We start from the raw sequence: 72089 nt of genomic DNA on the forward strand, positions 1-72089 counted from the left end.
TTCAACTCAAAAGGATGTATAACCGTTTCTAATTTTAGACTAACTTGTGCGGAAGTGCAACAATGTTTGGTTGATGGGAAAAAAAGAGGGATGGGCATAATAGTGATGATGAAACCATAGTAGCTTGGCAACAAAGTCATGGAAAACTGCTTTATCATTTTGAAAATTGTTTCATTCCAATACCAGAAATCACTTTCAGTCGGTAAAAGTTTGTTTTCATACTACCGTGGCTTGAATTTTTTGAAAACGGTCTTATATTTCAAGAGTATTTAAGACCTGCTTTTAGAAAATCGAACCAGACTACACTCTAAAACAGTAAAAAGTAAAAATTAGGAAGGAGTTGGTATCATTGAATTTGAAAAAGCAGAGGAAGTTAGAGCAATAAATTAAGGTCATGTTGCATCTATATGACCGAACAAACATTGAAATAGGAAAATCCTATTTTTGATTATGGAAAGGTTTCCGTAATTCTTGGTTAGGTCTTTCCTATTTTTCCGGATTTTAGGAGTATTAGTTAAGTATATTCTACATCAAAGACCCTACCCAACGCAAATAGTCATGAAATATCATATCGGAATGATTTTTAATATTTTTTAAAATTATACGCTGTTATTGGTTTGGATCGGATTAGAGTCATCTTGAATTTAAAAATATTATAATTTAAAAATTTTCTTTCATTTTATAAAAAGCAGTACTAATACTTACACTGAATTTTCTTTCAATTTATAAAAAGCAGTAGTAATACTTACACCGAACACTTTTACTGAATTGTCTAATCGAATAGTTTTTTATTAGTTATTTACTCTAAATAGAAATAGGTAGAGGGTCCAACTTTCTTTATTATTGAATAAATGACTAATTAAAAATAGTAGATCTAACAATTTACTGCAAGTATTCGGTGTAAGAATTATTTTCCATTTATAAAATTTTTCTTGTGTCATTAGATCAAATGAATTCATAATAAATTTAAGGAGAATAGTAATTTTTAAGGAGATATGTGCGTTTGAAAAATTATTAGTTTGTCCTTTTAAATTTTGAATATTTAAGTTTGAAATTTTAACATCAAAGGACAGGACATATATAGAAAGATATAAAAAGAATTATTTTGGAACAGGCAAAAAAAATAAATCACGATATTTATTTTAACATGAAGGGAGTAATAAATAAGAAAAGTACAATGAGTGTTTTGAGGTAAAAAGTAAAGTAAACATACTAAAATGTAAGGTATTAAAACTCTCCCATTATTACGGTACCTTATTTTGGTAAACACATCCTCTATGGTTGATTCTTTTTCTCCACATGGGTAATTTCACTTTTATAAGAAATTTTGTTCTCGCCAAACAAACAATCTTAGAATAATGATCCAATTATTCAGTTCATAGAGTTGAAGTATAAAGTTGGAGTGTGAGTGAGAGTAAATTTGAGAATAAGAACGATAGCACAAAGGCGACAAAATTAAATTACAAATAATGAGAATGAGAATGAGAATGCATGCAGAGTATCACTGGTTGAGAAGAATTATGTGACTTAAAAAACACATCTAATTCGATTAATAATTATTAAAAATAAGTAAAACTTGTGTATGTATGAGAAGTGACCAAATGGCAGCGAATTTGCGTACACTACTTGTGTGGTAATTCTTTTACAAATTGAAATGGAAAAAATTAGCCGATTAAATAGGATGAAGGAAAAGAAAATGATATTATATGGTGAAATGCAAGAAAATATGATTTAAGTTGATTATTAGAGTCTCTTTGGCATTGGTGTTAGAATAAAAAAAAGTGCTTTTGTGAATAGAATTGCTAAAACTTTGTAGTCGGTTAAATGTTTAGTGACACATTAAGTACTTTTTATAATTAAATTGTGAATTATTTTATAATAAAACACTTTTTATGGCTAATTTTACAATAATACAATTTCCCATATTAATGGTTCATCTTTAGTATTAGAATTTTTGAAACGGGGCAAACAATTAATAAATTGTTCCCTTTTAAAATTACCTTCTTGTCCTTTTAAGTTTAAATATGTAAATTATTAAATTGAAAGATTTCGGAAACTTAAAAGGCGATGATGGAAATATAGCATTAATTTTCTTTGACTAATTTGCAACATATTAAAAAAGAAAAATGGACTAAGACATACGTAGTATCATTTAATAGAATGTTATTATATTTAAGAATAATAATTTTATAAAAGAAGTGAAATTATCTTTATAAAAACAAAAAGTCAAAATTATCTAGAAAAAACAGTTATCCAAAATACAAAACCTACCTTCAAAGATTGTAAAGACAATTTTTAAATAAAATTATTTTTAAACCACTATAATTGATTTCATCTAATATGATCACAATGACACGTCTACCAAAAATCTCAAGGAAGAAGTAGGACCCACCATCAAAAAAATGGTGAAATCACCGTCCATTTCATTTGGAGGAAAGATGGAGTCAAAAGCAAAAGATATATGTGGCTGTAGTATATAATAACTTCCCCAGTCAGTTTCTAGTTTCTTGTTTTTCATTGACCTCTTTTACATGAAACCTTAAAAAGAGGTTTTAAGCCATGTTAGTTAACAATCTTTCTATATATATATATAATCACCCCCAAGATTTCACGGAGCATTTCTTGTAGAACATCTTTATATACTCTCTCTCTCTCTCTCTCTCTCTCTATATATATATATAAAACTACACAAATCACACAAAGCATTTCATTTCAGACAATGGCGTTTTTTCAACCATCAAGAAAATCCCATGTAATTCTTCTATCAATTTTTGTCTCTTCATCTTAAACATGTTTCTTTGTGGTTCAATTTTCTATAAAAACTCTTTTATATAGTTTTATAATTTTGAGTTTGTTTTAGAAAACCGAACCAAACATACCCTGTTTTTGATGCTTTCGATTGGTTTTATGTTTAATATAATTAAACATGGTTTTTTTATGTGATTTTGTATAGGGTGTTGAGATAGTTTTGGCGTTGTTTATATTGGAATTAGTAAGTTTGAGTGTAGTGGAATGCGGAGGACCAAAAGGTCCAGAATTGATCTACTCTGCAATAAGTTGTCGGAAACACAGCGCGTCTTTGACGGAATTTGGAGGGATCGGAGATGGGAAAACGTCGAACACGAAGGCGTTTCGATCTGCAATCACTCATCTCAGCCAGTTTGCATCGGACGGTGGAGCGGAGCTCATCGTGCCGCCGGGGAAATGGCTGACGGGGAGTTTCAATCTCACCAGCCGATTCACTTTGTATATCCACAAGGATGCAGTTCTTCTTGCTTCTCAGGTATGTATGGCCTTTCATTTCCCTGGAAAAAAAGGGGTATATGAAAAGTTGTGGTTGTTACAAATTATAAAGACATTGAAAGGGAAATTGATCCAATATAGACATGGTCAAATATGATCCAACATCACATATAAGTTGGACCAGTAGTGTAGAATGGCTTTTCCAAATTAGTTGGTTGATATGTATTGTCCTAATTTAAAATTATCATGTGATTTTAAGTTTTTATATATATATATATATATTATTATTATTATTAACAGAAAATTCTACAATTTCTCATTCTACCTCTATAATTGTCGGGTTCTACCAGGCACACTATATTATTGTATACCATAACATATATTTATAATATAATATACATACATATAAGTCTATGTTTATGGTTTATGAGTACCATAACATATATTTACAATATAATATACATACATATAAGTCTATGTTTATGGTTTATGAGTATATAGAAAGAGATAGTGATATTTTTGGGATGAAATTAATTTACAAATATAGAATATAAGGATTAAGTAATATACATACATATAAGTCAATGTTTATATATATATATATATAGAAAGAGATAGTGATATTTTTGGGATTAAATTAATTTACAAATATAGAATATAAGGATTAAGGAAACAATTTAGGAGAAAAAAATAGGAAACATATGTAGAATTTTATGAAGAATCAGAAAATTAGTGGGGGGCACTTTCCATATTTTCATAAAAAAAAACATATATATTAGAGTGTAATAATATTTAGCATGAGTTATGCTGACTCATTACAAAACATTGAACTTCTAATTTTATTTCTCGTTCCCTAATAGTTCGTCTTCTATTAAAAATTTAATTCATTCTTTAATTATCTCCATTTTTTTTTCCCAATAAATATCTCTGCACTAATAGTTAGTCTTCTATTAGGAATTTAGTTCATTCTTTAATTATCTCTAATTTTTTCTCCTTAAATATATCGGATCTATTTTTTCTGTGTAGACTTAAGAAAGGTAAAAAAAAGGGTTTAATTAATTGTAAAATAAGAGACAATATCCTTCCCAAAGATAAAGGTAATACAAATATATGGAGATGATCTTATTAACATTTAGGATTCCATTAACCTCCATTCTCTATGATACAATTTATTTTATTAAGATGATTTTATCATAAAAAATTATACAAAGAGTCAAAAAAAAAAAAAAAAAGGATAGTTAAAAAGAGAGAGAGAGAAACTTAATAGTTATCCCTTCAAATATTATTACATGGTATATTCACGTAAACAGTCATATAGATAAGGTCAGAGAAGTAGATTTATCTATTCGGTGTAAGTATTATTATTTTTATATATTATTATAAAATATATAAAAAATATAAGAGGGGAAAAAAATTCAAAGCAGGTGCCTCGGTCCTTTAACTCCTTCCGTAGTATGGTACCTTCCGATGGGATATGGTTGATTTTCTCAAATTAACATCCCAAAAAGGAAATAGGGAAGGATAGGGGAGTATTATTTTACTCCAAGTCATGTAGATGTGATGGTAGGGTCCTCCCGATTGAAAGGTTTGGGTATGTACCTCATGATATTGTTGACTTTCTCACTACTAATTTTTCAAAAAGGAAATAGGGACCGAGGATGGGGGAGTATTATTTTGCCATTTTGCTCACGTTTTAAATGGGACAAATAATTTATGGCCTTCTAAAAAAGAAAAAATGCACTATTAATATGAGGTTGAGGGAGTATATGTTTCAACTTTATTCTCGAAAAGTTTGTTTATACCATTTTTTAATGGTTTTGTGTTATAATTATAATGGAATAAATTAGGATTATAAGTAGGCCATCTCCTTTGCTTTTTCTTTCTAATGCTTAATTTTATGGTTCAGAATGTGTGTCATATCTTGTAATTAACTTCTTAGGAAATAAAAAAATCATGTCCCCTTAATATCATCACCTAATGATAGTTTAATTTTACACTATTGTTGTGATATCATTGTCACCATAACCTAGGAAAGCTTGTGGTCTTTCACTTTGTCTGATGCCTGAATACAAAGAAAAAAAATGTTGTCTGATGTGGTCTGGCAAGTTACTGTCAAACCCAAATTAAATTAATAATAATTATTTTTTGTTGAAATTCAAACAATTATATTAAAGGTAAATTAATATTGGGGCTGACTTTAGCTCTCTATTTTACTTAATTGTTACAATGTTAGCTCGTATCTTGAACTTGTGCTCATATTATGTGTTTACACTGACAGGATGAGTCTGAATGGCCTGTTGTTGAGGTATTGCCTTCTTACGGGAGAGGAAGAGATGCCCCGGGAGGAAGGTATAGCAGTCTCATTTTCGGAACAAACCTCACTGATGTGGTGATTACAGGTACTTATTAACGTGTCAGTTTGATAATTCAATTCAGTACTTAACGAATTCCAATCCCTTTTACAACTTGTTTGTGTATGTGTTTGTAACGTTTGCCATTTCGAATTGAACCCTAGGTGGTAATGGCACACTTGATGGCCAGGGTGCATCTTGGTGGAAAAAGTTCAAGGCAAATGAGCTGAATCTCACTAGGCCTTACCTAATCGAAATCATGTACTCGAACCATGTCCAGATATCGAACCTTACTTTGATCAACTCTCCATCATGGAATGTCCATCCAATTTACAGCAGGTTAGGCCATTCCTCTATCTGCAACTTAGACTATATATGATCTATGCACATTGTGACTCCCTCATTTTCTCTTACTCACCGTGGTCTAATTTGATCGAACCTGAAATTGCAGGAACGTAATCATCCAAGGGCTGACAATCCTTGCACCAACCGACTCTCCTAATACAGATGGAATAAACCCAGGTGTGTATGCCTTCTGAAGAAAAAAACAGATCAAACACACACAAGAACACACAGATGTAGCGTGGTTCACCTAACTAGGGCTATGTCCGTGGGTTGCAGGGATTTCACTATGTCTAGAACAAAGAAACTTTCATATATCATAACAAAGAAATAGACTTGTTTTGTCTAAACTATGTTGAATTTGGAGCATTTCTTCAATGAATTATGGGTAGATCATTACACTAAGTTCTATTTTTCTCTCTCTTGTTGTTCAGATTCTTGCCATTATACGCGCATTGAAGACTGTTACATAGTCTCAGGGGACGACTGCATTGCAGTGAAGAGTGGTTGGGACCAATATGGTATCAAATTCGGAATGCCAACAGTGCATCTAAGCATCCGTAGGGTCACCTGCATTTCCCCCGACAGTGCTGTCATCGCTCTTGGCAGTGAAATGTCGGGTGGAATACAAGATGTGAGAGCAGAGGACATCACTGCCATCAATTCTGAATCCGGTGTGAGGATCAAAACTGCTCCGGGAAGGGGTGGCTACGTGAAGGACATCTACGCGAGAAGATTCAATATGCACACAATGAGGAGGCATGTATTTTGGATGACAGGTGACTATGGGTCACACCCTGATAACAATTCGGACCCCAATGCACTTCCTGTCATCAAGAACATAAATTTTAGAGACATGGTCGCGGAGAATGTCACCATGGCTGCAAAACTCGCGGGAATTGATGGGCATCCTTTTACCGGGATATGCATCTCTAATGTCTCGATTAATTTGTCTCCGGACTCCAAGAAATTGCAGTGGAATTGTTCTGACATTCAGGGAGTTGCGAGCAATGTGAGTCCGAAGCCATGTGAGCTGTTGGCTGATGCAGGAGGCAAGGACTGCCCTTTCCCGGATGATAAGCTGCCCATTGATGATGTTAAGTTGAAGATTTGTTCTAGCAATAGCAGCGACAAGTAAGAAAACTGCAAATTGTATAAATCTCCTTAGAATGGTTTATATGATAGGTAATATAATAGCACCTACAAGTAGGAGAGTGCAAGATATATTAATCCTCCCAATATAGAAAGGAGTAGTGAATAAAATGAAATTTTATGTTAGGTTCCATTTTGTTTCGAGAAAATGCAGAGCAATAGAGAACAATTTTGGATCATTGTGATTAACGTCGAGTGATTTTTTTACTGCTAATCAATTGATTTCAATGTAGAAAAATCGAGACAATTCATTTAAGCTGCAGATTGTGCAGGCACAAAAGAAGTTGAGAAAAGAACAAGAAAATATAACCTTAACTGTTGCAGATTTTGCAGGCTCGAAAGTATCATATGAGTCACTTCTTGATGTCAATGTATGATTTAATTTCTTGATGTCAATGTATGATTTAATTTATTATGAACAAAATAAGATTCATTTTATTCTGTATAGAAAAATATATGAAATAATTTGGGACTGAAATGTATCCAGTTATGAAATGTGAGGAAAAAACCATATGAATCATAATAAAAATGACACAGGACAAACAATTTGACTAAATAAACAGATTTTTGTATCTAAAAGTGATCTCGAATTCTCTAGTCTTCATGATCCATGGTGGCATATAACGGCATATAACGACTTCATCCTCAGGTTGTAATATGTTTGCCCTTTTATTTGTTCCTTATGCGACAGCCTGATAATCCTCTTCTTCTGAGGAATTCCGGGGAGAAGTCTCCGGCCTAATACATTTTTCCTGCATCTTGAAAACAAATAGTTATGAATGAGATAGAAGTTAAGAAGAACTACCCTGCTATATGAAGAAACAGTAGTTCTTACACAACTGAAAGTAACGATTGTTTAATTTTTTTGACAGCTCTACGGACAAAAGCGCTTCCAGCAACGCCAAATGGGGCCTAAGTGGGATAAAAATGATTGTATGGTACATTTTCATTGGGTGGACATACCAATGACGTGGTATGCTTGGCACATCCAATATCCTTTCTCGAGTCCTCATTTCAGAGGTTTCCAGGTTATGTTCAATATTTATAGAGCAGATTCAGAAAGCTGAAAGTTTGTCCTGAAAGTACTTTCAGAAAATGCTTCTACAACAACTGCCATATGTATGTATATGCACCAGAAAGATTATGAACAAAAGGTGACTCATATTATGATGTATATTTCAGTTAAGCTACATTGTGTACAACTATAATTTTAGAAGTTAATAAACTTAAAACATGATATTTAAGCTATTTGAAGAAAAAATTGTTCTTACTGTGAGCAGCAAGTCACGTGGCTCGAGCATGTGGATCACATCTCCCATTCGAGGCCTGTTCTCTACGTCCGGATCAACACATCGAAGAGCAATCAGAATAATCCTTTTGAGATCGATCAAGGAAGGCATCTCGGGCAATTTAGGATCTGGTGTAAAATGAATTTGCTGGTTTGCAACCATGGTCTTAAACCAGTCAACCAAGTATACCTGCAAAAGAAAATTAATTCATTTCAAACGCGTTTTTTTTTTTTTTTTTAGGAGGAGAAAATTATGAGAAGGGTCGAAAGCTTTAGCATCCAAATGTTTCGGACTAGTGACCTCTAGTTCAGTTCCACTGTATTCTATTGCAGTCTTCCCGGATACAATCTCCATGATAAGTACCCCGAAGCTATAAACGTCACTCTTTTCGTTCAAAACACTAGTAGCAGCATATTCTGGTGCTATGTAACTAGAAAATGCAGAGAAATCTAGTTACTAAAGTAGTCAAAAATAAATAAATAAAAAAAAAAAATTACTGATTGATCATCACATTATATATATTGTACTAGTGAGAAATGATTCAAAAATGTTTTGTTCTCATGAACCAAACTGACGTACCCTGACATTCCCATCAAAGGAGACGTGGCACGACCTAATAGTCTAGCAATCCCAAAATCTGAAATCTTGGGATTCCACAATTGATCAAGCAGTATGTTTCTTGATTTTATGCGTCCGTGGACAACCTTTGGTTCGATGTCCTCGTGAAGGTAGGCCAAGCTGCAGGAACAAAGTATCCTCAAGTTAAGAAAACATAATCATCTATGGAAATAAGAAGAATAGCATTAATCTGGTTTTCGGATCAAACAACACACCCTTTTGCAATTCCTAGGATAATGTCCATCCGAGTAGTCCACGATATAGAATTAGCTTGTCGGCCTACCCATCCATGAAGCCACCGGTGCAGATTACTATTGTCCAAGTACTCGTACACAAGCATGCTAATCATCCAAATGGGAAAAAGAAATGAAAAATTGGGATTGCAGCTTCAAATTCTTACTGTTGATATATATATATCATGTAAATGTCTATATATGTATGCATAGTTGCATACCTGTAATTTCCTTCGTCGCAGTATCCAAGCAACTTGACCAGATTCTTGTGTCTAATAGACTTAATCGCATCCACTTCGACAACAAAGTCCTCAGCTTTAACACTGATAAGTTCATCAGTTTCATTAACAAATTTGAGAGACATACTCTTGAGAGAAAAATTCATAGCTAAAGTTTTAAAAGAGAGTTTTTGTACACTTAAAAAACAAGAATATGTAAATATATTGAATGAAATAATAATCCATTTCTAGCGCCAATGGAATGTAAACTTATAATCCTGAACCTACTTTTCCATCATAACAACAACCATGATCATTTTAATTTCGTATAAATTAACTTAGCAGTTAGCATTTATATTCCAAAATAGAGAATGTTAGAACTATATATATAAACATATATGCACAAACACAAATATACCTGTGACTGAATTGACCAGCAGATGTTAGATATTTCAATTAGATGTGCCTTTTCTGCATGTATTGAAATATAATTTTGCTCCAAATCTAACACCAATTATTATTTTTATTTTATTTTATTTTTGCAATAATATATCTAAGACCAATTGCTTGTGCCATACCGGTAGTATCACCAATCATCATATGGACTTGTCTAACACCAATTACACACACTTACACACACATATGTAAATATATAATGTACCTGTTACAAACCAACTGCTTCACAGCAACCCTAGTGGCATCCAACAAGACACCCCTATAAACCACCCCATAATCTCCACTCCCAATCACATGACTATCATCAAACTCATTCGTTGCCATTTCAATTTCTCTAAGCATATACCGGCATTTCCCAATCGATCCTAAATCCCCAACAGGGTCACTCTTTCTTTTGTCACACCACTGATTTGACACCAAAACCAGCTTCTCAGCCATGCCATTGCCATTGCCATTGCCATTGCCATTGCCATTGCCATTGCCATTGCCACGGCCCATCTCGACCTCCGAACCATTCCGCGACAGCAGCCTCCTATCTAGGGAAGATGTACTACTACAACCATGAAAGTTCTTGGGAACAAGACATGACTTCTTTGATGCAGCAAAGGGAGGCTTGTTTCGTCTGTGGCGACACGAGAAGATGAAGTAGAGAGACAACAAGAGAAGGGTTAGAACAATGAATAGGGAAACGCAAATGGTGATCACCACCCATAGTTTGAGACTGAAGAATGGGGTGGGTTTCGAGAGACTCGCATTGAGAGTTGAGATTGATGGCATGCTTAAAGCGTGATTTGATTCTGATGAAAGGCTAAAATGGTGAGTGTTCTGGTTTTCAGATGTGGAAAAGCAGAACAAGTTTTGATTCTATCGGAACTCTTCTTTGTTTTCGAGTTTATTAGTTGATCTCAACAACTGAATATCGAGAATAGCGGGAACGGTTGAGATATGGTGTGGTGGGTACCACTTTATCGTAAATGAAGCACCAATATATTTTTGCCATTTTAGAAAATATAGTGCTATTTGTCGAACTCAGCTGACTTTTTATTTTTTTTGCTCAACACTGAAATGTAACACAAACAAATTTTCATAACCTCAAATTACGTTGGGTTTCTCTCTTCAAGATTTATTCTTATTCAAATCATTTATTTATAGGTTGCCTACTCCAATAATAATAATAATAATAATAATAAGGGTAATTTGCAATGACACATCAAGTTTGTCTTTTAGTAGATTAAATTTAGGTCACTTTTGGATAATAACACCCTCAAAGTTTACAAACTTGAACAATAACACCCCATTTTAAAAAAATGGAGCCAAACACAGCTTTTAGTGACATAAAATGTCTAATATGCCTAAGATATATTTTAATCCCCACCTAAAATGACCAAACTACCCTTTCATCTCATCTCGTCTCTCCCTTTCATTCCGCGTACACAACTTTACTCTCTCATCTCTCTCTTTCAACAACTCTCAATCTCATCTCATATCTCTATAATGGTCGATTGGAAGACCAATCACGCGCTTTTCTCTCTCTCACACACAAACTACTCTATCTCCCTCCTCTTCTTCCACACCCAAACCCCCAATCCGTAAATCAAACCCATGTCAATTCTCTCTATCTCATACACACAGTATCTCTCAAACCCCCAATCGCATACACTTAAGAAGATGATGCCTAGATCCCAAACCCGACCTGTCAATCCTCACCAAACTCGATGACCAGTGGCGCAAAGGCCGAGCTCTGCGCCGTGCCGCCGTTGTCGAAGAAAAGAAGTCGTTGGCCTTGATAAGTCTTGGAGGTTATTTCAACTATTATGGACAGACGAGGATGCCATCGAGCCGTTGCTGGAATCACGAATCGTGAACCAGAAAATCGTCGCCACGACTGATTCCTTATTGCTGGCTCGAATTCTGATTTGCCCGGCAACAGCCTCTGGCCAACAAATACTCCGGTATACTCTCCGGCAACGGCCTTTGCCCAAAATCGCACCGTTCTCTAAAACCCACCGCTGCCGCTTCCGTCAGCGGTGTCGCGGTCAGACAATCTGTGTAACACAATCACCGGATTGAAAGGAGATCGATCTCCAGCGTTCTTCCACTTCATCATGTTTGTTGGGTTTTGTATGGCTTTGTAGTGGTGGGTGGAGAGAGAGAAAGAAGGGGAAAGCAGTATTGGTGGCAGCGGTGGTGGTGGCGGTCACACAGCCGGGTTCAATGGCTGACTCGTCTGAGTTAGACTCGGTGGTGGCAGAGGTCTGAGTTGAACTCGGTTGGGTTCAATGGCTGCCTTTGCTTTTGTATGTATGTATATATGTATATATAGTTAGATATATGGGGTAATTTTCACAGACCTCCCCTATGGTTTGCCATCATTACAGGCGGCACCCTTCTTATTCCTGAAACTACGCGGACCTTTTTTACTTTTTAAAATATCCTACACGGACCTCCCTTATCTGTAACTGAACGTCAAATGCACTAACGGACACGTCAAATTTACTGAAATGCCCTCAATTTTCTATGATCAATGACTAAAATACCTATATAAATAATATATATTATATATATATATATATATATATATATATATATATATATATATATATAATAGTGTAAATAAAAATGAGATGAATTTACTTATGTACCTTAACCATTGTTTCCAATGGAATATAACCCCAACTCCGGTGAGCTTTTGATCTAGTTCGAGTATTATAGGTGGCTAAAAATAGTTACAAAGACCTTGATTTGGCACCAAATTCTCATCCATGGCAACTATTATGATTTATGTATAAAAGTGAGGTGGAGAAAGACCGGAGTGGATTTTTTTGCTCTAACTGGCTGTGAGCATGGGAATTGCGTTTCCAAGCAGAGGGCAGAGAGGAATGAAAATCTATCATGCCTATTTGGTGAAGTTTTTGCTCTAATTGCTAAATTTTGGTCCGATATCTCCCAAGTCGTTCTCAATCTCATTATATTCAGATCCAAGAGAAGTTTTCGCTCTTCGTGATCGGATATGGCACTGATTTCACCGAAATTGAATTTGCGAAGGTCTTACCAGATCAGGCCAGTTTTGCAGTAGAACGAGGCTGACTTAAACACCGGCAAGGGGATTCTTGTCAAGCCGCCGGTGAGGAAGAGCAAATTGGCAACTCTGACTGGTGTCATGGCTTGTGGCCCCTCGCTTTCTCTCTATACCTTTGTTTTTTCTCTCTCTGTAATCTTCTTCCGTTACTTTTCCCTCTCGCTAAGCTGTCATCACAAATAACAACAACCCAAATATAACAAACTCGCATACGGTGCCTTCCTTTATACCTCAAGCTTCACTCAACTTTCGACCAAATTGTGTTTCTTCTTTCAGGTTTGTTTCTGCACAAAGATCTTGTTGCTAGCTGATATATATATATATATCAATTGGTAGGGACAAGGGTATTTTCGGCATTTCATGAAAAATAGTAGCTGATGTCATCATTTTCCTTCGTTGACTGGCGTGGACCGTAACGGAAAGGAGGTCTGTGTAGGATATTTTAAAAAGTAAGGGAGGTCCGCATAATTTTCGGAACAGGAAGGGTGCCGCTTGTAATTATGGCAAACCGTAGGGGAGGTCTGTGTAAATTACCCTAGATATATGTGTGTAATTTTGAGGTGTTGGGTTTGTGTGACTTTGTGTGATGGTGGTGGAACGAGGAAGAAAATGGTGGTTGTGGAGGTTACGGTGGTGGTGAGTGGTGGTTATTGAGGTTGCGGTGGTGGTGACGGGTGAGTAGTGGTTGTGTGTATTGGCTGAGGCTGCGTTGGTCATTTTATGTGGTCAAAGGGTTATCAAAAGGTTAGCACGTACTTTCATCATGTTTGGGTGTCATTGTTTAAATTTGCAAATTTGGGGGGTGTCATTGTCCAAAAATGACCTAAATTGTATCTATTTGTCTTTTAAGTAAATCGGGCCGGGGGGTGTTTCATTATAAATTACCCTAATAGTAATAATAAAAATAAAGGAAAGCAAAAAAAACCAACAATCCACCGTATCTTTTAGGTGAAGGTATTAATTAATATAGAAGGACGTGAGCTTTAAAAATTTATATTTATACCTAATACATAAACTTGTTTTCTTTAAAAAGAGGGTAATTTACACAAACCTCCCCTATGATTTACCCTATGATTTACCCTAATTACAAGGACCTCTCCTCCTATTTGGCAAATTACTCGGACCTTCCCTAATTTTAAAAATATCCTACATGGACCTCCCTTTTGTGTGACGGACCGTCAAATATACTAACGGATTTGACTAATTTACTGAAAAGCCCTTAAATTTCTATGGTAAATGACTGAAATACCCTATATATATATATATATAAAAAGAGAGAGAGAGAGAGAGAGAGAGACGATCTGAGAGTTGGTGATGCCGAGAAAATGTTGGCAGAGAAGCCGAAGCAACAGAAACAGAGTTGCAAGTGTGATGGCGGATCGAGATCCCAACCGAAGAAGAAAGGTGGATCGGAGAAGTTAGCAGCGCATGGTGTCCATGGTTTTATGGCGGAATGAGGTGCCGGAAAACGTCGTCCACAACTGTGAGTGCTCACCGTCGGCGTGAGTTTTTTTCTGATTAGATAAATATTCAACAATTTCTTTTGAGAGTGAGTACTGGAATGATACCTACTACTGGCATAGATAGATTGATTAGGTACAACCATAAGCATGGATGTGTCATAAAAATAGGTCAGCAACTGCATGAATTCATCAGACAAACAACATAACTTGACAGCCTCAATTCATTCTCACATGAAAAACCTCATACTTCATTACTTTTTAACCTACATATATATATTTATATATATATATCAAAAATTATAAATCAGTAACACAAATGTAGATCCAATCACATTAAGCAATACAATCATCAAATGTGAAAGAAAATTATTGTTAGTCATTTCAATCAATCACCAACTTTTAAATCCAAAATTATAAATCAACAACACAAATTTATAACCAACTTCTGACTTGCTATTCATCTCTTTTTGCAATTCTCAATACTGAAGCTTTTCATCAACATCTATCTTCTCAATCCTCATTCGTTCTCAATTATACAAAAAAATCACAATCAATAACCAAAAAAAAAAAAAAAAAAAAAAATCAAAACTTGAAATCTGGGTATCCAAAAAAAGCATTGCCAAGACATGCCCATTTAAGATCATAACACTTTGTAGTACAAAAACTAAAAAAAAAAAAAAAATACAACTTGGGTAATTCAAGAAATGCAAAATTACAATCTGGGCATCAAACAAAATAATTACTCAGCAAGAGATAATCAAAACACTTCCAAATTTCAGAAATTGAAGAAACTATGATGTGGGTAATTGAAGAAATGCAAAATTATGATTTGGGTATCGAAAATGAGGTTGAAAGAGCTGAGAAATTAGTAAGTACCAAGTGAAGATCGGAGGACACAAAACCCAAAACATGGAAGCCGACGTCAGTAATTTACAAAAGTCAATGGCCGAATATATATATATATATATATATTGTTATGGAAATATAAATTTATGAACTAAAATATTATAAACGAATCACACTAAAATATTATATAAATACAATTGACAATTAAAGTAAGTTTTACAAAAATTAAATCAATGAGAATATGGTAGTTTTGTATGATATTACTTGCATACAAATATATATATATATATATAGACACACAATTTAAATATATTCGTTACATGTAAAAGAAATAAATTAAATATAAAAATAAAGTTAAAGAAAGGCTGGCCTGATATAGAGACATAAATTAACAGCTAACTCTTTATTTGCTGTAATAAAAACCTAATAAATTATATACGTTTTAGTGTAAGATTCATGTAAATTAATTCCGTAAGTTACAATATAAAATTCAAATAATGAAATTAAATAATAAAGGAATATTGAAATATTTTACACGAGTTTTAAAATCTTTTAAAAATCTCAACAAATCCCCGACAAGATTTTAAAACTTTTAAAATCATAAATGTATATATAATATATAAAAATAATATAGGCAACATGATACTATGCAATGAGTGTAGGTGCTTTATGAGCTTGAACCTTCACTTAGTGTAATTGTTTCCATTTGAAGAACCAGAATGAACTATGTCTTGAATTCAGCCATTTGAACCAAATTTCAACACATTACACACATAATATCGACGAGAGACTTTGGTCAATCGGGGTAGCGCTATTAATGGCCATGCGCTGATATCTTGATTCTCATAAGAGTTACTAGAGAACAGCCCAATTCTCATAGTCACGGCCTTACGATGGCTCTCACTTAGGTGAATCCTCCAAGGGTATATGTAACATTTACCCTGCAAGAGTATGCTTGCCTTGGAATCATTCAGGGAAGAGCCCTTCCTTAACATCACATCACAACACTGATGCCATAAGGATGAACATGAAAGAATCTCCTCGAGAAACCTCCTAATAAAATAGTGTTGTCAATAAGTCACACAGTACAGATTGTTTATACCCATTGAACCTTTCATCATGTGATTAAATCGCCAATCAGAAGGTTGGGTTACCTCCGTAGGTGACTCCCTTGGGGCTTAAGCCCATCCCCCTCGACATATTTAGGACAACCTTCCTAGAAAGACCTTTGGTCAGCTGATCAGTTATATTTTTCTCAAATCTTACAAAGTCTAATGAGATCACATGCTTACTTAATAGGCTTTTCACGGATTTATATCTCATTTGTATATGTCTATTTGCCTTCTTGTTTGTATGGGATTGATTCACCAAATCAATAGCCGCCTTACAATCACAATGTATCGATATCGCAGGCATAGGCTTATTTACTAAAGGTAGATATAGTAATAGGCCTTTGATCCACTCAGCCTCACTACAAGTAGTATCTAAGGCTATGAGTTCAGATTCCATAGTACTCCTCGAGATAATAGTTTATTTCTTAGAACTCCAAGATATAGCGGCTCCTCCAAGAAGAAATAAATAACCACTAGTTGATTTTACTTCTAAATTATCCGTTATCTAATTTGCATCACTGTATCCTTCCACCACATTTGGAATACCTTTATAGTACAAGGAATAATCTATTGTAGTCTTGAGAAATTTAAATACTCTATCTATCACCATCTAATGATCCTTACTTGGATTATGCGTATATCTACTAAGTCTACCAACAACATAGGCAATATCAGGCCTAGTTTTATTTGCCAAGTATAAAAGAGAGCCTATAGCTTGAGAATATTTTAATTGAGATATAGGTTCGCCTTCATTCTTCTTCAAGGGTACTTTTGGATCTTATGGTGTCAAGACTTTATAACACTTGGTGTAATTAAATCTCTTTAACATATTCTCAATGGTACTAGATTGATTAAGGGTGATACCTCGAGAAGTTCTTTCCAATTTCATGCCTAAGATCACTGATGCCTCTCCTAAATCCTTCATTTCAAAATTCATTGAGAGGTAGGACTTTATATCACATACAATTTCTAAGTTTGTCCCGAAAATTAATATGTCATCCACATATAAACATAATATAACATTTTCTTCATTATTCTCCTTGTAATATACACATTTATCATTATCATTAATCTTAAATCCATAATCTAAGATTACTTTGTCAAACTTCTCTTGCCATTGTTTAGGAGCTTACTTAAGACCATATAAGGACTTAACTAATTTACACACCTTATTCTCTTGTCCTTTTACTATAAATCCCTCAGGTTGCTCCATATATATTTCTTCATCTAAGTCACCATTTAAAAATGCGGTTTTAAAATCCATTTGATGCACAACTAAGTTATGGATAGAGGCTAAAGCTATTAGTATTCTAATGGTTGTGATATTAGTCAAAGGGGAATATGTGTCAAAATAATCCATTCCTTTCTTTTAGGTGAAACCTTTAGCTACTAGTTGAGCCTTATACTTATCTATACTTCCATCGGGCTTTAACTTCCTTTTGAAAATCCACTTACAACCTATAGCCTTATTACCAGGAGGTAACACGATTAAGACCCAAGTGTTATTCTGTAATATATATTGAAACTCGTCATTTATAGCTTCCTTCCAAAAAGGAGTATCTAAAGATGACATTGCTTCTTTATATGTAGTTGGATCACCCTCGACTAGGTATGTGAAAAAGTCATCTCCAAAAATCTTTTCTACTCTATATCTCTTACTTCTCCTAAGTTCTTGTGGTTGAGAATCTTCCACTAATGGTGTACTAGTAGAAGATGCTAAATGACTATAATAGGTTGAAGATCTATCAACTATCTGACTTGGTATTCTAAACTTATAAGGAAATATATCTTCAAAGTAGGTAGCATCTCTAGATTCTATTATTGAATTTTTTGCTACATCACTAACTTCAGAGTTAAATACTAAGAATCTATTGGCACTACTACATTGAGCATATCCTATAAAGATGGCATCTATGGTTTTAGGTCCTATTTTTTTTCTTTTTGGCTTGGGCAGGTGTACTTTAGCTAGACACCCCCATACTTTTAGGATTTGAAGATTAGGTACTCTACCTTTCCATAACTCATATGGAGTTCTATCATTAAGTTGGACAGTTACTCGATTGAGTATGAAACATGCGGCGAGCATAGCTTCCCCCCACAAATTCTCGGGTACACCACTATTTAATAACATTGAGTTAACCATGTCCATGAGAGTTCTATTTTTTCTTTCGATTATTCCATTTGATTGAGGTAAATATAGAGGAGTTACTTCATGTATAATTCCACGTTCCTCACAAAAGTCTCCAAGTTTGTTCCAAGAATATTCTCCTCCTTTGTCAGACCTCAATCTTTTAATATTTTTCTCCAATTGATTTTCTACTTTACTCTTGTAACCTCTAAATTTATCAAAAACCTCATCCCTAGTCTTTATCAAATATATATAACAATACTTAGAAAAATCATCAATAAAAGTCACAAAGTATTTATTGCCACCCTTAGTTGGCGATCTATTGGAATCACACACATCACTATGTATAAGTTCTAGAATTTTTGTATTCCTCATAACTACTTTGTGAGGTTTCCTAGGTTGTTTGGCTTGTACACATATCTCACACTTATGTTTAAAGTCTACCTTAGGCTTTGGGAGTAAATTAAGATCCATCAATTTTTTAATTTTCTTCAAACTAACGTGTCCAAGTCTTCCATGCTAAACATCACAAAATTCAACGCTATAAACTTGTGGAGAGATTCCATTCACATCAAAAATAACATTCAACTTAAATAATCCCTCACTAATATAACATTTACCCACAAAAACATTGTTCTTTGTGATTACAACTCTATTTGACCCCATTACAATTTTAAACCCTTGTTGAACTAAAGAAGGTCCACTAACTAAATTTTTCCTCACTTCAGGTACATGTCGCACATCCTTTAAAGTTACAATCTTCCCAAAGGTCATCTTTAATTCCACGTCTCCAATTCCATAAATTTGTGCGATAGAATTATTTCCTAAGGTTACACTTTCACCATTAAATTTTTTATAAGTCTTAAAACAGTTACTACTAAAACATACATGTACATTAGCCCCCGAGTCTAACCACCAATCAATGTTATCATAGGTAAGATTAATCGAAAGATTAAATCCTAAGGCGATCTTGCTAGAGTTTCCCATCTCTATCATCATTATTATATTATAGACCTCAAATTGAATTGGATATCAAGTCTACTTACGTGAAAGATGTAGGGTCAATTTCCTATTGAGATTAAAGTCACTATGAAAATTTTCAACAAAATATAAATCAGATGCAAATCGTCTAATTAAAGCAAATGGATGCACAATATAAAATACACAACTTAAAATAAGAATAATAACTTTTCACGCTTAAAATAGTTTCAATACAACAATTTAAATGTCCAAAAAAAAAAAAATTGATTTCAATAAATTGACTTCTTGGGCAAATGATAGTAACTGTTTTCTAATAATAACTTGATCTGATTTTTAAAATTAAACTGCCTTATATATATATATATATATGATCATGTTTTTTAAAAATAAATTGCCTTATATATATTTTTATATATATAACTCAATACTAAAACAGTTCAAAAAAAAAAAAAAAAAAACACCAATTTAAATTCAAAAGTGCTGGAAAACTATTTTCCCAATAAATTGTTTCCTTATGAAAATAGAACCCTTTAAAAAAAAAAAATTGACTTTCTTATAAAACAAATTATAAATTAAAAAAATGTTGAAACTGTTATTTCAATAAATTAAACTTGCCAAAAAATAATCAACACAACTCTTTACAATACCTCTTATTATTATTATTTTTATTTTTAATATTATGAAACGTATTGTAATTTGAATTTCCAAAACAAAACACGTTCCGTTCACAATTAAAAAAAATATTTAGGTCTTTTACAGAATGGGCAATAAGCCAAGAAGCTATTTAGAAGGGCTATCAACTTTAGACTGTTATGGAAATATAAATTTATGAACTAAAATATTATAAACGAATCACACTAAAATATTATATAAATATAATTGACAATTAAAGTGAGTTTTACCGAAATTAAATCAATGAGAATATGGTAGTTTTGTATGATATTACTTGCATACAAATATATATATATATATATATATATATATATATATATATAGACACATATACATATAGACACACAATTTAAATATATTCGTTACATGTAAAAGAAATAAAACAAATAAAATATAGAAGTAAAGTTAAAGAAAGGCTGGCCTGATATAGAGAGGCAGGCGATAAACACATTGACCTAAAGTTGATAGCCCTCCCCTACGTGCAGGTGCGGACGGTGCTAGTCAACTCCAAGATACAACCCGATCAGTTCTCAGCAGCGCCTCCTCTATGTGCACGACCACATGAAGGAAAAAGACCTAGTCTCCAGTGTCGAGTTACCCAAAATAGTGAAATATATGTGAAATATGTGAAAGATATTAACAAGATAATCTCTGAAAAAGTAATACGCAAATGTAAGTGTAACGTTAATTCAAATAATCAAATTAAATAATAGGGTAATGTGCAAAAAACCCCCCTAAACTTTACTCTTTCTTCCAAAAAACCCCCCTGAACTATTTTTTTAACAGAAAATCCCCTAAACTATCACACTTTTTGCAAAAAAAGCCAGGTGACACTGTTCCAGTAAATTTTGGCCGTAAAATAGTCACGTGCATATGCTGTAAATTGAAAATGCCAATCCTACCCTCTTTCTCTCTCTATGTCTAAATTCTTTCCCAAATTACAGACATTGGACCCTGCAATTTAATGTTCTGCAATGAGACATTCACCAATTTGGGAAGAGAACTCAGCGTCGGAGGCACGACACTGGTGAACTGAATGTCCCAGAGCTGCAAAACGAAGAGATTCTGAGACAGGTCCGGGATAGGACCCGTGAACCATCGTCGAGCTCTCCATCTCTAAGCTCACCGCGCCTACCAAAAGCTCATCACACAGCCGCCGGACTAGAGCTCAACACACAGCCGCCGGATTTGTTCTCACAGCCGTCTTCTTGTCTCCCCCAGATCCGTTTCGAGCTCGATCCACCACCGCCGAATCTGTTTTCATCAACCTCGCAATCGCAGCCTCCTCCTCTCCGATCGACCACTACCTCGTCGACTGTGGCTCAACTGAATCCATCACCGTCAACGTTGACAACCGCCGTTTCGTCGGCGACTCTCCATAGCTCGAACGATCTCACACAGGGATTCGAACCCACTTCCGAATTTTGTCCCGGTTCATTGTATGCCAGTTCCGGCCCAAGTTCTTGGCTGTAATAAAACAAGAGAATTGACATAGAGAGAGACGATCTAAGCATTAACGGTGCAATCGCAGCGGCCAAAGTGAAGTCTCCGGCCAAAAAATTGGTGCAATAACAGCGGCCAAACCACTAAAATCTCCTGCAAAAGAGGAGCGGTGCTACACCGAAGTTGTTGATGCAGAGGTCTCGGTAGGAGGAAAATTCTCCACGTTGATGGCGGTGGTGAGCTGGCTGCCGGGCGATTCCGGTGACTTGGAGACCTGTACCACGGCGACACAAGGTCGCCAAGTAGTAGATTTGGACATGCGTCGCCATGAAGTCGACCTTTCCAAGCTGTGATGCACTTACGTAGCCGCAACCTTGCGGTCGCTTTTTCGCGACACCGATGACCACTGCCGGAGCAGTGCCTCCATCATCGGCCATGAAAAGGAAAGAGAGGGGAAGAGAAGGTTAGACAGAAGAGAGAGATAGAGAGGGAGGAGGGGGGAGGTTCGTACAGTAGCTATGTTGGTGTTGCAATAGATGAGTTAGGGTTTCAAAGCTTAGCTTTCACTGGTTGGTTCAGCGCTGACTCTGTTTGGCGTTGAAGTTTTGGTAAAGTGATAATGAGTTGTCCAAATATTATTGGCTGTTCACAATTTGTCTGACACATCGGCAGTAGAAGCCCATCAAACACTAAAACGACGTCCTTTTATAAAAGGGTAATTTTGTAATCAAACATCTCCGGTGACCTTTTATGCCGGAGATAATTCATTTTGTCCTTAAATTGTACATTTTTAATAGATCAGGGGGTATTTTTTAGTTTAGGGGAGTTTTGTTTTTTTTGCTGAAAGTTTAGGGGGGTTAAATGCACTTTACCCTAAATAATAAAAGAATATTGAAATATTTTAAACGAGTTTTAAAATCTTTTAAAAATCCCAACATATATATATATATATTTTTTATAATATGTAATTATATAGACAAAGGTATTTTAGAGATTTTAGTAAAATTAGTAGTTGACTTCATCTATTTCCGTCGTTGACTGCCATTGACTCTAACAGAAAGGAGGTCCGTGTAAGATATTTTCAAAATTAGGGGAAGTTCGACTAATTTTTCAAACACAAAAGGAGATCTATGTAATTATAACAAATCATAAGAAAGATTTGTATAAATTACCCTTAAAAAAAAAAAGTGCTTAAACATTTTTAAAACAACCTAACAACTTCCCATAAAATTTTGAGTGAACGCTTATGAATATATAATAATATTATATTTTATTTCCCAAAAAAGTCGTGGTTCCCATGTGTCATATTGGGACTTGAAATTCATGCTGACGAGAAGGCACGTATTTTAATTATTTTGATTTCCTTCGATATCCCAAATATATAATTTAAAAGTCCATTCTAACAAATTCTATATCTCCGAACCAATTCTTAATATGTGACCAAGATAAAAAAACAATTCTTAATATAATTATTGAAGATATCGATCTTGCTCCATCTCGAGTCTAAAGATTAGGGTTTTTTAATATAAAAAATGTATTTCAAAATTTCCTACGCTAACATTCTTTCTTTCTCCCCCTAATTTTTCCAATTTCTTCCCAGGAAATTAGAGAGAGCGTAGAGCGAGAGGAGAGGAAATACTTATAATTAAAAAAAAAAAAACAACGAGAGGAAAGAATGATGATAACCTTACAGAAGAAAGAAATAAAAAACATCAATCTTCAAGAGGAATTTTAAAGTGAATGGGATTGACATATATGGTCAGTGGTATATGCCTGTGATATATATATATATATATTATCAAATCTATATTTCTTCTTATAGTTCCTTATGCAGACTTCAGCTTCCTTGCTATCACACGAGCTTAAAAATATCAAAATAAGGAGGATAGAACGATCTCAAAACAAGTCATCCAACTTAACCCGGAGGACGGCAGCCACGTGGATAATGGGGGTCAACAGAAATTTGCGAACATAAAAATAAAGCAATCACACGATAAACTTTAAATTTCGAATCTGGAGTTTTGACATTTTTTCTTCCTTTATCTTTATCTTCGGGTGAGAAATAAAGCACCCTACAATAATTTTAAAATTTTTGAGACACTATTTCAACAAGTTTATTTCAATTCACATACATATACTCCATTTGATGAGATGAGATTTAAAAATCCCCTAGGAAATTTTATATTGTAATATACACAAATCATGAAAAAATTTCACAAAGAGGTTCATTTTCCTTATGCAAAGAAAAAACGAACAGTCAAAGAAAGTGATAAGTGTCTTTCCATTCTTTAAGCTTCTAAATTTCAATCTTTCAAACAAGATGAATAACTGTATCACTTGAGAGGACCAAATAACAAACATCACTTGTACGCTATGATTTTACTCACCATACGCATTTTGTAATGAGTTGTGATTATGCACAGTTGAAAGAGTAAAATTTGTAACGAGTTTTGCTCATGCACAGTTGAGCAGTAAAATTTGTAACGAGTTTTGCTCATGCACAGTTGAGCAGTACTCTTTGTAGACAAATTTTTTTTTTTTTTTTTTTTAATTGGGTAAGGAAACTATTTATAATGAGTTGTCCTGACGTATAGTTCAATTCAGTATCCTTGTGCTAACATCTTGGGTAAATGAAGCCGTTGTCTTAGTTTAGACATGAACAAACTCTAACAAGAATTTATGCATAATCATTTTCCCTAACTGCCCCTAACTAGAGTCACGCAGGAGGCAGGACTCAACGCTGTTTAGGTTAGGAGAATGGCATTTTTGTTGTTTTTTTTTTCCTTCATGGAGGGTGTTTTAAATGACAACATAACAGTGACTACAAAAAGAACCCCTACATGGTGGATGAAGACTCCAGACTGCTCATATAAATAGACCATCCATTCATGAATCAATTCGTACTAAAAACAAAAAGAGGAACTCATCACTGGCCGGAAAAATGACAATGACAACATTTGAAGCTGTTTTGGTGACCATTCTTCTCACCATCACCATGTTGGGTTTTAAATAAATAATTCAGGTAGAAATCAAATATACTGTAATTAATTAAAGTGTAATTTAGATTTGTACCTGATTGATGATCAACGCACATATACCTTTTGAATATCTATGTAATCCTTTGAGAATTCCTGCAAAACATTAGAGCGCTTTACCCCCTTCTAAGAATTGTCGATTAATGGTTAGAATTAATCACACCAAATAAGTTGGAAAATCACAATCCAACAGTATAAAAGCCATACTCCTAATTAGACCACCAAATTGAAAAGTACAACCCAGTCCATCAAGTATTAATAATCACATTACAATCCTACTTTAGAAAACGTAGTATATAGGACCATAAAATAATTTTTATTATTTAAATATATATATATATAAATTCCAACAATCTCCCACTTGGTCCATGCATTCTAAGTTTATAAAATGACACTATGGATTGCAACACACTTTAGAAAAGACGAGTGACCACTCAATTTGTTTTTATAAAAAATACAATTATCGAAACAGATGGATTGATACTTTAGAACACTCTCATCCATAGATTTTCTCAATAGTGGATCATAAATGCGTAGACAAGTAATATATTAGTCTAAACAGTTCCATGATCTCAAAACCGATTCTATATAGGATTCAAGCAAATATAGTGGTTTTACTGTATTTCATGAGATGTGCAAACTGCATGTGATCTAAACACACATCTTACTATCCGTCCTGCTTCATACTATCGCGGTATGTCACCTGAACATATTATAGCAAACCGCCAACCTTCTGTTCAGTGTGAGAGTTTACCAATATGGAGCCAATCCCATATCTAGCCCAAGCTATCCTCATGGAGTGTGAAATACTCCCACAGGCAAACTTTAATATTTATATTTGGATTTACCAATGTGGTGTCAATCTCACATCTAGTCCAAACAACCTCATGAGTAAAATACCACTCTCAGACAAATCTTATATTTGGATTTACTGATATGGCGTCAATCTCATATCTAACCCAAACAACCGTATGAGTGAAATATCACTCTCAGATAATCTTTAATAATTATTTTGGATTTACCGATGTTGTGCCAATCTCACATCTAATCCAAACAATCTCATCAGTGAAATACCACTCCCAGGCAAACATAATAACACGTGCATAAACCATATATATCAAGATAATAATAATTATGCATCAAAAATTTATTTTTGATGCAAATAACTGTAACCATAAGGTGTGAACTGGAGGAAAAATAAAACTGTCACCACATGGCATAAAGAAACTAACTGCAATGTAGCATATACAAAAGAAATACCAGATATCATACCATAACGACTCTCGAACACCTATCCGAATCACGCGTTCTTTAAATACTTTATTATCTTCGGCTGAAGACTTTAGTAAGAGGATTTGCAACAATCTTTCTGTAATCATATAGGGAAATCTTAATGACACTTAAACCTTAACATTCTCATGCTTGAAAATGTACTTTATGTCAATGGGCTTATTATGCTTGGTCACCCTTAAGTTGTTTCTATATACTTAATTAATATAAGCCTTTAGAGAAAGTCCAAGTATTCCTGTAGCGTGATCTCTATGGATCCTAATGCCAATGACATACTTTGTATACTCATGTCCTTCATGTCAAAACTTTACATAAAATTCTTAATATCATGTATCACATGAAGGTCATTGCTACCTTGCAAAATATCATCAACATATAGAAGAAAGAAAACAAAAATGACTCCCACTGAACTTGAGGTATATACATTTATCCATAACATTCTCTTTGAACTTACAATTAATAACTATTGTATCAAAATTTTGGATACTACTACTGTAAAACTTATTTAAGCCATAAATGAGTGATAATGAAAGAATGACTTTTAAAGAGTCCTTTAATGAAGCTGGAGAAAATCTCAAAGAAATTAACACTTAACCTTTGCTTAAGCACTTGGCCATCAATTTTTATCTTATATCCATCAGACACCTCAAAATCACCAACTACAACATACTTCCAAGCTCTAGAAGATCTCCTAAGCTAAACTGACTTAGGAACTAGATTGGAAATTGAAAGAAAGGTCTGTAAAGGAGAAATAACTGAAAGAGTGGGAATATGAGCTTTAACTGAAACCACTAAAGAAAGTGGAATGAAGCCTGAAATAAATAGAATAAATGCTAAAATGTTTTTCTTGCAAAAGAAACTATAATATATTAAACTCCCACTGGATTCACCACTCTCATTAAATATGCATGATATATTCCAATAATCTCCATCGGTCTACATGACAGTATAATCTCGAATCCTTTAATCTTTCAAAATGCCCAACAAAATAATTATTGATAGTGTGAGTATCAAGCTCCTTGATATTTGCATTATATAACTCTATCTCTATAAGACATTTCCACACTTTCTCTTTTCTGTAACTTTATTTTGCGCAGGAGAACTAGGAATGGTGTACTGTGGCACAATGCCCTACTTTTTAAGTATGTACTGAAAATACTACGATTTACACCCTCATTACCATTCTCCCAATAAAACTCACTACCTTAGTCCGATCTTAAAACCATAATCTTTATACCAACTACTTTCAACTTTAGTCTAGTAGATTTTACACACATTAAGTGCTTCGGACTTCTGGTGGATTAAGTACACAATCATACCTTGAGAACTCATTAATGAAATACCTTTGCCGCAAACGAGCTATAATAAGAAATGGAGCACAAATGTCGGTATAAATATAGTCCAAAAGACCAAATGATTAACTAGCCTCAAAATTGCGTTTCTCTGCATTTATCCTTTGATACAACCAACGCATAAAATTTGTGGCCCAATAATCTCATCCTTGACCAAGCGTTCAAGTCTCTTTCGAGAGACATTCCCCAATATCTATGCATAGTATAGATGAATCCGCTTTAAGCAAAGCACAATTTTATTCGGAAGGTATTGAGTCTATAGAAAAACAAGAAACAAGTAGGATCACACCCGAATCCATCCACTATGTCTATACCTATACTTTTACCAAGTTAGGCTCAACTATTAACATGGCAATTTTCATTCCTGCTTTGGTTTTCTTTTCCACCACTATAACCTTTTCTTTTGATGTCCTGTTATTTCTATAGGATCAACATTTATCATTCCATGATCAATGTCTTTTCATGTATTGTTCTGCCTTTCTTTATTCTGTTTAGCCTTATTCACTTTTTCGCCACCTAGTTTCTTCTTGAAACTATTCTTACTGTCACGACAAGATGAGCTCACTCAGTTTTAACACCCTTGAGTCGCTCCCCTTCAATCACATAAAGTGCTAACAGCTGGTTAATGCAACATTTAACTTTTTGTGAATTATAATTCACCTTGAAAAAGCTGAAACAATCTATGTAGAGAATAGATCACCATGTGGACTAATAACTTATCATCAAATATGATTCCCTACTATCTCAGATCATTAACCAGCTTGCACATCATATAGATGTACTCCCTCACTGAACCATTGCCATCATATCTGACTAACATAAATCATGTCAGATAATAACATTGTCGTTGCTTCTTAATGTCCATTAACTCTTTCTTGATAAAATCAAGAAGTCCATTGGCAGTATCAAAAACTAGAATACCACCCTAAATAGTATCACCAATAGAAGCATAAATTAACCTAATGGCATGGTAGTTCCTTTAGTCCACCTAAAAATGCAACAATTTGTCTACCTAAGAAGACTCCGCACTGGACATATGGGTTTCTTCCTCAAAAAACATAGACTCATGGTCTAATAAATCCAATATAATATTAAAACCTGTCTTCTAGGAAATAAAATTTTAACCATTCAATGGTTCAATCCCTATGAGCTATCTTTAAAATTGCGGAAGCGTCTGTAACCTGAATAAATGTTATATTGAATAACATCGCATAAGCAACATATAAAATAATATGTCATAACTTTAGGGATTATTACTTTAATTCGTGCTTAGGGTTTTAAGCCGAATTTCTCAGGGTGTTTTACTATGTGCAAAACCATCCACCCTGCGGGAACAGATAAAATGCCATCTAAAATCACCTTTTGGCAGAATTTTAGATTTTACTTTACCTCCCAAACCTGCAATAAAATCTCACATAGACCTATTTGATTATACTTGAATTATTGCTAAACACTTCCACTACCTTTTGGCAAGAAGGTTATTTAGTTATAATCCAAACACTCTCAAATATTCTACTCACTTATCCCAAACTAAGACATTGATCACCTTTTGGCAGAACAAACGCCCTTATGTAAGTAAGTGCATTGTAAGACCTCAATAAGACCAATGCCCTAAAAATTTAATAAAATAATAACCTCCATGAGCGTGTTACCTTTTGGCAGGTAGCGCCCACTTTAGCTATTACTTTTTAAACGGTCACTTTACCAGTCTTCCTAAACCCCAAGGAAAAACCTAAACTAAAGTTCTATTTATTTAAGTTAAACAATTTCTTTATAATGCACATAAACTAAACCTAAATATTATGGAACACTTAATTTCACCGTAATATAAATGACTTTAATACAAATAAAATAAAGCCCCTTCATACATCTTAAGAAATTACAGTGAACAATATAATAATAGCATGCACTTCAATTGAGATTTAAAAAATCTCATTTTTTTTATATATTTTAATTAAAAGAAATCTTAAAACATGATGCATGCATATTATATTTTGGATATATAATTTAAAGTACTTTGAATCTTTAAATCAATTAGGTTAATACTGCTTGCTTATGACACGTAAGTCCTATAGGTTTTCAACCTAAAATTAAACAAGTATCATTAATTACTCAATGTGACTAAATAGTTACACAACCTCATGTCCCACTCAAAGGTCATTGATTACATGTAATATAACATGAATTAAAATTCTAAACCTGACATCAACTAGGCAAAACAAATCACACTTTAATACCTCACTGACCATTTATGCATTTGATGCGTGTATGCATAAACACATTCAAATAAACAAGTCCACTTTAAATTCATGAAAGTAAAATTTTATATATATATTTTTCTTTACTGTTAATCGCACTATTGTACATGCAATCTTGCATATATATATATATACATATATATCAAAACATATATATTCACCATACAAAGGCTTGCTCACAAAACCAATCAGTCAAGTACGTGGACAAGAAAATATTTACATCACTTATAAGTGTACATCTCTAACTCATGAATATATACATACATGAATTAATTATGTGTGTATAACAATATCTGTATCATAATATTATAATATTTAAATAAATGATTTGCGTATTAAAACTAATGCATTTGTTTTATATATAATTATAAATGAATCAGCTTTTTATGTATATAAAGCACCAGTATAATTGATTGACCTAATCAATAAGATAGTGACAAACCTTCAAATTTTCACTGTAGCTTTATTACATTATGAACTGTAGCTTTTTTTTTTTTTTTTCGTTCAGCGTGCATACATTATGAAGAAAACGATTGACGAAATTGAGCCTTTAAATCCACTGATCCACGTTTTGTTTAAGCTATCAGTTGTTTAAGTACACAATTTCTATTACAATTAGATAGCAAACTGAAACTTTCTTGTCTATTGTTTTTTTTTCTATTCTCGTTCGGCGTGTGCAACATTATGATAGCAGTTGAAGACAAAACCTTATATATTTGTATATAAATTAATTACATACCCATATAAGTATCAGTACAAATACACACACAATTTTTAACTTTATGTTTGATTCATCACACATGAAAATTGAGAATTTAGGCAATTAGTTTGATTTCAAATACACTATAAATCAATCTTTACTATTTTTGATTTCTATAAACCCTAACTTTGCTCTGATACCAATTGTTGGGTTTTAAATAAATAATTCATGTAGAAATCAAATATATTGTAATTAATTAAAGTGTAATTTAGACTCGTACCTGATTGATGATCAACACATATATACCTTTTGAATATCTATGTAATTCTCTGTGAGTTTCTGCAAAACATTAGAGCGTTTTACCCCCTTCTAAGAATTATCGATACGATAGGTTTGAATAAGGGTTTTCAAAACCCTTATATATAACAACAATAGAGGGGGACGGATTCTCTACAAACAAGCATACCTAAATCTCCCTTCCTATCATGGAAACTTAGATATTAATGGTTAGAATTAAATCACACCAAATAAGTTGGAAAACCACAATCTAACGGTATAAAAACCATACTTCCAATTAGACCACCAAATTGGAAAGTACAACCCAATCCATCAAGTATCAATAATCACATTACAATCCTACTTTCGAAAACGTAGTGTATAGGACCATAAAATAATTTTTATTATTTAAATATATATATAAAAATTCCAACACACCATTGCCATCTCCGATGACACCGTACCTATCCCGGTAGGTAAGTCTTAAGTGAAGAGTTGGTACCAAAATAGTGTCGAGCCCTACACGGCCTGAAAACACACTCTGGACCTTGCCTTTGTGACCGCAGAGTCCGGCGGTAAAGTGATCAAGGGTAGGAAAGATGGAAAGAGTGACTTTAAGACGGTGACTGATACTGGTAAAAGTATTTCGGACAAGAATACTAGTCGTGTCATCGTGTGGATTGGAGGTGGAAACTATATTGAGGAAATTAGGATCAATCGAAGCAAGCCTCTTGTCACATTTTATGGGGCACCAAATGATATGCCAATGTTGGTTTATGATGATATTGCAAAGGAGTGTGGAACTGTTGATAGCGCCACCTTGATTGTAGAATCCGTCTACTTCACCGCAGTTAATCTTGTAATTGTGGTGAGTTACTTATAAATCACTATCTATACTTAAGAAAATTTATATGTTCGCCTATGTTATACTTCTTCCCCACTCTCCCTCCTCTTTTGGGTAGTTTCCTGAATTCAGAATTAGATCTTTTATTTTTTTTTTAAATGAGGAAAGTGGTTACTATAAGGTACTAGATTGACCATACACTTTGGAAATTAAAGCTGCTAAATAGCACAACAATAGCTAATGGTCTACAAGTTTACAAAAGTGACTCTTCTGAACCCTTTTGAGATTAGGTGAGAGTGAAATTTGAACTTAAGACCTAGCATACCATCTTGATCCCTAGTTTCTCTAAAATCTTAAGTTTTTTTTTTTGAAAGATAAAATAAGATTTTATATATAAAAAGCTAGGCAGACAAAGGCTAGCCCAATGCTAACCAATGCGGCCCAAATACAACATAACTTTCAAACATTACAGGTCAAATTTGATAGAAACCTAAGTCCCAATCATAGAAGCCCAACCAAGAAACAAGAAGACCGTTGGAGGCAAACTCTATTGCAAGGAACATGGAGAAGAACTCCTCAAGCTCCTACATTTATGTCTGGTGGTTTCGCCAGTGGTCTTGTGGTACAGTAAGTATGAAAGATGGAAGCTCCCATTCTTCTGCGGCTCCGTTAGGGTTCGAAGATTCAATTGTATGCATGGTGTTTAAATTCCATCTAATTGGTTCCAGCGCTTGATGGAGAATTGAGTTTGCATGAAGATACTTTTTTTTGGAAAATCCTTCTATTTTGCACGGTCCAAATGCTATAAACAAGTGATGCCAGACCCAATTTTGAGGCTGTGACACTGTAGAAACCCGAGCTTCTTCTCCAATGGTGTGAAGCCCAATTAATCAGGTTAGACCATGAGGAGAGCTGAATGTGAAACCCACATCTTATTTGCAAAAATGTCCACAGAGGTTTGACGAAGTCGCACTTGAAAAATAAGTGGTCATGGGTTTCCAATTCTTTGTTGCAGAAGGCACATAGAGTGGTATTGATGTGGGAGGTGCATATTTTGTTCAAGGTTGGGAGGCGGTTTTGGACGGCCACCCACAATGTGAAAGAGTGTTTTTGGAATTGATGGCTTGGTCCAGACAAGGTAAGTCAGTGGTAAGGAAGGTAAGTGTTGGTTTAGGTGTTTCAAGGTTTGGGAAATTGAGAATTTGCCTGGATGGGCACCATATAACCTTGTCTTGGTTGTGTGGGTTTGGATTTGGGAGGTTAGCTATTGGAAGCAGTTGAGGTATTAGTGTGGTAATGGTGATTGGAAATTGCCACTGTGAATTGACAATGAAGGTAGAAAACATGGTTTTACTGTCATGGTTTGAGTTAGTGATCTGTTGGGGAGACACAAGTTGATATAAAGGACCAAGGCTGCTCCAATTGTCAAACCAGAAATTGGATTTATTTCCATTTCCAATTTTAACTTTGATAAGAGGTTGGATAGTGGTTCTAAGGTTTAGAAGCTTTCTCAAAGTCCAAGAATGCTGCCCAGGGATTTTTACATCCCAAATGCTTCTGCCTTTCAAGAGGTAGGTGTTGATCCATTTACCCACAACATTTCTTTGGAGCTAATGATATGCCAAAAGTGTTTCATGATGGCCACCTCATTCCAAGATAGAAGGTTAGGAAGTCCCAAGCCTCCAGCTCTTTTGGGAAGGCTTGAGAATCTAGTGATGGCTAGACATGGTTTTTATTAAATGGGTTTGTCAATTAATTTGATGGACTATACTTCTACTTGATGGATTGTTCTACAATTTAATTCATGTTTGTAGGTAAGTAGACAATCTTTACTTAATTTGATATTCCATGACTTATTATTATAAATTCCATGATTCTCTAGATTGATCTGTGCTACAATTGTGACTAGTTTTATAGGTCATGCTTAGAATTGATGGGTTGTGCTACACTTAGTTTATTTGTCGATTAAGTAGACGATTCATTATTGAATTTGATGGTCCATACTTAATATTGCAATTGGTAGTCGTATTTTGTTCACAAAAAGGTTTTCCCCAAATTAGTTGAAAGTGTGTTGTTTGGTTAACAAGCTTGGTGGCAATTCCAATACACCCCAAGACCTCACTTCTCATCTCTTAAATCTCTATCTCAACTTAGTTTATTTTAATTGCATTTTAATTAATTGCTTTCTATAGTAATCAACCAATCTTTCTTTGCAATCACTTGATACATTAGAGTCAAAATTAAATTCCTACTCGCTATACTTCATTAGTTGTAGTAGTGGTTTTATAAATATAAATTTAACTTTTAAAGGCTTCCTAAACCACAATCATGTTTTGACCGTACGAGCGACCTTTCACATTAAAAAGTCCGTTTTCTTAATTACTTAGAGGAAAAGGCGAGGCTCGTCATAATGTTTTCTTCTTTAAGAAAGCCTGGCCAATCATTGGCGATGATGTTACAGTTGCAATCAAGGACTTCTTCACTTCAGGGAAATTGCTTAAAGAGGTCAATTCCATTTATATATCCTTAGTTCCCAAAGTCAAGAAACCCACATCAGTCACAGACTTCAGGCCCATTTCATATGTTTCCACCATCTACAAGTGCATATCCAAGCTAATTGCCAACAAACTTAAGCCTACCCTACCACACATCATTGACCATACACAGTCTGCATTCATTCAGGGTAGACAAATAGATGATAGCATCCTATTAGCACAAGAGCTCCTTAATGGTTACCACAGCAAAAAAAATTAACCCCTAGATGTGCCTTAAAAATTGATTTAAGGAAAGCTTTTAATTGTATATCATGGGACCTCTTCTTTGACACCTTCAAACTCTTAGGTTACCCCCAACCTTTCATTGCTTGGATCAATACCTGTGTCATATTTCCATCATTCACATTATCCATCAATGGTGAATTTAGTGGATATTTCAGAAGCATCAAGGGTTTGAGATAAGGGGACAGGACCCCTCTCTCCCTTTCTGTTTGTTATTATCGTGTAGGTTTTCTCCTCAATCATCAACAAACTAACCTTGGAAAGTCCATTTAAGCACCACTGGAGGTGCAAGAAACTGAAGTTGACACACTTAATCTTTGCTGATAATCTTATGATATTCTCATATGTAAGTCTTCCATCATCGACGATTCTCAAGGAAGCCATTGACACATTTTCCTCACTCTCTGGACTCCAAATCAACTACAGCAAGAGCCAGGTATTCACCTCTGGCATGAATTTACAGATGGAAGCTAACATTCTTTCTTTGCTTGGCTTTGAAAAAGGTTTTCTACCAATGAGATACCTAGGAGTGCCATAAGTTACATCCATGATAAGAGTAGTTGATTGCAAATACCTCATTGATAAGATCACTTCAAGAATTACACACTGGACTAGTAGAAACCTGTCTTTTGCAAGTAGACTTCAGTTAATCAGAGCTGTACTTTTCTCCACACAAACCTATTGGAGCTCCAAATTTATTCTACCAGCGAGCATTGTCAATGATATGGACAGCATCTTCAAGGCCTTTCTTTGGTCTGGTCCATCACTAAATAGGTCAGGTGCTAAGGTTAATTACCACACATAGACATGGAATTAATATAGAAAAACTAGTGTAGAGATTAATTCTCAAATAATCACACATAAGACAACATGTAATCATATAGAGAATCAATAGAAAAATTAATCCATAGAAATCAAAGGAGAACCCAAGATTCATTAAATTCATAAGGCTAAAACATCAATCACAAGATATTATTCCCCAAAAAGTATGAAAAAGATAGAGGTTTAGATTACAAACTTGGGGCTCATCCAAGCCCCAAGGAGAAGTCTAGCCAATTATGGAGGAGGTGGATGCGATCTTGGAACCCTCAAGGGCAATCCTCAAACATGGCTTCATCTTCTTCCCCTTTTTCTTTGTTGAATTCTAGAGAGAGAGTGTGTAGATCTTGAGATGTGTTCTTGGTGCCTCCACTCTTCTCTTTTCTTTTAACTATAATTTCTAACTTTTCTAGAGAGAGAAAATAAATATTTTAATGAAATAAAATTGAAGACAAAAGATAAAGATTGATTACAAAATGGTTCAATTCCCCCTTTATAAAAGGTCCTTAGAGTAGTAAACAAGTCAGAAAATAAGCCCTCAAAATATCTAATCCCGCAACTATGTGGTAGGTAGAGCTCGAGCGCGCGGGAATAAAACGGCTCGCTACCAGCACATTTTCGATCGATCGAATAAATCTTCGATCGATAGAAACTTCGATTGATAAAAAAAATCAGCATTTTTGACACTTTTTCGGATTTTTTTGAAATTTTCCCGAAACTTTTGTTTGACTCCAAAAAGGCTGTAATAGACCATTTTTAGCTCATTTGAACCTTATTGACCTGAAATAGACAAAAACACAAATAAGTACTAAAACGAGAAAATAAAGGTAGATAAATGGACTAAAATACCCTCACTTAGGCGCTAAAATGTGTTACATTTGAGCACTCATCACATTATAACCATCAGGTCCAGGGGCTTGTCATTATTTAGTGACATCATGTAATGGTAGATTTCTTCATTTGATGGAATACAACAAAGGGAGTGGTAGAATGATGGTGGAAGTGTTTGGCTAATGAATGGTGAGAGTGAGTCAATACCTGGATATGGGTAAGGATTCATACCAAGCAAGGAATGAAAATGAGTGATAAATTCCTTCTTGATTGTAGGTTCTGTGTCCAACGGTACTTCATTGGATGCTGTGATGGAAGATATTTTGTTCCTATTGAACCTTGAAGCTATGGATTTGTAGAAAAAAGAGGTGTTTGAATCACCATCTTTTAACCAATGAATCGTAGACTTTTGTCTACAGGTTTATTCCTTTGTGGCTGTAAGGCTTATATAGGCTGAGAGAAGCTCATTTTCCTTTTTTCTGAGCAAGGGATCATCAGGGGTGCCATCAAGATCAAGTTGGCAATTAGACAAGGCTGTTTTTGCAGAAACAACATCATGTTGTAGTGAAGTGAAAATTCTTGAGAATTTCATCCTGAGTGGCTGTTTGAGCTTTTTTAGTTTGGATACAACTTGGAACATGGTGAAGCCTTCAAATTACAGGCTCCGAATGGATTGGACAGTTGGTAGGAATTCATCTGAGTTACTCTTGCAGTTGAAAAATCTGAATGGAACCTTTCTTTGTGGTTGTGGATTTCCAAGGCTTATGAACATGGAACTGTGGTCTGAGATTCCTGGTGGTAAAAAATTGCAGTGTGAAAGATGGACGCTAGGATTGATTCCAACTGTCATTTATCAGCACTCTATCTAATTTCTTGGATATGTTTGCCACCCCAGGGCTCTTGTTTGTTTATAAGTGAAGGATTCCTGAGAAATTCAAATCCTTAAGGTTTGAATTGTGAAGGCATCTTCTAAAATTAAGCATTGTAATAGTAGTTTTCCCTAAGCTCAGCCCCCATGATTCTCAGATACAGACCTAATGACGTTAAAATCACTTCCAAGGATCCAAGGATAAGATGAAAATGTTTTGGAGTGCTGTATTAATCTTCCCAAAGGCTCAATCTCTCTGAGATTTCATTTGTAGTATAAATGAAAGAGATGTAGAAGCTTGTTCTGCAACTTAGGATGGTTACATAGCAGTGGATTGCTTGTCTTGAACATTGAAACACTTGTAGGTTAACTGAGTTGGGATTCCAGAGGACCCAAATTTGTCCCAATGGTGAGTGGCTGTAATTGTGAGCTAGATTCCAGTGTCTTGTAATGAAATTGTGGATTTTAGAAATATTCTGTGACTGTATTTTTGTCTCAATGATAGATGTAATATCTATCTTGTTATCCTTAAGAAGATGCTTTACTTCTTTCTGTTTCAAGGGGACATTCAAGCCCCTTATAATCCAAATGGTTATTGATACCATTTTATAGAATTGAAGAAGTTGCCAGTTAGGAAGAGATTCCCTTTCTTGTGGAATGCTTGCTTCCTAGCTTGTTTTTTCATTGTAATCCTTACTTTATTTGGTTTATGTTTGCTCAAGTCTGCAGGGAGACTGGTGATGGACTCAGTTTCTGAGATACTTGTGCATTCATGATCAGGAGTTGGCAGTTGATGAGTTGCGAATGTACACTGGAGGTTGCCTCGGGGGGGGGGGGGGGGGGGGGGAGGGGGGTTTGTGAGTCATTAGGGATTAGGTTTCCTTGTAAATGGGTAGGAAGGTAAAAACTTAGGTCAATGAGCATTTTCTCATCTGGCTTGAAGTAATGTGTGATGACATTTTGTCCAGAGTGAATTGGGAAATTGGATTCTGGTGTAGAGATGTAGTTTATGGTGTGGTCAGTTTTTGAGTGAGTTGATTTGCTAGTGAAATTTTCCGATGCTGCTTGTGGTTTTGCATGTTTTTGTTCGGGGGATTTCCTTGATGGAACAATGTGCCTGGGATGAAGGTTGTGGTATTGCAATGGTACGTAGTGGGTGATGAGAGGTATGTTTTGTTGGTGTGTCCAAAACACTTGCATGTATGGCAGATAGCAGGGCAATTTTGGTATTCGACATGCACTGTTGCAGTTTTTCTTGAGCTTTAATGAATCTTGAGTTATTGTGAGAGGTCTGAGTCAGCTTTAACTTCAATGCAGACCTTTGTAAACCTAGTTTTGATTTTGCTTTCTGTGATAGGGTCATCAAAAAGGGGTGTTCCAATGTTACTCAAGATATAGCTCAGTCCAGGTCCTGTCCAGAAATGTTGTGTCAATTCATCAAGCTTAATCCACAGAGGGATGGTTGGATGATTTTTTTCTCTTGAAGCTTGGTTCCCAGTGGCTAAGGATAAGTGGTTTGTTTGCAAGAAACCATGGGCCTTCATTGAAAATTTGGTTGCATTGATCAACTGAGGTAATTTGGAATTCAAAGATTCCTTTCTCTGAGTTGCAGACCCTCAAAAGACCTCTATCTGACCACAAAGAGGTTGCTAGGTCTTTGACCATGCCAAAAGGAAGGCATTTGTTAACAAAGTAGCTTAAGAGGCTAGTTCTCATGGAGCTTAATCCTATTTGTTTAATCTCTGGAGGTGCTGTTATGTTGCTTGGACTATTAGAGTGTTGGACAAAGTCAAGAGGTATCCTAGGCTTTGCCCTTTTAATAATGGTAGCCCATGATGGTGACTGATTAGGTTGGCTAGGGTGGCTCACAGCTTTAGTTGTGTTAGGGGTTTGTGTAATCGCATGTGAGGGAGCTGTCAATGGTAAAGGTGTCTGATGCGACCCGGAGCGTGTGCACAAAATAATGCACAACACATTGGTTTTGGAAATGGTATCAAGCGGGCATCAAAGTTTACATTTATAAACCGCTAGACACTTATACTATGTAGTATGAAGTGAGAAGGGATCGAACCCAAGAGACCTTTGGCTTGGATTCAAATAAGACAGTTGGTTTCAACAAGTGATTACCATAAGAGAGATAAAGAGAGAATAAAATAGATGGTTGGTTGATTAAGCTAGTGAACAATTAAATTAAAATGCAATGAAAATAAACTAAGTTAGAGTTAGGGGTTTAAGAGATAAAAGAAAATTCTTAGGGTTTATTGGAAGCACCACTAAGCTCATGCAATTAACCACTTATTTTCCATTAATGGGGAGAACATTGTTGTAATTAAAATGTAGCTACAATCAATGGCACAATTTGCATATGTAAGCATGATCATCTAATTCATTTGTAATGCATTGCCTACCTAACCAACAAGTAAACTACGTGTAGGACAACACACCAATCTTGAGGCTTAACATATCTCACCAATCTACAAATGCATCCAATGAGAGCACACATTAATGTGATAACACAAATTTCAATCATGATGATGGATTGATTAATCAAGTGTAGATTGTCTACCTAATGACAAGTAAACTAGGGTGTAGTACAACCTATCAAGACAAAACCATAACCAAACAAATCCATTGACCATTTACATATAATCCACAATCAAGAAGATGATACAAATTGCATATAATAAGTGTGGAATATCAATTTCAAGTATGAATTGTCTAATCATAACACAACCCATCAAGAATAAAGTATAAACCATCAAACTAGTTAACAATTGCATCTATTAAATACCATGTCATGGTCTTCAAGTATAATTCTCAATTAATAACACATAGACATGAAATTAACATAGAGAATTAATGAAAGAATTAATCTTTAACATCTAATCATGAGTATAAACCCTAGATTGATCACACATAAACATGCAACCAAAGATAGAGAAATAATGGAAGGATTAATTAACATAAATCTTGGAACATCCAAGTATGAAATCACAAGACCACAACATCAACTACAACAATATATTAATCTCCCTAGAAATAGAAATTGCAAAGGTTTAGATTACAAGAGACTTAGGGCTTAACCAAGCCCTAAGTGGAGAGCTAGCCCATCATGGTTGTGGTAGTTAAGGTGTCAACAAGATCCACTTCCATCCTTTGCTCCTTCTTCTTCTTCTTTGATGCTCAAGAGAGATGAGTGTGTAGATATTCTTCCAAACTTGTGCCTCCACTCTTCCCTCTCTTCTCACCCTAGCCTGTTCTCTCGAAAGAACATGATATTTCCGTACAGAAAAAAAAAATAAAAACTTAATAATCCTAATAATATCCACCTAAATAAAATAAATACTAACCCTAATCTAATGGCTCACTGGGCCTTAAGTAACAACTCTATTAAAGCCCAATAGTTCACAAAATAAGCCCAAACAATAAAAAAAAAATCTGTAATGTTGCCAAGTCCTGGGGGATCCATCCCCCACCCTGGGGGATCGATCCCCCCAGAATTGGAAATTTCCTTTAATCCCTATTTAGCTCCATTTTGGCCCCGAGCTCATTAATTTGCTTCTTCATCTTTGGGAACATCATCAAAGGCCTGAGATTGACCACTTTTGAAGAATAAACACACTATACGAGCAATGGGCCGCGACCTCCTTTTTGCCATTTTCTGAACTTTTTCTGAATATCTTTGCTTGACTCCAAAAAGGCTTTAATGGACCGCTCTTAGCTCATTTTAACTTTATTGCCCTGAAATACACATAAACATAAATTAGGACTAAAACATGAAATTAAGATAGATGCAGAGACTGAAATACCCTAACTTAGGTGCTGAAATGTGCAACATTTAAGCACTTATCATGCCCCCAAACTTAAATATTGCTAGTCCCTAACAACTATGAACTAATAAAACAAACATATATACAACTATGAACTAATAAAACAAATAAAGATAACACCACTTTCGTATGGATCACGGTTGCATTTAGCATCTGTAACAAGCCTTTTAAACCCCTAGGTTACCCCTAGTGGATGAGTGAAGTCTCGTGAGAGTTTCCAGAAATGGTACCCACAAACATCAAAAACTCTTTCTTAGTTGAGAAGCAACGACACATATTAAACAAGTGTTGAAAGTAGACTACCTCAAGTATGCAAATTTCTGCCATTTCTAAGCTATTATCAACATTTCAACATCATGTAAGCAAAAATGGTCCTCCACACATCAATCAATTAATCATGCAAATTGAATCAATTCTATTATCCTTTTTGAGTGAACCGGCATCAAAATGTGTTGCTATCCTAGCAAATCAAAGTATTGGCATAGCCTTACCCTCAAACTAGCGTACAGATATAGTACCAGATATCAAGACATTGAATGAACCTTGTTATTCAATCAAACATTCTTTCATTTATTTATTTATTGATTTCATTTTTTTTATTTATTATTATTATTATTTTTTATGTATGACCATGTACAATGTCCAAGCTCCTTAAGCTCTCTAATCACCCCATGTAACAAGCGTTAAGCCAACGACTCCCAAACCAGATGGTCTTAGGGCGTTAAGTGTAAAGACACTCCTAAGGGCGTAATGACTCAGAATGGCTAGGCTACGAACTCAAACTAATCATACATCTTACATTATTTCCTTATCTTCCTTTTTAATCAGTTGACATGTTGAAAGAACACAGTTTTTTTATTTTATTTTATTTTATTTTTTATTTTTATTTTTTTATTCCTCACCTTTGGTGAGTGCTTTTATTTCTTTTCTTTACAAGGTCATTTTATCAAGAATGAAAGTTTTCAAAGCATACTAGCTCAATTGGGATAAACCGAGACAATAATCAACTAAGCATGTACCCCACAAATTGAATGCTAGTGTGCGCAAGTGCAAGTGTAGAATTTTAGAATCAACTCTCAAAGCATTTTCAACCAACAAGATGACGTATACCACAAGAGTAAACATGATATCAAAAATTAGAAATTTACCCCTAAATGGCATCCTAGAGCATACAAGGAGTATTAGACCCTAACAAATTGCTTTTCAAATGAACTATACTTCAAAAGTTCGAAATCATTGTCAAACACATCTCAAATCTCATCATGCATTTAAAACTTAACTTAAATAGAATGAATCATGATGACCTTACCCCCAAACTTAAACTGTACATTGTCCTCAATGTGTAATGAGAATAATGAAAAATAATGGAAAGAGTATACCGTGATGGTAAAGACTATGAAGCCCGGCAATGATCCAGTAAGAAAGATGTCTCCCCCAAACTTGGATGCAAAAACCTATCTGTATAACCATACTAGCAAACTCACATCAAATATCACATAGGATAAGCAATTCATACAATTCAAAATAATATATAATACATTGCAAAGAGATATGAGATGGAACACTTGATAAAATCTGAAAACATTCCTAACCAGTCAGAAGGGCATACTGGAAACATATATTTTTGATTTTTTTATTTCAAGAAAGGGATTGATCTCTAGATTTTTTTTTTTTTTTTTTAACACAAAGAAAAATATACTAAACTAGAAAGAAAAATATATACTAAAATAAAATAAATATATATAAAAATAATAATAAACAAATAATAATAAATAGAAATAAAATTAAATTTTTTTTTTTTTAACAAAGAAAAAGAATATGTATAGACAACCTACAAAATAAATAAAAAAAATGAGCTAAGTTTAACGTCTCTAGCAAGACATAATGCTACTAATATTTTTTTTTTATATTTAAAATAAATCAATTCAATTATTTATTTATTTTTTAAATTATCAATGCAATTGTTTTTTAACTGTTTTTTTTTTTTTTTAAATAAAAAATCATCAATCCTTTTTTTTTTTTTTTTTTTTTTTAAACAACAATTCAAAATTTTTTTTTTATTATTTAAATTTTATTATTATTATTTATTTATTTACATTATTATTATTATTATTATTTTTATGTAACACAAGCTCGTCGGAGAAGAAACCGGCAGCGCTGGGTAAACCAGTTCAAGAATCGCCGGCGAAGATTACCCACAAGCTCGCCGGAGAGAAGAGCCCAGCCGAAATAGGACTCATCCACGTCAAGGACAAGCACAGCCGGAATCGCTGGAGAATGACCCAGCCGAGATCGCTTGGAGAAAATCCTGCCGGAATCGACAGAGAACAAACCAGCCGTGATTCACAAACATGCCGGAAAGAAACGGCGAATCACGGCCGGAGAAGAACGACGCCGAAATCCCCGGAGAACGATCCAGCCGAGCGACAGAGAACCCAGCCGGCGCTGGAAAACGGCGAAATCGAAATCGCCGGGAAATAACCCAGCCGGCGCTGGAAAGATCCAGCCTTGATCGCCGGATAAATGGCGAATCACGAGCTTGCCAGAAAACGCCGGAGAAAACGACGATGCAGAAACTCGCCAGAAGGAACAAGCCGCGACGCCGCCGGAAGAACCAGATGAGAGAGAGCCGAGACTGAAAAAGAATAGCTCGGCCTTTTGGCCAAGAGCTTGCCGGAAATAAAGAACCCGGTGACAGTAAGTTGCGCTTGAAATTTCAGAGACGACAGCCGAAGGTTGGGGTGGTTTTGATTCGGCCGGAGCTGGTGCTGGTAGTGTGGTGCTCGGTGTTGAGATATGAGAGGTGACGGCGCCAAGGTGAAAGAGGGAAGGTGGAAGAGGGAAGAGGGAAGTGAGGGCTAAAACAAAACCGATCGATCCCTCTGAAGAGGGAAGTGAGGGCTAAAACAAAACCGATCGATCCTCATGGTTGGGGGATCGATCCACGAGGGTTTTTTTTTTTATGCTCTCTGCCAGAAAATGGTATTGATCAATCCCCAGATCGATCTTTTGCTTCTGTTTTTAATTTAATTTTATTTTTTAATTTTTATTTTTTTTAAAGCAAAACTAAAAAGAATATATTCACTAAAATAAAATATAGATAAAATAAAATAAAGTAAATAAAATACACCAAACTGAAATATACATAAAAATAATAATAATAATAATAATGAAAATAAAATCAAACACCCTACGCTACCCATTACAAAAAAAAAATTATTTTGTTTTTTTCTAAAAGCAGAATTGTATAATAAATAAAATAAAGTAAAAGAAGAAAATAAAATAAAATTTTATTTAGACAAAGACGCAAGAAATAAAGTAAAGAGAAATGAAAGAGAAGTAAAGTCGGGAAACTCTGCGAAAAACTAGTGTTTAACGTCTCTAGCAAGACAGTGGGGTAACTCACTAGTCGAAAGAATCAAAAACCGGATATGAGATATCCTCATTAATCCGTTTGTCTATTTTCCCAAGTGGATCCTCTCTCATAACAACAAATTCATCTCCCAAAAGAATGACTTGAAAAGAAATGATGTAAGATGCAATTTGTTTCCTTTCATCAATGGTCTTGAAAATGAAATCAATAATGGGCAGTCTTGCACTTGGCAAGGCAACGTCTTTCAAAGACTCAATTGAATTATTAGGAAATGCGCTCTTTTCATCCTTTTTCTCTTCCTCATTGATCACCATCTCTTTACTTTCCAAGTTAGCTATGGAGTTCATTAGAGAGTTCACTTCATATGTGGAGCTTTCGATGTTAAAACCACATCCTTCATACATTTTCAAAAGGCACGCCTCTAGAGGATCGTTGGGGATAATAAAAGGAAGGTTCTCTTTTACAAGTTCCTCATTTTCCTCTCCTACCTCTATAGTGGTCAATAACTCCTCACTCTCTAAGTTATCAATTTCCTCATGCTCAAGATTACAAGGAATGTCCTCATAATTTAATTTATGCTCTATTGGATTAGTCACTAGCTCACTTGCCTCACCCTCTTCTATTATCATGTTTTGCTCACTTTGATTAGTCATTAATTGACTTGCCTCTTCTTCCTCTTCCTCTTGAGAAGAAAGAGTACTTGCAATTTCCTCAACTTGAGTTTCTAGCATGGCTAGCCTATGAGAATGAGAATTAATAAGTTGTCTCCTTTCATTAAGTTCATTAATTAGAGCTAACATTTTATTTTCAAATCCGGGAGAGTAAGGTAATGGAGATGGTTCTTTATAAAATGGTGGGGGAGGGTAGTAGTCATAAGAGGGATCATAAGAGTGATCAAGTCCATTATATGATGATGATTCATGAAATGCATTGGACTCACTCTCATAAGGATCATGATATGATAGAGATGCGTAAGGATAATGGGTAAAATTTTCCCCCAAACTTGGATCAAACAAGGTCTCCATTCACATTCACAATCCAAAAACCATAAAATAATTGCCTCGACAATGGCTCATGCATATAACAACGAAAGTAATGGCCTCGTCAAGGATCTATGCTTGGATAAAATATTTAAGCAATATGAAAGCCTTAACAAGGACTATCTCGCAAGCATAGGAAAATGAACAATTAGGGTAAGAATTGCTCACAAAGGTTCTTAAGCAACTTCAAATTCCAATGATAGCTTTAAGCTCCAATTTTTGCCTTTTTTGTATCAAATACCTAATTGCACATTAGAGAGAGAAAAATAAGAAAATAGAAAGAATATACAAATAATCAAATGAAAACCAATATTTAATTTAACTCCAATTAAACCAATGGTCCCCGACAACGGCGCCAAAATTATGATGCGACCCGGAGCGTGTGCACAAAATAATGCACAACACTTTGGTTTTGAAAATGGTATCAAGCGGGCATCATAGTTTACATTTATAAACCGCTAGACACTTATACTATGTAATATGAAGTGAGAAGGGATCGAACCCAAGAGACCTTTGGCTTGGATTCAAATAAGACAGTTGGTTTCAACAAGTGATTACCATAAGAGAGATAAAGAGAGAATAAAATAGATGGTTGGTTGATTAAGCTAGTGAATAATTAAATTAAAATGCAATGAAAATAAACTAAGTTAGAGTTAGGGGTTTAAGAGATAGAAGAAAATTCTTAGGGTTTATTGGAAGCACCACTAAGCTCATGCAATTAACCACTTATTTTCTATTAATGGGGAGAACATTGTTGTAATTAAAATGTAGCTACAATCAATGGCACAATTTGCATATGTAAGCATGATCATCCAATTCATTTGTAATGCATTGCCTACCTAACCAACAAGTAAACTACGTGTAGGACAACACACCAATGTTGAGGCTTAACCTATCTCACCAATCCACAAATGCATCCAATAAGAGCACACATTAATGTGATAACACAAATTTCAATCATGATGATGGATTGATTAATCAAGTGTAGATTGTCTACCTAATGACAAGTAAACTAGGGTGTAGTACAACCTATCAAGACAAAACCATAACCAAACAAATCCATTGACCATTTGCATATAATCCACAATCAAGAAGATGATACAAATTGCATATAATAAGTGTGGAATATCAATTTCAAGTATGAATTGTCTAATCATAACACAAACCATCAAGAATAAAGTATAAACCATCAAACTAGTTAACAATTGCATCTATTAAATACCATGTCATGGTCTTCAAGTATAATTCTCAATTAATAATACATAGACATGAAATTAACATAGAGAATTAATGAAAGAATTAATCTTTAACATCTAATCATGAGTATAAACCCTAGATTGATCACACATAAACATGCAACCAAAGATAGAGAAATAATGGAAGGATTAATTAACATAAATCTTGGAACATCCAAGTATGAAATCACAAGACCACAACATCAACTACAACAATATATTAATCTCCTTAGAAATAGAAATTGCAAAGGTTTAGATTACAAGAGACTTAGGGCTTAACCAAGCCCTAAGTGGAGAGCTAGCCCATCATGGTTGTGGTAGTCAAGGTGTCAACAAGATCCACCTCCATCCTTTGCTCCTTCTTCTTCTTCTTTGATGCTCAAGAGAGATGAGTGTGTAGATATTCTTCCAAACTTGTGCCTCCACTCTTCCCTCTCTTCTCACCCTAGCCTGTTCACTCGAGAGAACGTGATATCTCCGTACAGAAAAAAAAAAATAAAAACTTAATAATCCTAATAATATCCACCTAAATAAAATAAATACTAACCCTAATCTAATGGCTCACTGGGCCTTAAGTAACAACTCTATTAAAGCCCAATAGTTCACAAAATAAGCCCAAACAATAAAAAAAAAAAATTTGTAATGTTGCCAAGTCCTGGGGGATCCATCCCCCACCCTGGGGGATCCATCCCCCCAGAATTGGAAATTTCCTTTAATCCCTATTTAGCTCCATTTTGGCTCCGAGCTCATTAGTTTGCTTCTTCATCTTTGGGAACATCATCAAAGGCCTGAGATTGACCGCTTTTGAAGAATAAACACACTATACGAGCAATGGGCTGCGACCTCCTTTTTGCCATTTTCTGAACTTTTTTTGAATATCTTTGCTCGACTCCAAAAAGGATTTAATGGACCGCTCTTAGCTCATTTTAACTTTATTGCCCTGAAATACACATAAACATAAATTAGAACTAAAACATGAAATTAAGATAGATGCAGAGGCTGAAATACCCTAGTTTAGGTGCTGAAATATGCAACATTTAAGCATTTATCAGCGTCTGTAGGGGAGGTGGTTTTGGTATAGGTATAGGCGCTATCAGCTGAACAATGCAACGTATCTCTAAAATCTTAAGTTATCAGAGGATATAATTAGTTTTATTTATTTATTTTAAATAACAAAATTAAAAAATTAAAAAATAATGTCTCTATTATTTATTTATATGTGTGTGTGTGTGTATATATATATATTAAAATTTTCATGGTTATATATATTAAAATTTTTATGGTTTGTTGTTTTAGAATTCAGCACCGAGGCCGGATGGCAGAAGGGAGGGAGCGCAGACAGTTTCTTTAAGGATCTCGGGCGATAAAGCAGTATTCTATATTTACAAAGTCTATGGATTTCAAGACACCATTTGTGATGACAAGGGCAAGCATTTCTGTGATGTTTTTGTTTTTTGCCATGTTCCATTTTCTGGGATTTTCTGTTTTTGCAAGGGCAATTTCGTCTTTTTATATTTTTCGTGTCGGATACCGTGGGGTGTGCCGGGTGTGTCCGAGAGTTGGTTGGGGTATTTCTTTAAGTTCGGGATTCTTTAAAATGCAAGGGTTGCCATTTCGGCATTTTTTCGTTTTTCGGACAAGACAGTCCAGGGTGGGACCCACTACCAAAATTGTTGTGCACGGGGGTGGTGTCACGGGTCCATTGCATTTCATATATAATTATTTTGTGTATAATTTTATGTTAATGTGTTAATTGTGTGGTTGAAATTTGATTTGTATGTATATATGTATATTAAAAAGAAAAGGTGGGATTTTACTTTTTAGTGGTGGGACCCATTCCCTACTTATTTCATTTTAGTGGCCAAGAGGCCAATTTGGCCTCATTTCTTTTTCTCTCCTCGGCTATCTCTCTCTTTCCCTTTTTTTTTTTTTTTTTTTCCTCACAACTTCAAACTTCAATTATTCTCTCATCTTTTGGAGTTTGTTGGTGCCGTTTACGGTAAATCGAAGAGCTTGTTAAGATTTACGCGTTGATAGGAGCAAATCACACTTTTGGCCAATCTAGGATTTTCGAAAATCTAGGGATTTTTAGGGGTTTTCTCTCATTTGAGTTAGAGATCTCTAATCCATACATTGTTGAATTTTTTGTAAGTAAATTCTTGTTACTTGTTGCCTAGCATACTTAATTTATATTGAATTTCTTTTTTTTTTTTAAATGATCTAATTGTTGTGTATGAAGCATATGAATATGTGTATTAGTTGATTTGTGTGGAAAAACATGCTTAGATGGTAATATTTCATGCCTATTGTGTTTAATTTATTGGAAATTGCTATATGGAAGCATGTTTATATGTGTACTATAAAATCCTTTATTGTTATAGCATTGGAAAACATGTGACATTCATGCATATCATTGGGCATGAAAAAAAGAAAATTGTTTTGAAGTGGAAAGAAAAGGGTTTTGGGGAAAAGTTTTGATAAAAGGTTTTAGCGAAAACGCGGACGCGCAGGGGTTACCTAGGGTCTGTTGCGTTAATGTGACCTAGAGGGATTTAGGGAGATCGCCTTAGCGTGGTTGAGTTATCTGGGCCAAATGACACCACGGGGTTACATGGGTCAGGGACAGTAGCCAATCATTCTCTCGTGTCGTCATGGGGTCACCATGGGATGGGTTGTGTTAACGGTTTGAAAAGTAATGAATGGAATGGATTTTGAAAGTGGGGAGCGACATAGTTTGACATTGTCTATTTGTGACCTCGAAATTGTTTTGTAATTTTCCCCGGCATAGCATGATCCCGTTCTCCTCATTTCTATTCACTGTTTGGATTCACGGGGTCACAAGAGGTGTGTCTTAGTACCATCTACTGAAAAATTTTGTTCACCCTTTATTATTAACATTTTAGGTCATGGAAAGAAGGTGGCGGATGACAATCCACTACAAGCATGAAAGGGACTAGGAGTGTATTTTGTAACCTTTTGTATTTGAGGCCATTCTTTTGTAAAGCAATATCCTAAAAATGTATTAAGTTTGTTTACCTTGGCTATGTAATGTAATCATAAACCTTTGATGCTATTTAATATAAATTTGGATAAAATGTAAAGACTATCGTTATTTTTTAGTTGAATGGGTAAATGAAGTTGCTTTGTATCTAAATGTTGATGTTTATAACCATGGGATGTAGTTTCATTATTTGAAGTGTATTAGAGCAGGTTTTGATCAGTTTTCAAGACTTCCACCGAAGCCATTGCATATTTCCTCATTCTCAGCATTCACAGTGGCTGAAACCCAGCTCGCAGGGTCATTTTGGCCGACCGAAATGGCTGTTTCGGACAACCGATTCTTTCAGTAGCCCCAGCCACTGTTTAGGTCACAACCGGCCAACTGAAATGGCCATTTCGGTCGACCGGTACAGGGGGGTTCACTTCGGTCAATCGAACTGTTGCTGCTTGGTTCATTTTGTTCCTTTCTCTGGTATAATTCACCTAGTGCCTTGGGAAAGTTGTATAGAGCCTTCATGAAGCGTATTTAAGACCTAAGAATGATGTTTTGACACTAGAAATGACGAAATTGACTTAGACGACCTCGGGTTCGGTTAAGGACCCGATTAATGGTTCGGACCCATGAGTTCGGGTCGTTACAATTTCTTTCAAGATTGTTACATTGAAGGCATCGTTGATTTCATCTTCGGCAATGGGAGATCTCTATATTTGGTATCAAAATCTTTCTCTTCAATATATATGTGTGTGTGTGTGTTCTATGTATTCATTAGACTACGTCCTACATGCATGCATTTTTAAACATTACACTCTTATATTTGAAAATTTGAGCATTTATATTCCCTTGAACAATAATAGATATGCATGGATGTTTTTTGGTGCAAAATACGGAATTACATGTGTTTGTCGGGTGAAAATATTGCGATAGTGACAGCACAAGCAAGGGAAGATAGCTCTGACGAAACTGGTTACTCATTTGTTCATTGCAGAATAAGTGTTTCAGGGAGCAGCATTTCCTTAGGTCAAGTCTGGACGACTTTCTCTAAAGTAGTATATACTTACACTCACATGAGTAATGTGGTTACCTCTCAAGGATGGTCAGATCATTATAATCCTCAAAAAAACAAGTAAGCCATATATATATATATACATTATTGTATATATTGAGGGAAAAGTAATCTCGCCTGACAAAAATCATGAGATCTCTATATTTAATATTAATGACATTATGATGTAAGTCGATTCCCATTCATTTAGTCGGAGTTGTTCAATTTCAGACTTTAAAATAGTAACAGTTACAAACTTCTTTGTTACTAATAGATATTATGTTTAATATAGAAAAATTAAATGCCAATATAAATTTCTTTATCTACTATCAAATTTCAGTTTTGAAACAAAGAAATGTTAGTGACATATTGTCTTCTTTCAACTGATGGATGAGATGGTTCACCATGAATACACACTATCCAAAAAAGTTTGGTAGCATTCCTTTCCGGAGGATCTTAACCTTTGATAATAAATTAAGGAACTCCTAATCTCATTCTTCCCTTTGGGATGCATTGTATTTCACCCGTTATACATATAAAATAATATATATATATATATATATATATATATATATGCTAATTAAGGGATATATGATGGCTTTGCAGGGTTTTCTTTGGAGAATATGCGTGCACTGATTCAGGGTCGAACACTACTAGCCGGGCCGAGTTTTCAAAGAAGCTAAGAGAAGCCGCTAGACGTTGAAAAAGAGAATCCACGTCAACCAACACCAATGGTTAGACTTGTCAATGGAGCGGATCCTGATCCGGATCCGATCCGATTAGTCGGATATGGATTGAACAAAAAATCCGATAACTCGGTTACGATCTGAATCCGATAATCCGCTAGCTTAATAATTTAGATATGGATTATGCTGATTCGATCCGATAAAAATCTGATCCGATCCGATTAAAATTATATATATAAATAATTATATATATAATTATTTATCAATAATTTTACACATATATATATCAATACTCCTTTCAGAATTGTATTAAAAGTAACCCAAAAATTCAAAATAATAATAATGTTATATAAAAATATTGTGGTGTTCTCATCCACATGCTAATAAATCTCTTAGTACACATACTAATAAAATTATACTCTTTATAATTATATATGTTAGTAAATATTAATTTAATCCGATTTCGAATCCGATCCGATCCGATCCGAGTCCGAGCTAAATAGGATATGGATTGGGACATTCAGTCCGAGAACCCGTTAGTGATCCGAATCCGATAATCCGTTTACTTAACAAATATGATATGAATTTGATCGATCCGATCCGAATCCGATCCATTGACAGGTCTACCAATGGTAGCTAAGAGAATCCACATCAACCAACACCAATGGAAGCTAACCTTATTATCTCATATACACGTAATGATAAAAGAGTTGAAGTGGATTTAGCACTACCCATGTGGTTAAAATAGAACTTTTGTCTAATTTCTCTTTGTGCTTATTTCCACTTTTCTTTTTATTTAGAAAATCTTTTACTTGAGCAAATGTTATGTATTACAGTATTAGGAGAAGCCACTAGGCTTGAAAAACGTACATGCAAGTTCAAAATTCAACCAATACAAACCTTGACTTGGACACATCATTCAACCACTTCAAATTTAACATGAGAGAGACATAAATCACAAGACTAAAAATTAAGATGATATTATTTGGCGAACACGGTGAGGAAGTTTAAAAAATGAAAAGGATACATGATAGAGTAGTAATTGCTTGGTTTGCATCATATTTACAATGATACATTATTTTCAAAAAAAAAATATTTTCAATACACCATCTCTTTTGCACGAGTCATGGATATTGTTATGCATGACTTCAATCCACAAGCTCTCTCCGCATGAGTTATGACCTTTATTATGCATGAGTCCAATTCACAAATTACTGATGACTTCTAGACTTAAATTTTTAATTTTCATCGGTATTTTTCGAATCATTAAATAAATCATTTTTAACATTTGAAATTATCAATCATATGGTTACAAACTTTTAAAAATTGCAAGCACCCCTCCCAATATGGGATATGAGAGGAAATTAAAGTTATTAAAAATTGGAAGTACATCCTCTCAGTTAATTCTCTCACTCACAAGTATACTATTTTGGTGACGGAGACTATTGATGGATAATCTTAAAATCTCAATTCCAATTGGAGATACGTGTCACTCGCTAATTTCTCTATATTTTTCGAGAAAACAAACAATAGAATAGGATTGTGATACATTTTGCAACCCATGGTTGACTATATATAATAATTAATTACTTTGAACTTAAAATACCATAGTATTATTGTTTTTTTTTTTTTTCATAAATTAATTAGTATCATTTATATTGAATGAGAGATACAACATTTTGGTTATTATTAAGTTAAACTTTCTTAATCTAACCTATTCAAATGTTCGCATACAAAAGTGTTCGCAAGTATGGAATGGGTTAATCGATGTTAAGATACTTATTATTACTATTATTATTATTAGGGTTTACATTTGTAAAAGTTTAATTAGATCCTGTCAGACATTATGAGCTAACCATGCCAAATAAATATAAATGAAAGAAATGACTAATCAACCTTTTTTATTTTTTATTTATCATTTTCGCTTAACCAAACACCTTTTATGGAACTCCCAATCTATTGAACCAAACACCTTTTATTCTTCTTACCTAATACCCCACTCCAGGAGCCCACCACCATCAATTATTCACATTCCACACAAAGAGAGTCACGACTCTCTTTCATGGGGTTCGCCTCTGTTTTGCCTTTCAACTGATGTAGCACAAAATCCACAAATATATATACATATATATTTTATCCAATTCGACTATTTTCCATTTCGCTTCGCTTCAATTCTTCACTGCTAACCTCGTCCTTGAATTCTCTCCAACCGAGACTCCCACCCACTAAAAAATCGTATAAGAAGATCTTCTCTATTGCCAATTCTTACTATTGGTTCTGTTGCTCCATTTGCCTTCAGACCCACCAAGCAATTGGTCTCTTTCAAGGAGCAAAAGGTTCACTCTTCAATGGGAATATTTTTATTCCTCAACTCTTATTGATTGAGGGAAAAAAAACTCTAATTGATTGAGGGAAAAAAAAACTCTTGTTAATTGGAGGGTTTTCTGTTTTCTAAAATCCTTATGCTTTCAAATATTTTCCAAGGAACCAAACGAAATTTTAGGACTTTTTTATTTATTTTTTTAGTTAAATTGTGAGAACCCATCTGTCAAACTTTTTTTATTGTGTACGGTTGATTGTGATTGGGTGTTCTTGCTTGTAGTTTGAGTTGAATAAATGGATAGATTGACTCTTTGGATTTCATAGGAAGCGGGTGTCCAAGTTGAGCTTTAAATATCTTTATGTTTTATTTGTTTTTACTTAATTATCATGTTGAGCTCAATTTGAACTTTCTTTAATCCTTGAAATGAGTTTTTTTTTTTATTTTTTTATTTTTATATGTTAATATATGTGTTTACTATGTATGTTTTTAATTTTATTAGTTTTTTTGGATTATTTACAGTGACGTGAGACTTATCATAATTTTCATATTCACTACGTAGTCAATATGTAGAACTGTGAATCATTTGTGTATTAAAAATGAAGTCTGGTTTTATATATAGTCAAACATCACTGTTGGAGGAGGGGAGGAGGCGGTGAAAATGAAAAATTCAATCTAGTATATAGTCTCTTGCCAAACATAACCATTGGAGGGTAATTTGGGTATTATAATTTACATTTTTTTTTTTTTTGTTAATGTCAGCAAAAGTGTCTCATACCAGCGTAGACCGTTAAAAGAGGAAGAGACTAATGTATGTGAAAAAGTAAAGGAAGAGACTAATGTATGTGAAAAAGTAAAGGATCTGACAAAATTTTTACAAATGTGGGAATCTCATTGAAGTATTAACAAATTAAAGAGTGTAAATGAATTGAACCTTCTCTTTTTTATTATTATTATTATTATTATTATTATTAAAGATATTAATATTCTTTAAAACGTGGTTCTCCTTATGTAATTATCCATAACATTTTGGGAATGTCGAAAATAATTCGTTAATTTATTATTTATAAAAATTTTGAGGATTAAAGCAAACAATATACCAAAACTTCAACAATTACAAAAACCAAAAATGTGGTAAACAATATACCAAAACTTTTGGTAAAAATGTGGGTAGATAAATTTTAAAAAAGATCACCATCACCTAAAAACCAAAAAATAGAAATAAAATAATGCTTACAACTTTAACCATTACAGAACTTACTAAATGATGCTGAAATAATTGAACCACTTGATCTCAAATTATAATCAGATATAAATCATCCTCAGATCTCTAACCGTTATTATTTTTAAGTAGGTTCCCTTGAACCAACCTTGCATCTATGTCCCATATCATTCCATCATCTACAATTTTGGATCTAATATTTTAATTTTTGTCTACTTTTTCTTTGTGCTTATTATTATTATTATTTCACTTTTCTTTTTATTTAGAAAATCCTTTTCCTGAGCATATGTCATGCACACACAATTCAACCACTTCAAGTTTAACATAAGAGGGACATAAATCACAAGACTAAAAATTGAGATGATATTATTTGGCGAACACTGTGAGGAAGTCTAAAAATTGAAAAGGATACATGATAGAGTAGTAATTGCTTGATTTTTTTAGCCTACTTTTGATGCATCATATTTCTACATAACGTTCCCAAAAATTTAATTTTTTTTTTCAATGTACACCATCTCTTCTGCACGAGTCATGGAAGTTATGCATGACTTCAATCCACAAGATATCTCTTCCGCATGAGTCATGACTTCTACTATACATGAGTCCAATCCACAAACTATTGATGACTTGTAGATTTAAATTTCTAATTTTTCATCACTATTTTTCGAATCATTAAAGAAATCATTTTTAACCTTTGAAATTATCTATCATATTGTTATAAATTTTTAAAAATTGGAAGCACCTCTCACAATAGGGGATATGGGAGGAAATTAAAGTTATTAAAAATTGGAAGCACTGTTATGAATTAATTCCCTGTAGGAGATATATGTGCTCACTAGTTTCGCTCTGATCTCTAATAAATAAAGAAATTCACCATTTACGGGAAAGAAATTCACCAGAGAAAGAATAGAATGGCTGTGATACATTGTGCAACCTTCACTAGATTGGTGATATATAATAATTAATTACTTTTTGGAATTAAAATATTTACTATCATACCTACAACATTTATTTTGGTTAAAGTTAATCTAACCTATTCAAACTATTCAAATGTTCTCATATGGCTGTAATAAGGATTAATTACACCCACACCTCTTAAGATTTGTTCTAATAAAAGTTAGATAAAACTTAGCTCATATTTTTAACATGCACCCCCGTCAGAAATATCACCCAAACAATCCTTTAAAATGCAAAAAAAAGATGAGTTTGCCCTCCAATCTTTAATTATTTTAATAATAAAATAAAGATATATATCTCAATTTGTAAAATGACAAATTTGTCCCCATTAATTGAAGTCCTCTGTCCGTATTTGACCAGCAACGCCCACAACTTCTCTTCCCCCTCTCTCCATCGGCTGCCAACAACGGCTGCCGCCTCCACCCACCACCACCATCTCTCTTCACCCATCGTTACCATCTCTATTCAATCATGATCGCAGCCACCATATCTCTGCATACACCGCCACCATCGCTCTCCACCCACCGGTGATTACCGTATCACCATCTCTCTTATCATTACCAACATGGTTGATCCGTGCGGACCGTGCCTATAGGTGGCCCAAAAAGCCGCTGTGAGAGTAAGGAGGAGGTTGGTTGTCCATGGGCGGTACGAGAAGGAAGTGGATTGCAGCGGTGAAAGTTGCAATGAACTAGGGTTTGTGAAATTTTGTGAAGGAATTCGGATTGATTTATGGTTTGCAGACTGCGGCGGAGGTGACGATGAAGGAATTGTTCCTCTCATTGTTCTTCTTGCTCCTCTGTTTCTTCGAATTTGGGTCAGAGCTTTCCCAGCGTTCGAGATTCTAAATTAATGACCGACAACTCTTCATTGTGTATTATATTTGTTTTTAATTATCTGTGTGTGTGACTATGTGTGGTTGAAATCAGTTTTTTTTTTAGGAAGAGAAAGGATTTGATTAAAAGGAAAGTTTTTGAATTTGGTATGTGTTTGTGCGTATGTACGTATATGTGATCACAAAACACACTCAATTCTTACCTTTTGAAAAGAAAAAAAAAAAAAAAACACTCAAGTCTTCAACTTTCCTTTTCAGCAAATATACATATTTCCTTTAACAATCATACAAACAATATATAGATATACAGAAACACAAGCATCCAAGTAAATGATTTCTAAATAGAAATATATATCTGTATAACTTTCCGAGAAAAAAAAAATATATATATATACATCTGTATATATTATTCGTTTGAGTTTGTGTGAGACTCTCTCTAATGGGATTTTTACATATGTGTATATATAATGTATCTGCGTGCGTGTCAGATGTGGTAGGGGTCTTTTTGTTAACTTTAGCAACTTGAGGGGATGTGATTGTCAAAAAGGAGGGATGTGATTGTCAAAAAGGAGTTGGGTTTCATTTGTCTGTCAATAGGTCAAACTTTAGGGGTGTGAGTGTAATTAATCTTAATAATAAAAATGTTAATATTCTTAAAAACAATATTCTACTTATTTAATTATCCAGAATATTTTGACAATGTTGAAAATAATTCCTTATTTTATTATTTATAAAATTTTTGAGGTTTAAACAATATACCAAAACTTCAAGATTTACTCTTTTGGTAAAAATATGTCAGTAGATAAATTCTAAGAAAGATCACCTTCACCAAAAAACCAAAAAACCAAAAAATAAAATAAAACAATTCTTACTAACAATAGCAGAACTTAATGATACTGAAGCGCTCAAACCACTTCATCTCAAATCATAATCAGATCATTTTCATCATACACACAAATGAATTATCCTCAGATCTCTTCCGTTAATATTTTTTTAAAAGCTATGTCTCATAAGTCATATCACTCGATCATCCAAAATTTTGGATCCGACATTTTACTTCTTAGCAAGAATGTACATAAAAATATTCAATTGCAAAATAAAGAGTTAACAGTCTAATGGTCTAACTGGTGAAAAAAAAAAAAAAAATTTTTTTACTATACCTAATTTTAGTCCACCCAAATATATTATTATTATTATTATTATTATTATTATTAGCCCACTTCATTAACAATTTCTGAATTCATCCTTGCTAATGGTATAACTTCTCTTTTTCAAATGCAAAGGTCAAGAGTTAGAAATACTCTCCTTAAGTCTCTTACTCGAGTCCCTAAATAAGCCAAGTCCAATGTAGCCGGAAAGACTAGTAAACAAGTTGATGAGCTCTTGAATTTGGTAATTAATTATTTTATGTTTATTGATATCGGGTAAGATGAAATATTCATCCTTTGTCATAAATCAGAAAAGATCATATCATAGTGCAGAGTGAGAGGGAACAAGTAACAACCATCAAAGAAGTGAGTAGTAGTTAATATAATCTTACAAATCCAAACTACTATGTAGATTCATCAATGTTATACCAATATTTTTTTTAAGGGAAGTACGTACGTGGGGAGTCAAAAGTCTATTTCATCCATCTCCAATGCAGAAGTAGAGGTGTTTAAACTTGTATGAGAGAAAAGACCGAAAATTTTGAATGAATATTGTAGAAGAGGTTTAAGAAACCTTACAAAAACATATAATCACAATGAGACACTATTCCAATAATATTGCTAATATTTTTGAATTGTTTGATTGAAATAATGTAAATTTCAAGGGTTTGGCTTACACTACTTAGATGCACACACTCACAGTTTCTCAGCCATTTAATAAATTACAACAATAAAGCCAAACACTTGCTAATGACACACGTGCATACCTAATTCCATGATGTCAAAAAGGAAGAAGACTGCATACCTAATTCCATGATGGCCAGAAGACAATTTTGTAGGTCATTGGTTCTCTGAAGAACTTCTCTCCCATCTGGTGTCCCCAACAGATAACTATCCACTACTTCCATTACCTTGTTTGTAAGTGATGCATTCACCCATTGCCTCAAACTTAGTTCTCCAACGAACATATCATTCATGGGCTTCTTTTTCGTAAACATCTCCAACAACATTATTCTGTAGCTATAAACATCACATTTCGTAGACATTCTTCCTTCAGATGCATACTTTGTCAGACAATTAGAAAGTTTCAAGAATCGTGGTGACAAATTTCATATCTCACTAAAAATTACAATGTGGCCTAGTATTCATAAACTTGGACTTGTTTATGAAAGATATGCTTCTTTTAAAAATATAAATAAATAAATAGAGAGTTAAAATCATAAAACTTCCCTATACTTTCAAAATTTTGCATAAAACTCCTTAAAAAAAAAAAAAAAAAAAAAAAAAAAAAAAAATCCTGAACTAACAAAACTTAGCAAGTTAGCCCCAAATCCGTGACCGACTAGCCCGAGTATACAATAAAGTGAAAGGTATATTATGTTTAAACAATACAAGAAATATGTTATACAATTTAGAAGCTTTAATCGATCCAACAGACCATTAATGGGAAGATGAGAAGTCTAACTCACAAGAAGCTAGACATAAGAGTTTCACCACAGTTAGAAATGTAATAATAATTTTAGAAAATGAAGATTGAAGGCAGAATATGAGATTATTTACCTGGTGCAATGTAGCCGAGTGTACCTAAAGTTTTTATTTGCGTTGCAGTCTTGTCAACTAAAATTTTTGCAATTACAAAATCTCCCACATGAGCAACCATTTCTTCATTTAAAAGAATATTGTTGGGCTTCAAATCACAGTGGACCACAGGTTCTACTAGACCATCATGGAGATATTCCAAAGCTATCTCAACATCATACATAATGCTCATGCTTTGAAGGAAATTTAGGCAACAAATTTAGGCAACAGTTCTCAGAATATAACCAATTCTCAAGACTTCCATTAGACATATACTGCAGAACCAAAGCTCTTAACTAAGGATTGGAGCATATGCTTACGACCTTTACTAAATTCTTGCGGCGTACACTTCGCAGCACTTCACATTCCGCATCAAAACTTTTAAATTAAAGCTCCATCAAATTCCAAATTCAATATTTTTACAGCGACAATCGTCCCATCTAAAAGAACTCCTCTATATATAGAACCATAGCCTCCTGATCTAAGCAAGTTGGCATCACAAAAATTATTTGTGGCATGGCGAAGCTCTATATATGATATCATTCTATGCTCCACTATCATTTTGACATTGATTTAAATAGACAAGTGTACTTAATTTGTGTTGACACCCATTTTGGTAAATTTTGTATTGATGATGTGGCAGTAGAGAAGGGTGATATTCTACGTAGATTGAAGTTGAAATTGCATGCAAAGATGTGAAGAGTATTTTGAATAAGTTGTGAATAAAGATCATTGTTTTAAAATTTATCTTTTAGTTAACTTTAGTTGCATAATTATGTTATCTATAGGATTAGTTTATTTTGAATTTATAGTTAGTTGTGATAGAGTTGTAATGCAAGTAAAGTGCTTGTGAGTAGGAGTTTGTTTTATGTAATTTTCTATAAATAATGCTAAAGAAATGCTTTGTAAGAGGTCCAGCACCCTCAGAATCTTTTAATTATTATTGTTGCTTTCTCAAGCTCTTTCCTTATATAGCATCATTGCAATCTCTATCTCTCCCCCTCTATTTCAGTCTTGTTCTATTTCTCTCTCCCTATCTCTTCTCCCTGTCATTTTCTATATCTATATTTTCTCCCCTTTTTATTCTCATATTGTTACTATAAATTATTCATTATAAAAGTCCTTTTAATTAAGGCAATCCTGAACTCACAGAGGAGTATATTTGTTCTCTTTTTCTTCGCATCGCCTAAAATTCAAAATTCTCAAAGAGACTATAGTTGATTAAATACACTCGAACCACATTGTTGGTTTTGGCTCGCTCGGCGCAGCAGATCAAAATTAGGATCAGCTAAGCCAGCCAATTTTAGAGTCAAAATTTTTGGCACGCCTAGTAGGACCCCACTAGGTGAGTGATTTATAGTAAAAAATATGCAGTCGGTTTCTTAGCCGATGTAGCAGTATTATAATCAGCCATATGGTTGGCTAGATGATTATCGGCATGTTCCAACCGCCGCTGATTATCGGCATGTTCCAACAGTCGATTATCGGCATGTTCCAACAGTCATCGATTATCGGCATGTTCCAACAGGTGATTATCGGTATGTTCCAGCAGTAGGTAATTATCGGCATGTTCCAGTAGTCGCCGATTATCGGCATGTTCCAACAGTTGATTATCGGCATGTTCTAGCAGCCGCCGAAAAATCGGGAGCTTATGAATCAATTTTTTCACATATTTCTTCACCGTTGACAAATATTTCTCAAGGGCCACAAACAACTAGCATAGGAATTGTCTCGCTGAACACAATTCTTGGTATGCCCATCAGCAATCCGCCGATAATATATAACAGAAAGACCATTGATGCCAATTGAGCCGAATGCAAAATCGGCTAAGGCAAAATCGGTTGAAAAAAAATCGACTAAAAAATCCGCAGTTACCGAGGGGTATGTGATTGCAAACCCTCAACAAAAGTTAGTTGATCCATACGTTCCATTCCAGCCTATCGATTATAGTGAGGTCATGTTTGCTGATCAGTGGACTTTTGGGTATGATGCATTCCTGCTGATTGAGCCGAATGCAAAATCGGCTGAGGCAAAATTGGCTGAAAAAAATTCGGCTGAAATGAAATCAACTAAGAAAACTCCTTCCTGGCACAATATCGTAGAGATAATAGGCAGATCGGCTAGAATGACACTTCACAATAATTTAATTCCTGCCGATTCTGATCATGATTTGCTAGAGGAGTTAGAAAATGCATGGGGGGCAAGTCCTTCCTGGGTTTATGGGCAAGTGATATCAGCAAACTTTTTGAGAATCTAGGAAGAAGCTTAAATCGACAGATTTGGCTAAATAAAGATTAGCTTAGGGGTAATTCAAAAGAAATAAAATTTTGGAGCTTGTTGATTTGCAATCTTATTCCAATTGATTAACTCAAAATTTCCTTCCAATATATTTTAAAATTTCAAATATCTTATCGGCTTGTGCGGCTGACAGCCGATAAGATATTTAAAATTGGGGGCATTGTTGACACCTATTTTGGTAAATTTTGTATTGATGACGTGGCAGTAGAGAAGGGTGATATTCCACGTAAATTGAAGTTGAAATTGCATATAAAGATGGGAAAAGTATTTTGAATAAGTTATGGATAAAGATCATTGTTTTAAGACTTATCTTTTAGTTAGTTCTAGTTGTATAATTATGTTATCTATATGATTAGTTTATTTTAAATTTATAGTTAGTTGTGATAGAGTTGTATTGCAAGTAAAGTACTTGTGTGTAGGAGTTTGTTTTACATAGTTTTCTATAACACCCTCAAAATCTTTTAATTATTATTGTTGCTTTCTCAAGCTCTTTCCTTATATAGCATCCTTACTATCTCTATCTCTCTCTCTATTTCAGTCTGGTTCTATTTCTCTCGATCTCCCTATCTCTTTTCCCTGTCACTTTCTATATCTATATTTTCTCCCCTTTCTATTATCAAATTGTTACTATAAATTATTCATTATAAAAGCCTTTTTAATTATGGCAATCCTTAACTCACGGCGGAGTATATTTGTTCTCTTCCTCTTCGCATCGCCTTAAAGTCAAAATTCTCAAAGAGACTATAATTGACTAAACACACTCGAATCACATTGTTGGTTCTAGCACGCCCGCACATTAATTTAGAATCAGATCTAAGGAGCCGATTTCAGCGTTAATAATTTGTCTTGTTAGTAAATTTAGAAATTAATTCACTTTTATCAATACAATAAAAAAAAAATATTAAAAACCCATATCATAAAAAATTTGATTCCTCAAACACCCCAAAGGTAAATTTGTGCATAACCTCAGTGATGAGAAATGTATTGTTAGTTTATTATATTTAATTTATTTATGGATTCAAAAAATATTCCTTTTGAAATTTTGAATTGTTTATTAGAATATGTAACAATTCAACATAGAACACTATCTCTATTGATCACGAAGAATGAAACAGGATGTAGTGCACAGTGAGAAGCGCTTGTATCTGGTTTTTGTCTCCAATTTAATCAACATAACAGCTTTCGCAAAAAGCTACTCACCGTGCAGCACACAATGCCAGACTTGGTGAGATCTGGTCCTCTCCCTCTTCTGTAAAAATTTATATGTATAATTTGTGAAATAATTTTGAAATTGAGATATCTTGCCTATGATGAAATAAAAATATGCAATTTGAGTCCTGATCAACCACTCCAACCAAGCAACAAAATCGATGAGATGGTTGTTGCTTACCAACCACCATGTGTAGTCTTGTGACCTGAAAATCATGCTGACGAGAAGACACATATTTTAGTTGTTTTGGTTTCCTCCAATATTCCAAATAGATAATTTAAAACTCCTCCTCACAAATTCTATATCTCAGAACCAATTATAAATTTTAAAAATAAAAATAAAAATAAAAATTGGCTCACGGAAGTGATAAAAAACGAGATGGAGGAGGCCTAAGCGCTATTGTATACAAGGCTATATATGTTCCCTTGACCGCCACTTTGTTGACCATTGAAGATATATATATTCATCTTGATCCATGCATCTCGAGTCCTAATATATATTAGGGTTTTGTTTCTAATGTATTTCACCATTTTCTCTATATGTAAATCATTAAAAAATTTCACAAAGAAGTTCATTTTCCTTGTGCAAAGAAAAAAAGAAATTCATTCTCCTTTCTCTCTCTAGAATTCTTCCACTTCCATTTCCTTTTCACTCCCTCCGTAATGACCTATTTATAGTTCATTACAGATACTCTAACTAACTGATTACATAGGGCTCCTATTCAATGGTTTTCTTCCTCTTGGACCTGACTTTCCAATGGGCTTGATCTTCTTTAGTGGATCCTCCAAGCTCGGCCCATTCCGTGGTGCTTTTGTATGGGCCACACTTCAATTGTTTGACCCAACCCCATGCCAGCGAGCTATAACCAACCCATGCCACTTATTGCATCCTCAACTGCCCCCATAATTACTCCCTATTGATTAGGGGATATTTATTAGAGGCTGCTAATCATGACCTGACGACTCGAGAAGATTGCGTGGGAGAATGGATGGTTAGAGTTGGGGGTCGGCGCTTCGAGATTCAAGAAAACTCCTCGCTTTCCTGACTCCTCGGCCCTCGGGCCTTCCTTGTCTTTATAAACTTCATAGATGTTCCATCGATTTTCTTTACCGTCTCCATCTCACTTTCTGTTGCTCGAATCTTCTCCGGCGATTTCTTGTAAAAGATCCTCCTTCCAGTGACTTTGTAGTATTCTTTGCCGTTCTTACTTTCTGAGGTTAGTTTCATCTGCATTTTTCTTTCGGAAGACCTCTTTCTCTTCCTTACAATCTTCATTCATTCACACCATGATTGTAGATCTAGATGTTCTTCGCATGAAACTTCACCTCCCTGACGATATACAAATTAGAAATTGCCCTAGAGAGGTGAATATTAGAACCGGTACTGGCCTTCTTCCCGGCAAGGTTCTGTTTTCACACCTTCATCTTAACCTCCTTAGGTTCCCTTTGTATCACTTCTTTTGTTATGTTTTCAACAAACTGAAACTTTCCCCTTTGCAAGTAAACCCAAATTTCCTTAGGATTTTGTCTGTTATGCTACTTCTGATCCGTGACAGAGGTCTAGATCTGGACCTCATAGATCTTCTCCTTTGTTACAAGGTTAGCAAGATCAGGATTGATGAACCGTTTTACCACCTTTACCCCATTAAGAAGAGGTCTATCTGCACAGATAAGATCAAATCCGAGAAGGGTTGGAGGAAAAATATAATTGGGGTTAGGGAAGCCTGGTTTCCTCCAGCTGCGGAGGATTTCCCTATCCCGAGAGCTTTTGGAGATTGCTCTGTCTCTTCTTACAAGAAATACAAAACCCATAAGAGTGACTGTCCTTGCGAGATTTGCATTCCCCGTTTTTGTACTTTCTTGTGCCGTTCCTTAGGCATTCCTTGTGATGATTTGAGCTACGGTGTGTGCAAGGATAGGGATAACTACTTGAAGCAGTACGTTCTGACTAACGTTCCCTCCTACTCGGACCTCCTCACTTCAGACAACCTCCTTGCTCTCTCAACCCTCAGCAGGACAATGAGTCAACTCCAGATCCCTTCCTTTGGCAGGAGGAAAACTGCCCCCAGGCCTGTTATCACCCCTGTAGCAAATTCTTCACCAACTTCAGTATCTTCCTCTGCTACCCTTTCTGATACCACTCCTTCCACTGATCCGATCGTGACGGTCATTGACCCGATCTCCAACATAACGACCGCCAGTCCGAACGTGACCCCCTTTGTCAGCAATATTCCCGGCTCTACTACTGCTTCCGCACGGGAAAAGGCAAGAGGAAAAAGGCACCAGCCTGATAGTGCCCTCAGCCTCGATGATGTTCCTTTGTCATAGAGGGTTAGGCCCTCTGGGCCGAATGTGCTACCTCCAGCAAGGCCTCCTCAGACCAGGCCCCCCACCCCATCTGGGCAAGCCTCTACCTCAGGAACGACACCATGGAACCCTCGTTTCATTCGAACAGACGGATCGTCTGTAAAACCGAACGAGACCATGTTCAAGGATGGTCAGACCGCTATGGCATACTACAGGAGCATGTGGAGTCCCAAGGACATTGAGGTAGCCAAGGGCCTATCCCAGAGGGAGGTGTTCAGCCGATTTCCCTTATCTGCCATGGAGGTAACTTCTGCCTCTTAGTCAATAAATCTTTATACAATCTTTACACTTAGTTTCTTCTAACCATCTGCTTGGCTTAACCAGTTGTCCTGTATATCTCTACAGACTCTGTATGGGATGATGGCTATGCAGAAGTAGGTTGAGCTTGTGAATGCCAAGGTTCGTACGCTCTCTGACAGCCTTAATATAGCGAACAAGGAGAACGATGCTTTGGCTGCTCAGAAGACCGAGTTGATGGTTCAGCTTGGTAAGGTTAAAAAAGAAAGGGACTCACTGAGGAAGGAGACCGACTCTCTTCAGGATGAGAAGAATGCATTGCAGCTCGAGAAGAGCGTCTGGCACACTGAGTGGGAATCCCTTAAGGCTGAAAAAGAAGAACTACTACGCCTTCTGAATGATGAGCAATCCACTCGGATGGCCTTTGAGAAAAGGGCTTTGGATGAGCGCAATGCTTTACTCGACACCATTAGTAGGGTAAATGGTGGTATGCTAGCTCTGCATGTACGGTTTTCCAGAGTTGGGGCCCTCAGATATGCTCAGGGGTTCCGAGAGGGTTATGCCGATCGTGTTCCGGGTAAGGGTCAGACTGGTTCTACCCCTGATGATGTTGATAGGGAGCTGGAGATTGACCCTCTGGGTACTTATGCCGATCCAGACTCCACCGCTGCTGAGGGCATATTTGAAGAGTGCCAAGAGATTGCCTCTTCCAGGATCACTCCTACTCCTTCTGCTGCTCTGACTTTGGACATTCTTCCTCTGTCCACCGTGACTCTATCTGTTACTGCTGCTGATAAAAACCCTCAGCGGAATGATTCTTCCAACGCTATTGAGGATAGGACTCAGCAGAACGATTCTAGCTCGACTCTCCTCCCCGTGAGGACGGTGACACCAACAATGATGAGGAGACCGTCCAGCACCATCAAGAAGCTGACGGGGCAAACGCTTCTTGGTTATAACCTTTTTGATGTATTGACTTTCCTTCTTTTGTATTTTTGCCATCTGTATACCTCATCGTTTTTGTAACTCTTTAAACTTTATTATTAATGAGATGACCGACTTTTGATCAAACTCTTTCTGTAAATTCTCTGATTTAATGATCTGATCTGGTTCTTCCCTTGTATGTGCCACAGCAAAAGTAGTTTTTTGTGCAAGTTTTTTTTTTTTTCGAGTTTTTGGCGTTCGGCTCATAGTGCCAGCTGCCACCTATTTTGCTGAGTGGTTGGCGCTCGGCTAGAGTGCCACTTGCCACTTTCACTCCTCGATTTCTTTTGGCAAGTTTTTGGCATTCGGCTCATAGTGCCAGCTGTCACTTTCTTTGCTTAGGTGCTTGGCGCTCAGTTGGAATGTCACTTGCCACTTGGCTTTTATTTCTTAACAAGTTTTTGGCGTTCGGCTCATAGTGCCAGCTGCCACTTATTTTGCTTAGGTGCCTGACGCTCGGCTAGAATGCCACTTGCCATTTGGCTTTTTATTTCTTAGCAAGTTTTTGGCGTTCGGTTCATAGTGCCAGCTGCCACTTACTTTGCTTAAGTGCCTGGCGCTTGGATAGAATGCCACTTGCCACTTGGCTTTTTTTTTATTTCTTACTTAATCAACCTCTTAAAGAGAAATATTATTTTTATAAATCTCAGAAACTTGTACATTCGCCTGCATTCAATTGAAAATGAACAAAATTCAATATTGAAATTCAACTTTTCATTGATAATACCTCTTCAGAGAAGTAGCATTCCAAGGCTTGCTAACTAGCCTTCCGGCCATGGTCTCCGAGGTATATGCCCCCTTTCCTAGGGCTTCTGCAATTATGTTTCGACCTTCCAATGGTGGCATCATCTTTTTAACTATCCCCACCTTCTTTTTCAGAACCAGATCACCTAGTGTAAAGTTTCTGTACTTTACTTTTTTGTTATGGCTATTCACAAGCGTCTACTGGTAGGATACGAGCCTTACCGCCGCTGCATCCCTTTTTTCCTCCAACAAATCGAGGTTAAACCTCAACATACTGTCATTATGCTCTCGGTTCCATGCCAAACTTCGAAGAGTCAGAACCAAGTGCTCGACCGGTATAACTGCCTCAGTACCATACGCCATGACGAATGGGCTTTTTCCGGTCGGTCGCCTTGGGGTCGTTATGTAAGCCCATATGACGTTCGGCAGTTCATCTAACCATTTTCCTTTCTTTTCTTCAAGCTTTTTCTTGATACAAGCAAAGATTATTCTATTTTTGATTTTCGCATGTCCATTGGCCTGGGGGTAACTTATTGCCGCTAGCTTTTGATTAATTCCGTATTCCTCCAACAACCCCCTCACTTGCTTGCTGTCAAGGTTGGTCCCATTATCCATAACGATTGACCTCTAAACACTAAACCGGCAAATAATATTACTCCAAATGAACCGTCTCACATGAGTTTGAGTTACGCTAGGGTACGGCTCTACTTCCACCCACTTAGTAAAGTAATCTGTAGCCAGCAGCATATACTTGTTCTGAGCTCTTGCAGTTGGTAAAGGTCCAACCACATCCATCCCCCACTATGCGAAAGGCCATGGTGTGGCCATTACGTGCAAGTCCTCAGGTGGTTGGTGAATCAGTGGTCCGAACCTTTGGCACTTATCGCACCTTCTGGACAATTCTTCTGCATCTCGCGACATGTTCGGCCAGAATTACCCTTGCGTCATTGCTTTGTGCGCTAAAGACCTCCCCCTTGAGTGGTTTCCACATACACCTTCATGAATAGCTCGTAGTATCTGCCGAGCCTCTATGGGGGTGACGCACTTTAAGTATGGTCTGGAAAAAGATCTTCTGTACAACTGGTTATTCACTATGGCGTACTTTGCAGCATTCGATTTGATTTTCCTAGCCTCATCTCTTTGCTCTGGCAGAGTACCATCCCGGATGTAAGTTAGGATCGGATCAATCCAGCTTGACTCATATGGAATAACATTCACTTGCCAAGGATCTGAGCCCGAAGGTTCTTCGAAAATGGATGGCTGGTTTAATATTCCTACTGGAATCATCCTTGCCAATGTTTCTCCAGAACCCGAGGCACTACATGCTAGCCGATCGGCATCCTCATTATGTTCCCTCGGAATTTAAATGAATTTAATTTTTTCAAAGTTTTTGGCTTCCCGCATAACAGCTGAATGATATGCTTCCATCGTTTCATCCTTGGTTTCATACTCGCCATTCACCTGCCGAACAATTAACTGCGAATCACTAAAAACAGTCAAATTCCTGACCTTCAGCTCCTTGGCGAGCTTAATTCTTGCCAGCAGTGCCTCATACTCCGCCTCATTATTCGTGGCTCCAAATTCAAGCCGAAGCGCTTGACTTAAGGATGTACCTTCTGGCGTCTGCAGTTTGATCCCAATGCCTGCCCCCATCTGATTTGAGGATCCATCGACGAAGAGTTTCCATAAGCAACCACGAAGGTCTTCCTCTATGTCCTCTGAATCACATTCTAGTAAAAAATCTGCCACCGCTTGCCCTTTGACTGCTGTTCTGGGTTCGTATGTGATATCAAATGAGCTTAACTCGATGGCCCACTCCGTCATCCTTCTTGAAAGGTCTGGTTTGTGCAGGATTATTCTGATAGGGAAAGTGGTTAGAACGATGATAGGATGGGATTCAAAATAATGCATGAGCTTTCTTTTCGCATGCACTAGCGAGAGTATCACCCGCTCTGCCTTTGAATAACGCCTTTCGGCCTCGGTCATTGTCTTGCTAACGTAGAACACTGGATATTGTTTCCCTTCTGCATAGCGAATCAAAACACCACTTGTCGCGATGCTGGATACTCCGAGATATAAAAATAGCTTTTCGCCTGGCTCTAGAGCTGACAGGACCGGAAGATTCTGCATATACTTTTTCAGAGCAGTTAACGCTAAGTGTTGTTCATCCCCCCAGACTTGCCTGCCATGGCTTCGTGTTGTGTCAAAAAATGGTTTGCAGCGATCTGACAATTTGGAAATGAACCGGCTCAGTGCAGCGATTCGTCCCATAAGTGTTTGCACTTCTTTAACTGTCGTCGGCTCAGCATTCTTAGTCAGAGCTTCTGCTTGGGCAGGGCTTGCCTCGATGCCTCTATGATTAACTACGTGCCTCAGGAATTGGCCAGAACTTACACCGAATGAGCACTTGGTTAGATTGAGCTTCATTCCATATTGCCTCAACACACTAAATACGTCTCCTAGATGTTTCACATGGTCAACTTTCTTCTTACTTTTTTACCACCATGTCATCAATGTAGGCTTCCACGGTCTTCCCTATTTGTCCCTTAAAAATTTTGCTAATAAGTCTTTGGTAAGTTGCTCCAGCGTTCTTTAGCCCGAATGGCATGACTTTGTTGCAATACGTCCCGCGTTCGGTAACGAAAGAAGTTTTTTCTTCATTAGCAAGGTCCATGGGGATCTGATTATAACCTGAATAAGCATCCAAAAAGGTCAAACGTTCATATCTAGTAGTTGCATCCACCATTTGATCAATCTTGGGTAGCGGGAAGCTATCTTTCAGACAGGCTTTGTTTAAATTGGTGAAGTCAATGCACACTTGCCATTTCCCATTCTTCTTCTACACAACGACAACATTTGATAACCAGTCAGGGTAGTATACTTCTCTTATAAATCCTGCATCAAGCAGCCTGTCAACCTCCTCGGCAATGATCCGGTTGCGCTCGGGAGCAAACGATCGCTGTTTCTGTTTTACAGGTTTTGCATTGGGATTAACATTCAAGGAGTGACATGATATAGAAGGATCAATCCCTGGCATGTCTAGGTGACTCCATGCAAATACATCTGTGTTTTGAGATAAAAAATTAACTAACTCCTGCTTCTCCTCCTAAGCGAGTCGTTCCCCCACTCTGGTTGTTCGTTCCGGTCGGAACTAATCGATCTGCACATCAACCAGGGGTTCTTCAGTCAAGTCCACCAGCTTTTCCTCCCCATTCTGCTTGGAGGGAGGCTCCTGTAATTGCTATCTCGGACTTGCTGAACGAATAGGAGCTTTCCCTTTTCCGGCACGCTTCAGCGTTACTAAATAACATTCTTTAGCTGCAACCTGGTCCCTATGAATGTCAATCACTTTGGTCCCATCTAGCCCCAGGCATCTCATTACTTGATGCAGAGTGGAAGGAACACCTTGAACTCTGTGGATCCACCCTCTGCCCATCAGAAGATTGTAAGAGGGATGAATTTCAACAACCACAAAGGTTTCCATCAGAACCCTCTCGGTAGCATGTACCCCTACCTCCACCGTACCGATGGGCTCCACTCGTTTTCCATCAAACCCTAGGAGAGGATTCCCAGTGGATTTTAGCCGATCCTGCTTGATCTTGAGCCGATCAAATGTATCCCTTGGCATGATGTTCGCACTACTTCCCGGATCAATCAGAACTCTGCGCACCAAGCATTTGGCCACTGTCAAACTTACGACCAACGGGTCCTCATGAGGGATCTGAACATGCAATAGATCTGTTTCGTCAAACTTTATTTGCGTTGATGCGCTCTGTTGGTGCAGAGTGTTTACACTGCCTATCCTTCTCTTCATCTGTGCCTAGCTAAGGCGTGTTCGAAGCAGTTCATCTGACTCTTCAGCAGGCTTAGGCCGACCGTGAATTGCATTGATTATTCGGACTGGTTGCGTGTTGTGAGAATTCAACTTCTGATTCATCTTCACGTGCTCCATTAGTCAGTTCTGTTCCACTACCGGGCCTTGAATATAACTTGCGAACTCCCCTCTGGCTATCAGCATCTCTACCTGTCTCCTTAGGTTCCTGCATTTGTTAGTCTGATGGCCAAAATCAGAATGAAATGCACAGTGCTTAGACTGATCCCTTTGTTCGAGGGGTTGTCTGATTGGTAAAGGAGGTCGGAACTTATCTTTATTTTCTTGGTACAGTCTTGCTAAGGTAACTTTCAATGGAGTAACCAGCTCTTCCTCTCTGGGCCTCTTCTCAGATTTCCACGAGGAACGCTGTGGCTGAACCTACTTTTGTCTGATCTTTGCTTTGGTCTTTTCTTCCGTGGATATGACGGATGTCTTCCGAGCGTTTGCTGGTTCTTCTTCTTCCAAGCGCACAAATTCATCGGCTCTTTCATTAAGTTCATCCATAGTCTTCGGCGTGTTCACCACCAAGCTTGTGTGGAATGGAGTGCCACGAGTCATGGACAGTATAAACGCTTGGACTGTTGTTGAAGGGTGACATTCAATCACCATACTCTTGGTAAGGTTAAACCTGGTTAGGAAAGCTTGGAGACGCTCATTGTTATGCTGCTTCATTGTGAAGAGGCTCAAAATGTCCTTCGCTGGACGCTTATTTCCATAATATTGGCTTATGAACCGATCACACAAGCTTCGGAAACTATCCACTGAGCCCTTCGGCAGGTTCTTGAACCAATTGAGAGCTGGTCCAGCCAGACTCGTAGGAAAGCACTTGACATCAAAGAGTCATTCTCAGTGTTCAGAGCCATTTTCAACTGGATGTGATACACATGATCGATCGGATTGGTCGTTCCGTCGAACAGAATGAAAACGGGCATGGAAAATTTCCTCGGACTCGGAGTATTCAGAATCTCATTGGTGAACGGTGAATCAACCGTTCAAGCTACTGAACGGAGTGCTTCATTTTCCCTCTGGAACCCCGCGGTTGCTCTCTGGTCTACAGATCTTCTCTTTGAGCCATGATAGTCGAACGTTGCCATGGAAGGCCGATAAGTCGGATCGAATGATCTGTCCTTAACAAAATCTCTACGCCATGGAGGCATAGCTTTGTGACGATCCAACTCTATTGATTCACCTCAGCTGAGCGTTTCTTGATGTGGATCAAAAGTCATTGCTTCATTTCATCGGATCTGCTCACGCCGTAGATCCACGTGAGTCGATCATTCACGATCATCAATACGACGAAGATTTGGCGGCAAACCGTTTGGCCGGATTTCCTCGTGGTGAGGATCTATCAGATTATTTCCGACCTCCTCACCTTGATGTGCCGCATCGGTACGTGCACCTTCTTCTCCTACCGGAAGCAGTCGCAGAATTAC

At 35.7% G+C, this 72089-nt stretch overlaps 3 protein-coding genes across 3 annotated transcripts; 2 read left to right on the forward strand and 1 right to left on the reverse strand.

Annotated features, from left to right (window-relative positions):
• The first annotated feature begins 2502 nt into the window (after positions 1-2502).
• Positions 2503-8336, forward strand: LOC132271738 (probable polygalacturonase). Its single transcript, XM_059773210.1, has 7 exons — positions 2503-2752; positions 2954-3283; positions 5522-5642; positions 5759-5933; positions 6046-6116; positions 6371-7070; positions 7961-8336. The coding sequence occupies exons 1-7, from the start codon at positions 2720-2722 to the stop codon at positions 8055-8057; spliced, it is 1527 nt and encodes a 508-aa protein (XP_059629193.1). The 5' UTR covers positions 2503-2719; the 3' UTR covers positions 8058-8336.
• On the reverse strand, positions 8267-10679 carry LOC132270261 (probable serine/threonine-protein kinase At1g01540). The gene is made up of 7 exons (XM_059771450.1): positions 10108-10679; positions 9450-9551; positions 9211-9336; positions 8957-9115; positions 8678-8807; positions 8360-8566; positions 8267-8275 (listed from the first exon to the last, which is right to left on the reverse strand). The coding sequence occupies exons 1-7, from the start codon at positions 10677-10679 to the stop codon at positions 8267-8269; spliced, it is 1305 nt and encodes a 434-aa protein (XP_059627433.1).
• Positions 10680-22025: 11346 nt separating this feature from the next.
• Positions 22026-47844, forward strand: LOC132270262 (pectinesterase 1-like). The gene is made up of 3 exons (XM_059771451.1): positions 22026-22089; positions 31077-31405; positions 47451-47844. The coding sequence occupies exons 1-3, from the start codon at positions 22026-22028 to the stop codon at positions 47748-47750; spliced, it is 693 nt and encodes a 230-aa protein (XP_059627434.1). The 3' UTR covers positions 47751-47844.
• The last annotated feature ends 24245 nt before the right edge of the window (positions 47845-72089 follow it).

The sequence above is a fragment of the Cornus florida genome, unplaced genomic scaffold (assembly GCF_030987335.1).
Source record: "Cornus florida cultivar Cherokee Brave unplaced genomic scaffold, ASM3098733v1 CherokeeBrave_3.0.0_Hap2_Chr08, whole genome shotgun sequence".
Taxonomy (NCBI): domain Eukaryota; kingdom Viridiplantae; phylum Streptophyta; class Magnoliopsida; order Cornales; family Cornaceae; genus Cornus; species Cornus florida.

Bases quoted from the DNA above. Each gene is read 5' to 3' on its own strand.
- LOC132271738 (XM_059773210.1), top strand. From the start codon at position 2,720: ATGGCGTTTTTTCAACCATCAAGAAAATCCCAT. The intron at 5,934-6,045 runs GTTAGGCCATTC...CTGAAATTGCAG, and splicing joins GTCCATCCAATTTACAGCAG to GAACGTAATCATCCAAGGGC. The intron at 6,117-6,370 runs GTGTGTATGCCT...CTTGTTGTTCAG, and splicing joins TACAGATGGAATAAACCCAG to ATTCTTGCCATTATACGCGC.
- LOC132270261 (XM_059771450.1), bottom strand. From the start codon at position 10,679: ATGCCATCAATCTCAACTCTCAATGCGAGTCTCTCGAAACCCACCCCA. The intron at 9,116-9,210 runs GTGTGTTGTTTG...TTGTTCCTGCAG, and splicing joins ATCCTAGGAATTGCAAAAGG to CTTGGCCTACCTTCACGAGG. The intron at 8,808-8,956 runs GTACGTCAGTTT...TGCATTTTCTAG, and splicing joins CCTTTGATGGGAATGTCAGG to TTACATAGCACCAGAATATG.
- LOC132270262 (XM_059771451.1), top strand. From the start codon at position 22,026: ATGACCACTGCCGGAGCAGTGCCTCCATCATCGGCCATGAAAAGGAAA. The intron at 22,090-31,076 runs GTTAGACAGAAG...CCTGAAAACACA, and splicing joins GAAAGAGAGGGGAAGAGAAG to CTCTGGACCTTGCCTTTGTG. The intron at 31,406-47,450 runs GTGAGTTACTTA...TTGTTGTTTTAG, and splicing joins CAGTTAATCTTGTAATTGTG to AATTCAGCACCGAGGCCGGA.